The sequence below is a fragment of the Lycium barbarum genome, chromosome 3 (assembly GCF_019175385.1).
Source record: "Lycium barbarum isolate Lr01 chromosome 3, ASM1917538v2, whole genome shotgun sequence".
NCBI lineage: Eukaryota > Viridiplantae > Streptophyta > Magnoliopsida > Solanales > Solanaceae > Lycium > Lycium barbarum.
Window position 1 is genome coordinate 124,696,700 of NC_083339.1, and position 68,276 is coordinate 124,764,975.

General features: G+C 35.6%; 7 protein-coding genes across 16 annotated transcripts in view; 3 read left to right on the plus strand and 4 right to left on the minus strand.

Moving 5' to 3' along the window:
• LOC132632262 (uncharacterized) overlaps positions 1 to 1,679 on the minus strand; it is a 5,309-nt gene extending 3,630 nt beyond the window's left edge. The window contains exon 1 of the mRNA XM_060348121.1: positions 1,436 to 1,679. Within this exon, the coding sequence (XP_060204104.1) occupies positions 1,436 to 1,581 (146 nt within the window). The 5' untranslated portion in view covers positions 1,582 to 1,679. The remainder of the gene's footprint in view (positions 1 to 1,435) is intronic.
• Positions 1,680 to 5,320: 3,641 nt separating this feature from the next.
• LOC132632261 (uncharacterized) lies at positions 5,321 to 10,266 on the plus strand. The gene is made up of 5 exons (XM_060348120.1): positions 5,321 to 5,975; positions 6,936 to 7,201; positions 8,232 to 8,349; positions 9,107 to 9,315; positions 9,546 to 10,266. The coding sequence occupies exons 1-5, from the start codon at positions 5,544 to 5,546 to the stop codon at positions 9,997 to 9,999; spliced, it is 1,479 nt and encodes a 492-aa protein (XP_060204103.1). The 5' UTR covers positions 5,321 to 5,543; the 3' UTR covers positions 10,000 to 10,266.
• Positions 10,267 to 11,431: 1,165 nt separating this feature from the next.
• LOC132632263 (zinc finger CCCH domain-containing protein 56-like) lies at positions 11,432 to 17,280 on the plus strand. Of its 3 annotated transcripts, XM_060348124.1 has the most exons (3): positions 11,432 to 13,229; positions 15,695 to 15,735; positions 16,571 to 16,794. In XM_060348124.1, exons 1-3 carry the CDS (start codon positions 12,467 to 12,469, stop codon positions 16,640 to 16,642), a joined length of 876 nt encoding a protein of 291 aa, XP_060204107.1. In that variant the 5' UTR covers positions 11,432 to 12,466; the 3' UTR covers positions 16,643 to 16,794. The 3 variants fall into 3 exon arrangements, with proteins under 3 accessions (XP_060204107.1, XP_060204105.1, XP_060204106.1); XM_060348122.1 differs by lacking the exon at positions 15,695 to 15,735 and having other exon boundaries at positions 11,449 to 13,229; positions 16,541 to 17,280; XM_060348123.1 differs by lacking the exon at positions 15,695 to 15,735 and having other exon boundaries at positions 11,494 to 13,229; positions 16,571 to 17,280.
• An 11,165-nt stretch (positions 17,281 to 28,445) lies between these two features.
• LOC132632264 (putative gamma-glutamylcyclotransferase At3g02910) lies at positions 28,446 to 29,373 on the plus strand. Its single transcript, XM_060348125.1, has one exon. The coding sequence runs from the start codon at positions 28,547 to 28,549 to the stop codon at positions 29,144 to 29,146; it is 600 nt and encodes a 199-aa protein (XP_060204108.1). The 5' UTR covers positions 28,446 to 28,546; the 3' UTR covers positions 29,147 to 29,373.
• Positions 29,374 to 32,813: 3,440 nt separating this feature from the next.
• Positions 32,814 to 37,879, minus strand: LOC132632266 (uncharacterized). 2 transcript variants are annotated; one of them, XM_060348128.1, is made up of 6 exons: positions 37,006 to 37,879; positions 35,763 to 35,840; positions 35,529 to 35,604; positions 34,985 to 35,058; positions 34,821 to 34,891; positions 32,814 to 33,189 (listed from the first exon to the last, which is right to left on the minus strand). In XM_060348128.1, the coding sequence occupies exons 1-6, from the start codon at positions 37,039 to 37,041 to the stop codon at positions 33,147 to 33,149; spliced, it is 378 nt and encodes a 125-aa protein (XP_060204111.1). In that variant the 5' UTR covers positions 37,042 to 37,879; the 3' UTR covers positions 32,814 to 33,146. The 2 variants fall into 2 exon arrangements, with proteins under 2 accessions (XP_060204111.1, XP_060204112.1); XM_060348129.1 differs by lacking the exon at positions 35,763 to 35,840 and having other exon boundaries at positions 37,006 to 37,877.
• A 1,020-nt stretch (positions 37,880 to 38,899) lies between these two features.
• Positions 38,900 to 44,805, minus strand: LOC132632265 (uncharacterized). Its single transcript, XM_060348127.1, has 5 exons — positions 44,648 to 44,805; positions 43,606 to 43,744; positions 41,024 to 41,123; positions 39,346 to 39,429; positions 38,900 to 39,236 (listed from the first exon to the last, which is right to left on the minus strand). The coding sequence occupies exons 1-5, from the start codon at positions 44,667 to 44,669 to the stop codon at positions 39,102 to 39,104; spliced, it is 480 nt and encodes a 159-aa protein (XP_060204110.1). The 5' UTR covers positions 44,670 to 44,805; the 3' UTR covers positions 38,900 to 39,101.
• A 4,452-nt stretch (positions 44,806 to 49,257) lies between these two features.
• LOC132632267 (ASI1-immunoprecipitated protein 2-like) lies at positions 49,258 to 60,747 on the minus strand. Of its 7 annotated transcripts, none has more exons than XM_060348134.1 (12): positions 60,253 to 60,478; positions 59,686 to 59,763; positions 57,740 to 57,908; positions 57,033 to 57,550; positions 55,691 to 55,776; positions 55,141 to 55,610; positions 54,507 to 55,001; positions 53,582 to 54,377; positions 53,230 to 53,460; positions 53,013 to 53,137; positions 52,494 to 52,876; positions 49,258 to 50,840 (listed from the first exon to the last, which is right to left on the minus strand). In XM_060348134.1, exons 1-12 carry the CDS (start codon positions 60,319 to 60,321, stop codon positions 49,575 to 49,577), a joined length of 4,686 nt encoding a protein of 1,561 aa, XP_060204117.1. In that variant the 5' UTR covers positions 60,322 to 60,478; the 3' UTR covers positions 49,258 to 49,574. The 7 variants fall into 7 exon arrangements, with proteins under 7 accessions (XP_060204117.1, XP_060204116.1, XP_060204114.1 ...); XM_060348133.1 differs by having other exon boundaries at positions 57,033 to 57,595; XM_060348131.1 differs by adding an exon at positions 59,962 to 60,046 and having other exon boundaries at positions 57,033 to 57,908; positions 60,253 to 60,274.
• Between the last annotated feature and the right edge of the window lie 7,529 nt (positions 60,748 to 68,276).

Genomic DNA, 68,276 nt, shown 5'->3' on the forward strand with positions numbered 1-68,276 from the left:
ATTTTTCTACTCCAAGTTTACTACTTCTTTTTTTTCCCCTCCCCTCTCAGATTAAATTCAATGGAGAGATATTTTTCTAAAGCCTCTTCCAATCTTCCAAAATCAAGTTCAACATCTCAAAGTCCTTCTAACTTAAGAGAAGAAGGCTCCAATGAATTGCAACGAGGTCGACAAAGTGAAAAAGTTGATTTAAATTTCTTAGAATTTGATCCTGGGGAAAGATTAGCAATTCGACACCGCTTACAAAAAATCCTGCGTGCCCATCTTTCCGAGTTTCAAAGACTGCAGTCAGTCCTAAGGGTTGGCCGCGCATGAATTTCTCGATCATCCCCCCCCAAAAAAAAAAAGAACTTATACCATGGTTATCATAAATGAGGTTAGCTAAGTAGATGTGCTAACTCATGCTAGCAGAGAGAAAAAGGACATCAAGAAATAGTTGCACTTGAAGAAACTTAAAGTATTCTCCAAGGAATACTCATCTTGAGCAGGTATAGTGATGCTTAAATTGCATTAAGATTGGTCCCAGTCACGTCTTCTTTGCTTTGATTGACAATACAAGTTATGTTTTCTATGTTCTAACAAAGATTTCTCAACAGGGCTTCCCCCAGTAGTGGAAGGGGAATAAGTTCAATCTTAGAGCTACCTTACTAAGGAGGTCAATTGATCTGACTCGTCTTATTTGGGACAAAAATGAGCTCAGTGGTACAAACAATACGGGATATCTACTCGGCGGGGCGTAATCCTAGATTGTGTTTGATATTCAAATATTCACACATCACTTTCTTATCTTCTCCTTCGATTCTCTCATTTTTTTTCCTACTACTATAAGTACTGGCATGCACATATGAATAGACCAAATCCCATATTAAATCTTTATATGGTTAATACTTAGTACCTAACAATATGATAAACGAAATTACAAACGAACCTTTGAGAGTGGAGGTTTTTCAGCATTTGGGTCAATGAAATGGGAAAACACCTTTTTTCTTTCAGTTGGATGCACTGAAGACTACATATTTTCGAATTCCTATAAAAGAAATAGCTGGACAATGCTAGAATTACCCCTTGGAGCACGCTCTAAGAACAATTTAAACATATCCCCTGTTGCTGGTATTCGTAAAAGATGATATACAAAAGTTACTGAGATAGTCAACTGAAACCATTTCCAATTTAGCACTTAACCCCCGTTGCTCCTGAAATAAGGAGGCAATTTGAAGAAAGAGATGATGTAATATTGACATCACAAGCCCAATTGAACAAATAAGAATGATCAAGTACTCTAATATTGCTAGCAGTGATACGACTTTCGAATCTGCTAATTTTCCTTAAAAAAAAGACAAATTATTCATATTTGAATGAAATAGAGCAGAAGAATCTGAAATTGACACATACAGCGTATGAAAAATAAATTAAAAACCCGAGGAAGGAGTGATACCTTTTCTGATCGTCGTGACGACGACAGACAAAGAAAGAAGGATGAAATCGACAGGAATTTGAGTTGTTAGAAGCTGAAGTATATGTCTGTTTGCATCTCTTGCATACCTTCTCTACTCCCTCTATTTTTCCTGCTTTTTCCGCCATGGAACAATCAACTTCTAATCAGACTTGCATCTTCTACAGACTTCCCAAATTTTGCTATGGATAATAGGTGACACCCCGAATAAAATTGGCAAACTAATTGATATCCGATTACCTGCCATCGTAGTTATACTTTTAAATATTATCATTTATAATTATATTTTAGCAAAATAATATATATTTTTGCGTGTATTTGTTGCCAACAAATACATGAGAATAACATAAAAAAAAAATGATTTTAACCTTTAACGATGAAGCTATTAAAATTAGATATTAATATATATTTTTTTATGTATTTTAGTGATTTTTTTAATGTATTTCAGTGATTTTTTTTTTTGCCATAATGTATTTTCGAGTCTTTTTTTAATGTATTTCAGTGATTTTTTTTATGTATTTTACTGATTTTTTTTTGAAGTATTTCAGTGGCTTTTTTTGATGTATTTTAAATACATTGTGTACATTCCAACTACTTTGAAGCCAAATATATTCAAATTTTCGTGTATTTGAATGGATTTCAACATATACATTCAGATACAAGACCAAAAAATTCAAATACATGACAAATACATTCAAAAAACAATGTGCTTGGCTATTAACAAAATACACTAAAAAATGCACTCAAAAAATACAAAGACAAATACATTAAAAAATAGTGTATTTGTGAGATGTAGATTTTTTAATGTATTTGTATTTGACTTTTAACAAATACACATGGCCAGATCTGAGACACTACCACCACAAAAAACCCTAATCTCTCCAACACCACCAAAATCCTAAGCTGAGACACCACCACCACCAAAAACCTAAATCTGAGACACCAACACCACCAAAAAACCCTAATCTTTTCATCACCAACAAAACCCTAATCTCTCCACCTCTACGTCATCTTCTCCACCGCCATCTCAAAATCAGTCCATCACTGCCGCCACCAACAATGCACACGGCCAGATCTGCGCCATCACCTCACCGGATAAAGTGAAAAGAGAGAGAGGGGTGAGCACAGAGGGAGACGGAGAAAAGAGAGAGGGGCGGCGGAGAGAGACAGGGGTGAGCACAGAGGGAGAGGGAGAAGAGAGATGGGGGCGGTGCGGCCATGGTGGTGGTGGTTGAGAGAAGGGGAGAGAGATTTTTTAGGGTTTTGAGAAATGAAAAATCTGAAATGAGTAGTGATTGGGAAAAAAGAAAGATACATGTGTTTGGGTATGTATTTTTTGATATAACTACCATTTGTAATTTAGAAATGTTAATTAGCTACTAAATATAATTAAATAAAAAGGTAGTTAATATTAATAATTAGGCCTTAAAAGAAGCTACAATGAGTAAAAATTCCAATAAAATTTGTTTATTTAAGCCCAATACGAAATGCATAATAAGTAGGGGCAATTTCCTTATTTTGGGGTGGTCTTTAATTTGTCCATTAAATTGGTGGTCTTTAAATTTTGTCCTTCGCTAGAATCTTTTGGTTTCGGGTTCAAATTTTTACTCAGTCAAAAATTAAAAAAGAATTCGTAAGGTAGAGTTTGGTGTCGCAAGGCAGAGATTTGCCTGTAAAACCATGCCTGCAGGCAGAATTCTGCTACCTTCAGGTAGAGTTTTGCCTTCAGGGCTAAAACTCCGCCTTAAGGCAGAGTTACTTTGGTGCGAACAGGCCTAACTTTACTACAAAATTCTGTCTTGCGATTTTTTTTTTTCCGGAGCCTGGGTTCGAACCCCAAACCTCATGATATTATACGAAATGGACAAAAATTAAAAACCACCAATTTGAGGGACAAAAATAAAGACCAGTGCATTTAAAGGGCACTCCGCACAAAAAATTGATAAGTAGGGAATCAGGAATTTAGCCGACTCAAGAGGATTAATGGGTGGGTCAGGTTGAATTTGATTGGATTTATATTGAAAAATAATATCTACATAAGAGTCACATAGTATAATAAAGGTAAAATACATCAAATCACAGTTAAACTATACCCAAAATGTCGAGTTCACACTCAAACGGGAGAAATAGTTATTTGGTCCTTTACAAACTTTTTTTAGTTTATTGACCCTTTCACAGGAGATCTTCATTTTTTATACATAAGAGATCTGAAAAATACACGTAAGGGATATAAAAAAGTCATTTTCTTCTATTTAATTTATAAGAGGTCAAGAGATCTTATTTCGTCCGCTGAAACTATACAGGCGACCTATTAAACGCTTGAACATCTAAAAACTGAATTTATTTGCACCCTGCAAGCTGACATGGAAAAAAAATTATTATAATAAAATCAAGCGCGTATGCGATCGAAAATTAAAGCAAAAAATCATAATCCCCATCTCCCCCCCCCCCCCCCCCTCTCCTCTTCTTCACGCCCCACCGTCCATTCCTTCTACTTCATTTTATTTTATCATAATTCTCTACAACAACTTCATCAATCCATAACGATTTTCGCAATTAATCATCAATCCATATAGAAGAAATTCACCATGTTACAACAACTTCACCAATTTAATCTTTTTCACTATCCACAGTCAAATCTGTACACACCCATCATGAATTTCACCACCCCTCAAAAGCCCACCCTACTAATTTCACCACTACCAAACTTTCCACCACCAAAAGTCACAACACCACCATCACCTATTTCAACACCCATCACCAATATCACAGCAGCACCACCGCCACCACAAAAAATGACGACCACCATCATCAATTTCATCACCTTCCACCAAAACCACCACCAAAAAATAATTCGGTGCAAAATCAATAGAGGATTTTACACACACACACACACACACAGGGGTAGAGGGGAACGGTCAGATTGAAATTTGTGCAAAACTCACAGAGAATTTTCCGGCATCTTGGCCGATTTTTGGGACAGATTCCGACCTTTTTGGTTTTCGTCTCTCCTTTTCTCTCACCATCGAGATTCATTTTCAGTTTTTTTTTTACGGTGGGCCGTAAAATTGGTGGTGATGGTATTTTTGTTTATAGCGATGGTGATGATGGAATTGATGATTGGGTTTGGGGATGGTGATATGCCACCGGTGATAATGGAGGTTTTGTAATGAGTATAGAAGAAAAGAAAAAAGAAAATAGTGTAAATTAAAAAGAAAAAAAGAAAAAGTATTTAAAATAATAAAATTTATTTTACTTCCACGTGGCATGCGCGTGTGGAACACCACACTGTGAAAGTGGTATAATGCCCTGCAGGGTGCAAATAAATTCAAATTTTAGATGTTCAGGTGTGTAATAGGTCGTCTGTATAGTTTGAGTGTGAACTCGATATTTTGGGTATAGTTTAAGTGTAATTTGATGTATTTTGCCTATAATAAAGGTGGGGACAATAGGAATTAACAATTCAATAGCATCTATAAACTCAAAGCTGGATGGTAAGGCCAAATATATCCTTTTTTGAAGAGTACATAGGCAAATCTAGCTCTTTTAAGTCTATTAAATTTTTTATTCCGTTAAACAATGACAAAATTGTCTCATCTCAAAAAAAAAATGGAACCATTTATCTTTGTTTTGGAGTAATTTTTGTGCTAGTTGACTAATAATAGTAAGGGTATTTTTGAGCGAAAAAAGGATAAAATTAACCTATTTTAAATAATTCGGAGGTATTATTGACCCTTTATCCTTCAATTTAAAAAGAAAAATAATAATGAAGAGCAGAACTGTAACATGTCAAATTTCAAGAGAGGCAAAATGTTATAAAAAATAAACTTGAAGAGATGTTTCGAAATTATCCAAAAAGAAATACTGATAATACTACTAGTCGTCTCGCTAATTGATGGTAAAGGAGCGATACACGTTCAGAGGTGAGCGGAGCCTGAGGCCCTCAGCGCAGCCAAAACAACGTAGGTGCTTTGCTCCCTGCGAAGAACACGGCGGCCACCAGATTTGTATGGGCCTTTCCTTATTCTCTGTCATTAGCACATTAAAATAATCCACAAATAGCGTTTTCCTATATTGAAAAAAAAAAAGGATGTCTTTTTCTCTTCTCTCCTTATCTTCTTCTTCATCTTCCGCAGTTTCTAGAAAATTTCCCTCTTTTTTCTCTTCCGTAGCTTCATCTTCACCCTCTACTTTACTTTCCCTTTTAAGGAACCAGTCTAATTTCAGCCATGTTGCGTCTAATGCTAGAATATTCGGTTCCAGTTCGTGTTCTTTCCTATCTTCGACTTGTTCTGTGTCGGCTGCCAATTATGTTGTTCCAAGGGCTTTTTCGTCTTCATTTGACTCTTCCTCTTCGGCTGGAGATTGTGATGGGGAAAGCTCGGAGATTTTGTCAGGTGAAAATGATGAACAAGGGGCTGAAACTGACGATGAAGACCAAGTCTTGATTCTTGATGATGAAGATATTACTCATTCTGATCTTCCTCAAAGATGGGATGTCTTAGGACTCGGACAAGCTATGGTAAATGCACTGTCATCCTTTTCCATTCCTTATTGTCATTTAGAGGATGCCTAGCTGTTAAAATATATGTTGTTCTATATTTATATAGATGAACGAAGCAATTCTCTAATCCTGACAAACCATTGTCGCTTTGGAATATTGGTCAATGGAAAAAAATATCAGGAAAACAAGTTAGTATCTTAGGATGAGTCCGGTATGAAGGAAAATGTTTTTCAGGAAAATAAGTGGGTTTCTTACTTATTTTCTTGTGATCAGTACTAAGCAAAAAGTATTATCCTAAAAGCCTTTGTATATAATCAAGATCAATACTATGAGAGGTGTGGGTGGGGGTAGGGGTATGGGGTAGTGAGGACGGGGGCTACTGGGGTGGGGGTGAAGATGAGGTGTGTTTGAGGGTGGGGAAGACACAATCAATATGGAATGCCACTTGCGGAACTTGTTTTCCCTGCTTTCACTAGGGAAGTCATTTCCTCATTTTTAAGGACTTGTTCTCATACAAAAAATGTTTTCCAAAAATTTTAACCAACCAAACATGGGAAAATTGGAATACCGAACACATCCCTAGTTCCTATGGGTCTTCCTAGGATTAAATTGAAATAAAAAGGATGTTGAAGGACTGCTGTGCTTTTTACCCCCTTACAGATAATCTTTTGCATTCACTTAGTTGTTGATGAATACACCACAAGGCACAAGCTACATCTAGATGTATTTATATTTCAGAATAAATGAGATTATAATCCTGTCTACTTATCTTATATTTGCTCAAATCTTCCCTTTCATGAATGAGACTATGGCAGTATGCACCACACTGCCCTAACTGGCATTAACTTTTGCTCCAATTCCTTATTTTTCTAATCATTGCTCCCACCGAATTTTCATGATATTGAGACAATAGACAGATATGTCTTTGTTATAGTACCAGCTTCTTTCATGTGGTGATGTTCTTTGGTGATTATATAGGTCGATTTTTCTGGCGTGGTTGATAATGAATTTCTGGAGAGGCTTGGATTAGAGAAGGGTACCAGAAAGGTCATCAATCATGAGGAAAGGGGTAAAGTTCTGCGTGCAATGGACGGATGTAGCTACAAGGCCGCTGCTGGTGGATCACTTTCTAATAGTCTGGTTGCCTTGGCCAGGCTTGGTGGTGGTCAGCCAATAGCTAGTCCTGCTCTGAATGTAGCTTTAGCTGGTAGTGTTGGAAGTGATCCGTTGGGTGGATTTTACAGGTAAAGTTCAACTCTTTTTAGTCTTATCCCTTTCTTGGCCTAGGAGAAGGTGACATTTACTGTTGCTCTTATCACGTATCTCTCCTTTTCTTTTCTTTTTTGGGAGTTGATATTGTAAAGTCCCCTCGAAAGCCTTGCCTAGGAGCTCAACTGCCGCTTTTCCTACTTCAACTCCATTGGTGTCTCGAACCCTTAGGGGTCATTTGGTTGCTGGTTAGAGTTATGCAGGTATTAGTTATGCATGGATTGGTAATGCAGAGATTAGTTATGCAGGGTTTAGTTATTCATATATTAGATATTCCATCTTCTATCCTACATAGATTGACTTATAATTTATATATGTTTACTTATGTGGAATTGTAAAGTGATAACAAAACGCCGTACTTGGTGTGCTGAATTTTATACAAAGCAATTTAAAAGCTGCCAAACATGATATTAGTTATGCTAGTTTAAACACATGAATAACTCTCTTCATAACCAGCAACCAAACGACTCCTTAATGTTATGATTGGAAGCAGAGGACTCCTACCACTAGGCTATTTCTCACTTGTCAAATATATCTCCCCGACCCTCCCTTTCCTTCCCACTCTGTTTTCGTTGTGATGGTGCTGCAGTCTGTTTGGATTGTGGGTCTGCAGGTTGTTAGCTATAGATGTAAGTATGTGATTTGGACGGGGGTGTTTCTTTCAAATATAAACACGGGGGAGCAAGAAACTAATCAAAGAAAAGGGGGTGGGTGGGGGGGGGGGGGGGGGGGGCAGGAACACTGCAAAAACTCTGTATTATTATAACCTGTACATGGCTCTCTGAGATTTCACTAGCTGACGGGACACAGAGTCATTCGGTATTATGCTTCCTAGATTTTTGAATGAATCTCCACTCTCATGATTTATATAAGAGAAATATTAAAACCTTCCACAATTAAATTGGGAGCTTCAGAGAATTTGTTGTATACTGCCCAATGATTTGTTTTAATCCTAGTGCGTCAATTAGACTGACCACTGATGTGAGTTTATCACTTTGTATATAGATCCAAACTTCGAAGAGCAAATGTGAATTTTTTGTCAGCACCAGTGAAGGATGGGACGACAGGAACTGTGATAGTCCTCACAACTTCGGATGCTCAGCGAACTATGCTGGCATACCAGGTCAGTAGATGTTCTATAACTTCCATGTCCTTTTCTGCATGGAAATGGCAGCTAGCTAAGTGCTGAGTGGACTAGAAAAACCCTGTCCTAGACATATTGTAGACTTTATAGCATACAAGCCAGGGATCCAAACCTGTCACGCTATCACTATGCAGTATACTCAATTGGTTCCTGGAGGTGATTATCCATGCTTTAAGAGAAAGAGTTCTTGATCGATTCACCCATAGAAGCTTTTTCGTTTTGTGTTTTAATTTTGACCTGTAAAGGCTTTACCTCAGGAAGAGCCTTACACTTTACTATACACTTTACTATCTTGGCTAATAATATGATGAACAAACCTTTTATCTGGCCCTGAGCTAGTGTATACATTTTATGAAAAGAAGCAAACTAGAGGAGCCAGAGAAAGGCGTGAGTTTTTCTTTTAATAGAGAAGGAAAGATAAACAGAAGAGAAAATTCCCTCTTCTCGTGGTCTTATCCCTTGTTTGGGGGGTGGGGGGGGTTGTAAAAGTGGGTTATCGTGGCTCAGCAAAGACAGGTATGCACTTTTCTCTTACTACAGTCTACGAGTCAACGAAGACCATCTGTTACATACCTGAGAAATTTATTTAAACACTAAGAAACACAACATACCTCTTTCCAGAAGGAGAAATAACCTTGCTCACTGGTTCAAATTGCATCAATGCTTTATTTTGGTGAGTGTCCCTTCTGCAGCATGAGCTCTTAACTGTTTTTCTCTGCTCCTGTTGTGACATCAGGGTACGTCATCAAGGATAAACTATGACCCATGCTTGGCGGATGCAATTACTAAAACAAATATATTGGTAGTGGAAGGATACTTGTTTGAACTTCCTGATACAGTCCGAACAATTTCGAGAGTTTGTGAGGAAGCCCGCAAACATGGAGCATTAGTTGCTATCACAGCATCAGATGTGTCCTGCATTGAGAGACATTATGATGATTACTGGTAAAACCTTATTTCATATCTTGCTTCAAGCTGGAAATATCCTTCAACCCCCCCCCCCCCCCCCCCCCCCCCCCCCGCCAAAAAAAGGTCCACTTCAATTAAGCAAAAGTAGAAGGAAAAACCAAAATTTGTTGGTTTGAGTCTTAGACGTGTACATAGTGAACCTCAATTTTTTTTCTTCTACTATTACATTGTTATTTATCCTGCTACTTTCCACATTTTTTGGCCAGGGAAATCATGGCAAATTATGCAGATATAGTATTTGCAAACAGCGAAGAAGCAAAAGCTTTCTGTCATTTTTCATCAAATGAAAGCCCCTTTTCTGCTACAAGGTACCTGAGCCATTTTGTCCCTTTAGTTTCCGTCACAGACGGGCCTAAAGGTTCTTACATTGGCATGAAAGGGGAAGCTATCTACATTCCTGCGTCACCATGCGTGCCCGTGGATACCTGTGGTGCAGGGGATGCTTATGCATCAGGTATTTTGTATGGAATATTAAGGGGTGTCTCTGATTTGAAAAGCATGGGTTCCATAGCAGCCAAGGTTGCATCCGTAGTGGTAGGGCAACAAGGTACTAGGCTCAGGGTACAAGATGCTATTGGGTTGGCCGAGTCATTTTCAGTCCACTGCAGGAACAAAACATTTTGGTCAGATATAGGTTCCGATCATATCTCCAGCTTGTAATACTCGGAAGGTGAAGAAAGCCCTGTGCTGGTGGGAGGTAGCAGGTGCCCCGTAGAATTAGTCAAGGTGCACGCAAGCTGACCAGGACATCATTGATATAAAGAAAAAAGTACTCGGAAAGTGACCTCTGACATCGGTTTAGTGATTATAGCATTAGTTCTTTCTCACATACTCTTTGAGTTGTGTACATTGACATTCATTGTAATTATTCACGTAATTGGTTTAATGGATCCAGCAAAATATTCAAAGACCTTGAATTTGCTTCAATTTGGCTTCTTTTTACTGTGACCTCTTGTTTGTTGATTTCAAAAAACTTTAAGTGTATATTGGGGAACAGTATTTTAAAAGGCGTGGGTGAATGTTAGCTGTTTCAAAAAAAAAAAAAAGGTGTGGGTGAGAGGCAAGGTAAGTCCCGACGCCCGCAAAAAAATATGAGGGAAGATTATATAATTTCACCAACCATTGGGAGTATGTAGCTAAAACATATGTGACTTGTGATTTCACAATTAGCCATCGAATCAATTTAGAAAAACAGTTCGTGAGACAAATAGTTCCGAGTCTTTCGACAACCTTGCGAGCTTAGAGCTTAGGCAGTTGGAATATATATTACCAGAATATGTTTTCTTTTGCAAATTTATCATTGTACATAAATAAATCAAGAAACAAATAATGGAGACTTCATCAATGTTGTGAACTGCTATAGAGTAGGCTATGTTATTTGCAATTGATAATCATTCTACATAAATAAATCAGCAAAAGAAATTTGAGGGAAACTTCAATAATTCCATCAACCACAAGGAGCCTTTTGCAATTAAAAAGGACACGAGAAAAATGTTATTTCTCGTCAACTATAGGAGAGGATTAACTATATAGAAACACGATTTTTTTTTTAGTTTTGGCAATTATTCACTGTGCATAAAAAAATAAAGCAAAAAGTGACCATAAAAGATTATGGTGAGGTGATAATTACCCCTGTCATCCTTAACCAGATGATTCAAGTTTAAGTGTTAACAATAAAGTCGTCTTTGATAGAGAGTGTTTTACATTCAAAGTGAAACTTTTCGATGTGAATCCGAATTAATCAGCCTTCACAACGAGTTTCGGACACTAAATGGAAAGGTTGGCAGAGCTACAATATTAGGTACAAGTTGAACCTTATTTAAGAAGTTCATTAAATATTTACAACAATATTAGGTTGCACTCGGATAAACCCAATAATTTTTGCTTATAACCTATCATTAAAGGAAAGAGTGAGGGAGAACATTGTAATTCTGTCAACTATAGGGGAGGCTTATGTAAACAAGAAAAACAAACGTGACAGATTTTGCAGTTAATATTCGGTCCAAACACTAGACCTGAAATGTTACTGACACTGTGAAGAAATTAATCTTTTCAAAAAAGATGTATAATTTTGTCATGTAATGTTCTATTGTCTTGCAGTATGTGATATGTTTTATTGTAATTTCCAGTTGAAAATGTAGAAACTAAATCTTTTTTTTTTTTTTAATGATAAGACATGTGGGTTACAGTTAATAATATTTTTAATTTCCTTCGTTAAACATGTGAGTTGAAAAGGATATGAATCAGTAATTATTTTATGATACACGTGGAATGAATTGAACAGACCCAAATGTATTAGGTTGGATCTTTTTCCAATCTTTTCACAGTGGAGATTAAGGAAGTTACTAAATATCTGTCAGTCAATAACCACTCAACTGCCAAATTCTATCTCAAGTTCATCTAATTTGAGATTTTGTTTCCTGATCTCAAGTTACTTCAACCATTTTTTTCCTTTTTTATTTTTTCTTTTGGATTGTACAATCTTAATTTTCTTGTCTTTCCTTGTTCTGGATTTGCTTTCTTAATTTTGGTTTTCTGGGTTCACTTTCTTTAGGGTTTTTGTATTGATAATTGTCTTTGAGCACTAGCTGGTTGAGATTGCTGTTGTTTTGTTTCTGCGTTTTGCCCTTTTCCTTTGAATGATTGAATTAGGGCATGATCGCACTGAAGATGTTCTTTCATTTCAGGGTGTAGAGCCAATTAAGTAAAAAGATTAAAAAAATTATATGATAAACTAAAAAGATGAATTTTTTAACCTTCTCGCCCTTGTTTTCAAGCAAAAAAGTTCCTAATTTGAAGTGGTTATTCTTGTCTTGATCTCTTAGACCTTAGTCCTGTTTTCTCTTCTTCTAGAGCCAATTAAGTTTAAAGATCAAATTTTTAACTATATCCCTCTTGTTTTCAAGCAAAGAAATTCCTAGTTTTAAGTAAGTTATTCTTGTCTTGATCTCTTAGTCCTTTTTTTTCTTTTTTCTTTTTTCTTCTTTTGGGTAATTTTATTCAGAAAATTGTAGCTGGAGGAGTTAAATCTTGATCATCGTGATCTGGGCTTGCTTGTTTTTGTATGTCAAATCACTCCATCACATATCTGTTTTGGTGGTTTTGATCATCTTTTGCCTGGTTCTTCATGGATTTCATGGGAGAAGCCAGTTTCCCGGATACCAATTCTAATGGCAGTGGCTTCGACAATTGGGGTCCTGGTTTTTCTGATCAGGCAGTTTGGGCTACTGAGGATGATTATAGAGCCTGGAACACTGGTCCCACCTCCGAAACCCCTTCCAATTCCAACCGATCCGGGAGTGAGCCTCCCCACAAGAAATCACGGAACTCGCAGGGTGGAGATTCGGTTTCTAATCGTTCCAAAGTAATTGGAAAGATGTTCTTTAAAACTAAATTATGTTGCAAGTTCCGCGCTGGGGTGTGTCCGTATATTACTAATTGTAACTTTGCTCATGGTATAGAGGAGCTGCGAAAGCCGCCTCCTAATTGGCAAGAGATAGTGGCTACACATGACAGTGAGCGTGGTGGAGGAGGAGGAGGAGGAGTGATGGTGGAACCACCAAGAGAAGAACACCAGATACCAATTGCGAGTTCTCCTGAACTGCGTGCAGAGTCGTCCCAAAGGTCCTATAAAGGGAGGCATTGCAAGAAGTTCTATACTGAAGAAGGATGCCCTTATGGAGATACTTGTACTTTCCTTCACGATGAACAATCTCGAACTAGAGAGAGTGTTGCAATAAGTGTGACTCCCACTGTTGGTGGATTCGGTAATAATGCTGCTGGAGGAAACTTGAAGCCTTCAAACTGGAAAACAAGAATTTGTAATAAGTGGGAGACTACCGGTTATTGCCCTTTTGGCAGCAAGTGTCATTTTGCACATGGAGCGGCAGGTATGACTGTGATGTTTGCTTCTTTATTTGTTGGTATAGGAGATTTGATTTTACTGTTTATAGTGAGTGTTGCAAGTTGGTGCGTTTTGATTTCTATTTTTCTCTGCATATTTATACTTGGTTAAATATTTGGTTTGGGTAAAAATGCGCATCACACTATATGAGTGTCATAGACATACGAATGTTAAGATGTACGTGCTTTTTTACAAGATAAAATAATCACATCCGACAAAAGTTACATATAGTACCTGTGGATGTAAATCGAAGGAAGACTTTTCTTGATTTATTGATAAATAAAAATATGAGAGAAAATCGGTTGGCATAGTTTAGTCATGTTCTACTAGACCTCCAAATGCATTGATCAGATGGAACACTATGATGAAGGTGATAAAAGAGGTCAAGGCAGATCGATAATCAAATGGAATGAAGTTGTCTAAAAAAACCTACAATATTCCGTAAACACATTCAATGTTTCGACTCCATGCTGATTTAACGATGAACATATCACACCAGGAGTTATATATGAACAATCAATGCAGGCAATACCATCTACTTGAGATTATAGTTTAAGTTATGCTGATACATTTTGCAATAGGTTCAGCTTTTTCCGAGAAAGTTTCTTTGGTTGTTCAAAGATTTATACGTCTGTGTAGCAAATAAATGTGAGATTAGAGAATCTTCAGTTTTAGAAAATTCTTACTTTGTCTTAAAATTCCCTCTGCAACCCAGGGAAGGATCCACCTCCAACTGTGTGATATTAACTGAATGGTAAATAACTAAATTTGAATGTTCAGTTATGGAGAGAGAAAAGAAGGCAGGGGGGCTGGGAGGAGGGACAAAAGGGACACAGTAAAACTGCCTCATACTTGATGTGGATACATTAAGCGATCCTTTTTGTGTACATCACTGGCCTTTCTGGGGAAAACTGAAAAACAAATGAATGACTTGTCAAAAATGAATGAGTTTTAATCATAAATGTAGGTGGACAAATCATCAAATATAATTAACAATTAGAAGTGAGTGACAGAGGTGGAGACTTTACTAGCTGGTTGGAATTAAAACTTAGTTATGCTGGTACATTACATTATGCCTGGTATATTTTAGTTTGTTTGGTGATTTGTATGTAAGTGCTTGGGTAAGTGAGCTTTATAGAAGTTCTAGTTTTAGAAAACCTCTATTTTGCCTTAAAAGATAATTGTTGAATACAAGCAGCAAATATATGAAATAGTTATAGCTTACCGAGGACATGACCTTAGATAGGAAGGTGTGGAGGACCCACATTAGGATAGAAGGCTAGTATATAAGTCTCGTTATCTTTCCTTATTAGTAGGCGCATTAGCGCATTATAATTTCTTGTGCTCTGATTTATGTTATTATTTGCTACTTTCTGTACTTTGATTACTCTATTTTACCTGTGCCGCTTTCGTTATTTGCATTTCCATATCGCTTTGAATTCCTTGATTATCCTGTTTTACTGTGTCGCTTGCATTATTTCATTGCAATATCGTTTTGAATCTTTTAACCTTATCTGACTCCCTTTTTATGCTTCTATTGAGCCGAGGGTCTCTCGGAAACAGCCATCCTACCTTGGTAGGAGTAAGGTCTGCGTACATTCTACCCTCCCCAGACCCCAAGATGTGGGATTTCACTGGGTTGTTGTTGTTGTTATAGCTGACCCAACTAGTTTGGAATTGAGGCAAAATTGTTGTTGTTGTTGAAAATGTTCTATAGTAAGTGCATTAATCTACTGTTATTGGATTGTGAATCATCTAAACATCGCGTCCTATATCATCTGATTTGAAAATGGAACAAAGCCTAAGTGCTTAGGAAATAGAATTATCTTTCTTCCATGGCAGATAAATTTTAATGAATCATTAATGACATGTCTGAAATGGTCCAAATGGATTTTCTGGTTTTACAAACCTAAGTTGGTTAACGATGTGTTGTACGACTCATTAAATAGATGGTATTTCTTCCACTGGGAAGAGTTTGAGAACTGGCTGGGACCTGTTAACAACAGTGATTCTGTTTTTTTTTTTTGGTATGATCCACCTTTTCGTCTAATGCTTGAATTTGGTTGCCTTACTTGAAAGAAGTGATGTTGAGTGACTTTAGTTAGTTAGAAGAAGAGGTAGGACAGTTTTTAGAATTTTAGATATTAAAATGAAAAGGGAAAGTTAAAATTTGAGAGAAGCCAGTGCAAAAAAGAAAGCGGAAAATGTAGATTTGGTAGTTCTTGTCCCGAAGAAGAGAATGTGCTTTAGTAATAGTGAACATGGCCACTCATTCTTAAACATATAGTAACTTTTACAAGGTTCTCATACTGAAATAGCTTTGGGTGTTATCACCTATTCTATCCCACTGGAATTGGTCATGTTGGTCAGCCTGGACATTTTCTCTTATTGCCTGAAGATTTGACTTGCAGGCTGTTAACTGTTCATGAACTCCTTTTCTTGTCATTTAAGGTTCAGGCCTGCAGTCAATCTGTTGGATGGGTGGAAGATGGGTAAGTTTGAATTTGATGGTATTATTGACTAGAGTTTTGATCCTGGGATTATTTGAAAATGTCTTTAATGGTGCGATTTAGTTATTTTTCTCTCGGTCTTCTATCAAGCTACTGATGCCATATCAACTGGCTAATTCTGCTCATTCTTGAATAGTTTAGTTTATAACTGAACGTGCTGATGTTATTGTTATTGTTTTGATGGTTGTGAAGAATTTTACTAAGTGGTGTCTTGATGGAATTTTCTTGGTTTTCAAGGTGGTTACTCCAACTCATAGTTTAAGCCTTTAGGGTATTTTGGTTTGCAAAACTAAACTAGAAGAATGTAGTTTCACGGATGCTAAATTAGATGCCAATTTAAACAAAAGAGGTACTGTAATTAGATGTATGCATATGGTGTCAAAGTTTCATACTGAAGCTAGTATAGTTGTGTAATAGGGAGAGGGTACGTCATTTATGAATCAGTCTGTCATTGGACTTGCAGTACGAAGGAACTGTATGAGTTATGAAGCACGATGAAGCAATTGAATGTCGACTTAACTTGGTTTACTTGAAACTGTATGATTTACAGTAGGGAAACCTATATAAGCAAATTATTTGTAGTCAGAATTCTGCATCCATACAACCTTACCAGATTCATACTTATAGAGGTCCTCCCAAATTTGAAACATTGTTTCTCAAAATTATTTGGATTTTCGACATGATATTCATTTAAATGTCCTCGATATTCCCCCACCCCCAATTTTTTCAACCTAGCTATAGCTATTGGGTTCTGGACTTGATACCAAATTCTATCTGGATATTAAAGGTGGTGCTAATATCAGCATCTTTCTGGCAGAATTGCACAAATATGGTGGTGGACTTGTGGAGATGGACGGCACAGATTCTCTGTCTACTCCTCCAGACTTAAAGCAGGGAGGTGTTCCTTCTAAAGCAACAGAAAATATGGCACCCTCGACCACTTCAGCACCTCATGCAGATGTTTACCATTTGGGGCCGGGCGTTCAAGTGCAAAGGCCCTCAGGCATAGTCCAGAGGACTGGTCAAAGGGTCATTCAGAAATGGAAAGGGCCAGAAAAAATTAGTAAGATATACGGCGACTGGATTGATGACATCGAATGAAGAAGTCGTGTTTGCTAACAACTTATCCGTTTATGAAGATAATCTTGTTATCTAGGCAGGTATAGGCATGTTTTCGACAAATAGGCATCCAAAGGAATTTGAGTTCTTTTGTATTGCATTGAACTGTAACAGGGGCACGCCTAATGTTTTAGAGCTACAAATAAAGTAGCTGCTTGTCAGCATGTGTTGCTCTATGTATTCTACTATATCCCTGTTTGGAAGAAGAGGAGCGAAATCTGTTGTAGTCCAGCCTCTTGAATTTAATTGTGTGATTTGCATTGCCTAAGATGAGATGAGGCAAATCTTTTGGAGCTCGTCTTGTTGTAAACAAATACCTGGGACTGAGGCATCGTAATTAACAGAAGAGTTTACAATTGATTTTTGTAATTAAATCTGGATTCTCCAAAATCTTTTCGTAGGTTTCAATCATTTGTCTGTCCTACTTTTTGCAAATACTGAACTTTGTGTATATAGATAATAAGATAGTACTCCCTCCATCCCTTTGATGGTGTTTGATTGAACACAAAGTTTAGAAAAGAGAGAAAGATTGTAGAAACTTGTGGTATAAAACATAGATGTTTGTATTACTATGGATCATTTCATTAACAGAAAATGTGAAAGTATAAAATTAAATTGGTTTTTTAGTTTAAAACTATGTCATTCCTTTTGAAACAGACAAAAAAAAAAAGTATTACATAAATTTTGACGACATGGGTGCTCCCTCCGTCCTAAATTAGTTATGCTTAGTTTTTCGAGAGTCAAACTATGTGAACTTTGACCAATGTTTTAAAATCTAATTTTCATTAACTTTGACATGAGAAAAGTTGCAACCTGTACTCCTTTTGGTATAGTTTTGAATATTCAAATTTTAATTGTAAAATATTGAGTTATCTAATTCAATTTAGCTTCGAAGATAAGTCAAATTGACTCTAAATAAGCGAAATATGATAATTAATTTGGGACGAAGGGAGTACTATTTATGATCAAACGGTCCCTTAATTTATTGGGAAAATAGCATTTTTAGCCCCTGCATTATTGCTAAATTCCACTTTAAATTCTTGTGTTATTCAACTCACCATATTTAACTTTCAATTCTTGTGTTATTCAACTCACCATATTTAACCTTCAATTATATCATGTGTGTTTTTAATCTTTTTAAGTAACGGAGATCAGAATAATTACCGGAAGAGTAACTACAACAGAACAATTTTGAAATTAAATATTTCTAAACTTCAAGTGCACTGAGCCATACGACTAACTGAGGCCTGAATTAATCATTGAAACTTGAGATTACCAAAGATTGCTTCCCTCAGATTGTTGAGTCAATGACTACTGAAATTAGTATCTTGGACACCAAAAGGAGTAGGAAGACAAAAGAAGCATGACTGGTAAAAAATCATACCATTTTATCCTGAGAACACCAACTCGAAATTGCAAAATCCCATGAAAATTTTCATTAGTCATGAGACTTGAGAATCAGAATATGGAATACGAGATTTTAAACTAGGTTTCTCTACATTCAACTGTTTTCACGGTAGATTGACGAAGTTAGAAGTCATTACTAGAAGAATTCACGATATCTATTATGAAGAAGCGGATTGTAGATAAAATTAGAAAAAGTGCAGTGCATTCTAGAAGAGACCACGAGTTCATTTTAGTGCCATGTGCATAAATTCATGTTCATGAAACAACTGGCAAAGTATGAATTTAAATACCAAGATTGTCCTTTAATTGCAGTGAATGTTCTGTTAGCTATTGGTATCTCTGTTGGGTTTTGATATTGGTGAATGAGAAATGATGGGATGAAAAGTGAAGGGAATGTAAAAGGTTCTTTTTGCTTTAACCGTAAAAGGTTCTTTTTGCTTTGGTTAAAGCAATTGTCCCACATAGGAAAAAAAGAGGAAAAGAGAGGTGTATATATTACATTACATTTTCTCTAGTCACTAAAAGGGTTGAGGGGGCAAGGACCCCTCGCACCGTCGTCGTCACTCGCTCGGCTTTGGCTTTGGAAAAGATTGATTGATTATTTTTTTGGACAAACTTTTCCTTAATTATTTAATTAAATGGAAAAAAAAAAACCCATCCAACGCGGATCGACCCTGACCAGCGACTTGTGACCGATCCGGTCCGTTTTTCTCTTCCCGGATATTTTCGAATTTCCCTCCAAAAACCTAGTGACTGATCTGAATGGTTCAGTACTTCCAACTGCTATAAATTCCTGATTTGTTCCAGAATTCATAACGAATTTTCTGCGCTAAAAAACAAAACAAAACCTTTCTCTCCAAAACTCTCTCGTTTTATTCTGTGTGATACACTGCCGTTGAGTGATTCGCCGCTACCTAAATTTGGAGTACTACTATTCTGGTAAGATAATCGTTCTATCCTGGGAGGGGATATTCCATCAACCTCGAGTACTGTGAGAGGAATAATTTCCTTAAGGACACACTTTGAACTAAGTGGGCTCGATTATATTCTGAAAATATTTTTATTTCCCCAACACTGTTTCTGTTCATCTTTCCAGTTTCTGTAGTTTACTGGTTTTAAGTATTTTACTGTTAAGTATTTTATACTGTGTAATATGTTTTTACTAAGTATTTTACAGATTGTGTTGAAACTTTATTTAAACTTATACAGATTACTTCGCCAACAATCTCCGTAACTTAAAAGGCTTGAAAACATATACATAACTTAAGTGAGGTTAAATTTGGCTAGCTGGATAACCCAAGGACTAAAAGCGGAATATAGCAATAATTCAAGAATTAAAAGTGTTATTTTTCCTAATTTATTCTTATTAAATGTGTACGATTGATGCTTCGACTAGTTGTCATGGCAATTGACAACTTGGGATTCTTGACGTAACTATGTGGACTTTGCTTCTACTGTTTGTTATGGCAAGTTGAGCTCATTATAGCCCTTGTATGCAGAGCGACGCGCTGAGTATTTGAGTATTTTAGTTTTGCGTATTCCAACTAGCATTGTCATTTTTTTATTCATCTTTACCAACCTTCCCATTCTTTTTCTTTTTCTCCCTTCAATTTGCTTTTTCCATGTTTGAATTGAATGTATGACTCAATTAAACAAGAAATAGTCTTTACAAGTAAACAAAAGTTGCACGCATAAAAAATCCTGTTGATTAATTCCTGGTGGTACAAGTCTTTAAACGTGGCTTATGAACTTAATTCATACTCCTTTCGATTTATCTTGCGTAAGTAACGTAACACATTCTTTTGATGCAGAATCAATTCCTGTTGGATCTTTTTCAACATCACACTCCTTTGATACGGTCTTTTTCCGGATCCTGCTAGCACAAGATGCTTTGGGCACAAAACTATCTTTTTCTAACACATTCTTTTTATTTGCACAAAAACGAATAATTCCCCTCAACATCAAATGATAATTTAACTTTTAAACTTATTATGTTACTGTTAATGAGATGATTTTACACTACACAAATATCTACTACTTATTTTACATCACAAATTATAAATTTTCTTTTCTTTTTAAAATTACATATCTAGTCAAATAACCTAACGAATTTGGCTATTTAATCTGTACTAGTGTCTATGTGTTGGGGACAATTTAAGCCATCCATTGTGTCAATGTAAATTAGAAAGCCTAGACCATCTTCCCCACTAATAAGTTGTAGGGGATAGCACTAACGAAAGCGTAAAAGCAAAATAAAATAAAAATACAAAGAAGAAAACCAAGAATTTCAGTTGTCCAATTTGATAAGCTCACTGTCTTTTCACACTGTTTGAGGTTTGAACCACTAGTGGTGGCCGACAGAAAAAGATAGGGCAAAAGTAAATAGGACAAAAAAATAGGTACTGAAGGTACAAATGCCGTGCAAAGTGTCCCAAAATTCCAATAACCAAACATGGCTGGCACAATCATTTTTGCCGTACCCCAACAGCCCACTTTTAAAATATGGTAATAGCATAGAGACAATGTATGTGACCGCATGCTTCGTGTCTATTAAGCCCCCGAATAATAAAATGCTTCCAATATTTACCTAACGACAAAAAGCGAATCTTCCAACTTTACATATGTTGATTTTGATTAATGTAATACTCCTATTTGATTAATAATTAATTGATATGTGCGCTTTAGATTATGTTTTCTTTTAAAAATACGACTTAGTATTAATTATTAAATCATTTATATCAATATATTATGTTAATTTCTACTATTATTTTCATTTTAAGGTAATATAATTTTAAAAATAATATTAAATCTAAATATAATGTACTTCATAAGTAAAGGAATTAAAAGCACATAATATGAACAAATATGTCTTAATCCCCAACAAGTTGAGATTGCTTATATGAATCCTCGCTTCTCCATTTAACCCTCAACTCATATCATTATCATACTAAATAAAATAAAAATAAGTTAAATATATTATAATAATAATAATAATAATAATGGAAGTCTTCTAACAAGATTAAAATTTGATCCTAACTAGTAGATATTACATACGTGAATCTTTTTCTCCATGTGATTTTGTCTAACTCGCTTTCCTATTTTAGCATTTTCACTCATCATAGTTACACATCTATGATCCGGTACATGTATAGATTGACGCGAAGATAAGATCCATTAAAAACACATATTTTAATTAATTCAAAATTAGATATACTTATAAAATATTACAAGCACCAAATGAGAGTTTACAACGAATTGTCGCATCAAAAGCGCGATGGTACAAAGATATTTTTTAATAATAATTCTATTCTTAGGCTAATTTGGAAATTTCCTCAATGAAATTGTTACTATGATCTGTAATAAGATATGAATAATTAAAATTTAAGGGCGTGAATAATGCCTATTCACCTGAAGTATGGCCACTAATAATCTTCGTATTCTAAGGTCCAATTTATCCAAAAACACATCAGGGAATTCACGTGAAAAAATAAAAGAAGAAAAAGACTTGGTCCATATCGCATTGTGAGATGATTAATTAATTGCATGATAGGGTGTAAAATGCCTACCCCAGAAAATGCCCATTAATATAATACTTTAGATATTCGTATCCTCGGCGCAACAACACATCAGGTGAATCTAGAATGCCCCTTGCTGTTTGGGCTATCAATTGGAAATGAGCAAATCTACACGTACAAAATTTACCCGTTTGCATCTTAGCAGTTGCGAATTCTCATGTCATAAAATATATACATATATGTGTATATAGATATATATATATATATATATATATATATATATATATACTTCTTTTATCCCAAAAAACAGTTTTACTTTTCTTATTAGGATATATACTTCTTCTGTCCCAAAAAACAGTTTTACTTTCCTTATTAGTTTGTCCCAAAGAGATTGACATATTTATATATATTTAAAAATAATTTAATGTTATAAAATGATTTACAGTCATATAAAATATCTAAAATTTATTTTAAATAACACATTTTAAATACAGTCATATAAATATCTAAAATTTATTTTGAATAACACATTTAAAAAAAAAAACTTTATTTTTTAAATTTCGTGTTGCTAAGTCAAACTAAGAGATGGGGGTGAGTAGTAGAAAATGCACGGGGAGAACAGAAAGATGTGCCTTTTGTGCTGGGATCACAAAACTTTCATGATACCGGGTGTGGATATGAATTTTTTAATAGATACCGGGTTATGGGTTGGATTTTAATTAATTAAGAGATAATTTAAAATAGATCAATAGAATGATGACACGTGTCCCTTCATTAAAACGAGGGATATATTTGAGTCAAAGTATAACAGCAAGGGTATATTTGAACCCAAAGTATAACGGCAAGGGTATATTTGACCCTTTTCCGATAGTACAGGGGTATATTTGACCCTTTTCCGTTTAAAAATTGTCATTTATGTTCTATTGTGACCTACTTTAATCATTACACTGTATTGAAGGAGAGATGGGCTGTTGGAATTTAGGGTATTCTGGTCATTTTACTGTGGGCCAGGCCTATTTTTGACGGTTTTGACAAAGGGGGTTTTTACATTTAGCAGCACCCATTTATAAATAGAAAAGAAGAAAAAGACACGTTCCTTATCATATTCGGTTATTCCTAGTTATCAGATTGTATCCTATAGTATGATTAACTGATAGGATGGAATCATTTTTTTGATAGTGGGTTGTCGCTTTTTTCTTGTAATCACATCTGTGCTAGATTATTTTGTTAACTGAAGTGACAAATTAATACTTTGGTTTTAGGGATAAATATAAATAATTTCAGAATAAAATGTAAATTGTTTTATCCTAAGCTCGGTTTTGAATTTTTTTATTCCAATATAAATGGTTTGGAAAATTTTTACGCCACAATTTTAATATATTATTTTACACTACATTTAATGTGAGATAACAATTCAAAATTAATTAATTTTGAGATAAAATAATCAAATGTAAAAGATGTTTTCCTACACAGCTCTTCTTGCAAACATCTTCTTTTAAGGTAATAAAGCTTAAAATCGATAGGGCTCAAAAGTTTCTCTGGTATAAAATTAAATACATATTATTTTATATGGTATCATGGCGTAGTTCCAGCTTATCAAGGACATGACCTTTAGATAGAAGATTATGGAGGACACGGATTAAGGTAGAAGGTTAGTAAGTAGTTGAGTGTTATCCCGCTTATCCTTGCGTACTAGTAATCGTAGTGGTACCGTAGTTTCTTGTCCATCTATTTCGGCCATTATCTGTTTTGTTTTTTTTTGTTCTTCGATTATCAATATTAATTGTTGGTAGTTAATGTTCCTTTTTTTTTTTCAGATTACTCTATCATGTTTTTATAATATTTTTCCATGACTTATTCTCTTCCTTTTTCTTTTTTTCGTATTGCTTTGAATTGTTTCTCCTTGAGCAAAAAGGTTGTCGAAAACAACCTCTCTACCTCCCAAGGCAGGGGTAAGATCTGCATACACTCTACCCTCCCCATATCTCATTTTATGAGATTTCAATGATTATGTTGTTGTTTATGGTATCATGTATAATTATGCTATTATTTAATTTTCATATTGTTTTGACTTCTCACTTGGTGTCCAAATTCAAATTGGGACTCTTACTCAAATTCGTATAGCGTAAAGGTTACTAAAAAGAATACCGGCTTTCCTTAAAAAAATCCATATTAATAGCTTGGTCTCAAAATCTTTAATTAAAAATTAAAGAAAATCCTATTTACTGTATAACTTGCATATTATAATTGAGGTATAAGTGACAAATCATTGATGGTCTACAATTTGATCTTGTTAGGACTCTCCTCCACCTCTCACTATACCTCCTCGAAATTTTCAATGCCCACCAGTCACCATCTCTCCTTCAGAACCATCCAAATATTTTATAGTGGTGGTCACTATAGATGGTGAGAATTTAATACTTCCCCATTTTTGTTTTATTACTGTGAATAAATCTATTCATCACAACCATTTTCATCACAACTCATCACAATTGGAGGTATTAAAGTAATTTTACATGATTTTTCAGGACATAATAGTCATTTATTATTTTTTTATATCAAAAATATCCTTCTATGAAAAAAGAAGAAATGAAAATTCAAATCTTACTATCTCTTTTCAAAGTAATCATTATTTTTCTTCCAATGTATTGACTTTTATTCTCTCTCTCTTTAATATAATTACTGTTGCTTTTCATTTTTTTCATTGGTCATCACATATGTTTTAATGTCATAAAATTAAAGATAGGAGAATATTATATTCTTCTTTTATTTTATTTTTTTATGATTTTTTTTAAAGATTATGATGAAACAGAGTTCATATTTAACATTGATGACCAAAATTCATTTACCCTCTTTTCTCTTTATCTTTTATTTTTTTTCATTTCTTCCTTTATGGTTGATTTTAATTGAAACATTAAATTAACTCAATTTAGATAAACAATAGATATAATTAAGAACAATTAACAAATTTTAATTTAAGTCAATCAATTTTTTTTTTAAAAATAGTGGATGTAACAACTCAACATTATGGTTGAATTTAATTGAAATATCGAAATGGTTCAATTTAACTAAGCATTATATACGATTGAGTAAAACAAATTGATAACTATTGATTCAATTTCATAAATTAAAAAAATGTAGATGTAACAAGTAGTCAACACTATGGTTTACTATAATTGAAACATTGAATTATCTCAATTTAGCTACGTATTAGATAGAATTGGTAACAATTAATAAGTTTAGATCTAACTCAATCAAATTTTTTAAACAATGGATGTAATAAGTAGTTCGCATTATGATTGACTTTAATTAAATTTCTTTAATTTATCTAAGTATTATATATGATTGAGTAACAATTAGCAACTTTTGATTTATTTAATTAGTTTTTTTTTATATAAATTTAAAAAAAGATGTAACAAGTAGTCAAAACTAGATGTAACCAGTAGTCAAAACTAGATGTAACCAGTAGTCAAAACTATGATTGATTTTAATTGAAACATTGAATTATCTCAATTAGCTAAGTATTAGATAGAATTGAGTAATAATTAGCAAGTTTAGATCTAATCCAATCAATTTAAACAAAAATAGTAGATGTAACGAGTAGTCAACACTAAAGTTGATTTTAATTGAAACATTGAATTCCTTCAATTTAGCTAAGTATTAATATAATTATTGAGTAAAATGTTTGTAGCGACTAGCAAGTTTAGATCTAATTTAAAAATAAAATAAAAGCAGTGGATGTAACAAGTAGTCAAAACTATGACTGACTTTAATTAAAACATTGAATTGCTTCCATTTAACTAAGTATTCTATAGGATTGAGTAACAATTAATAAATTTTGATTTAATTTTTTTTTTTTTTTTTTAAAAGGTAGACGTGACAAAGTAGCCAATACTATGATTGACTTTAATTGAAATATAGAATTGTCTCAATTAGCTAAGTATTAGATATGATTGAGTAACAATTAGCAAGTTTAGATCTAATTCAATCAATTTAAACAAAAATAGTTGAAGTAACAAGTAGTCAACACTATGGTTGACTTTAATTGAAACATTAAATTCCTTAAATTTAGCTAAGTATTATATAATATTGAGTAAAATGTTTGATAAGTTTTGATTCAATTCAAGATAAAATGTATATAAAAAATAGTCAACACTAGGGATGTTCACGGTTTGGTTAAAAACATATCCAACCCGAAAATCAAAACCAAACCGATATTTACTTGGGTAAGGTTTGGTTTGGTCTTGAATTTTTAAAAACCGGTAATATTTGATTTGGTTTTGAAAAGCAAATCGAACAAAAAATCGAACTGAACCGAACCGACAAATTTATACATAATTTTTACAATTATATATATACACAATATACTTCCTCCGTTTCAATTTATGTGAACTCATTTGACGGGGCATGACATTTAAGAAAAAGTGAAGACTTTTGAAATTTGTGGTTCAAAATAAGTCTTGATTATTTATGTGGTTGTAAATCATTTCATAAAGTAAATTTGTTTCCAAATTAGGAAAGAGGTCATTCATTTTGGCACGGACTAAAATGGAAATAGGTCCACATAAATTGAAACAGAGGGAGTATTAGTTTTTATAAATATTTTTAAATAATTTATATACTTTTTAAGCAAATTATTATTTATCTCTAATAGGCTAATGAACTTTATACTGTAAGCCGATTTTAAAAAAATCATGAATTCAAACTCATTTATTTAAAGAAACAACTATATGAGATTTTCCTATATTTTTTTTATTTCTTATAAACTCTATTCACTTAATTAAAATCATAAATCTTAAGACATTTTGTCCATAATGCAAGAAACCATAGCTACCACAATAAAAAGGTAGTAACAGATTATAAGTTGGAAAAGGAAAGAAAATTCTCTCCTAATTGTAGGAAAAAACATGAAAGAGAGAAATACCGTTAATTTTCTTGAAAATCGACCCAAACCGAACCAAATCGATTACAACCAAACCGATGGATATGTATTATATTTGGTATGGTTTTAATAATTTTAAAAACCGATTAGATTAGTTTGGTTTTGGTTTTAACTTAAAACCAACCCAAACCGACCCATGAACACCCCTAGTCAACACTATGGTTGATTTTAATTGTAATATTGAATTATCTCAATTTAACTGAGTATTAGATATGATTGAGTAACAAGAAGCATGTTCGGATCTAATTTAATCAATCTAAAAAATACAGTGGATGTACCAAGTAGTCAACACCAGGGGTGTGCATAGTTTGGATAAACCCGAAATTCGAACATTTTGGACTTATATTCTAAAATTTTCAAATTGTGGATTGGATTTCAAATTTATTTTTTAAATATTTTGGATTTTGGATCGGATTTCAAATTTGAAACTTCGGATATTTGGATATTCGAAAACCGAATTTCTTATACTAAAGCCTGCCCAACTATCCTTTAGCTATCGCATTACCTATATGTCAATCGAATATGCCAAATAAAACTATTACTAAGTTGCTTGTACGAATACTTTATTTATATGATTGTTATGGCAACAAAGAACTATGTATTAAGGCAATTTGGTATGAATATTTTATTTGGTTGTTCATTTTGTAAGAAGAAGAAGAAGAAGAAGAAGAAGAAGAAGAAATTCAACTTATAGGTCGAACCGAGAATTCGAATTATCCAAACCGATTTATCCGAAACCGAACTTAAAAAATTCGATCCAATCCGAACGTAATTGGATCGGATTCGGATTACATTTGGCAAAATTCGAAAACTGAAATTATAATCCAGAATATGCTAAACCCGATCCGATCCGACTGATGAACAAACCTAGTTAATACTATGATTGATTTTAATTGAATTGAATTGCTTTCAATTTACCTAAGTATTATACATGATAGAGTGAAATGTTTGCTAAATTTTGATTTAATTCAATCTTTATTAAAAAAAAAAAAAAGATGTAACAAGTAGTCAATACTATGATTGACATTAAAGTCAATTAGCTAAATATTAGATATAATTGAGTAACAATTAACAAGTTCTGATTTACTTCAATCAGTTTTCTTTTTAAAAAACAACGGATGGATCAAGTAGTCAACCTTATGTTTAACTTTGAATGAAAGATTTAATTTGGAAAAAAAATACAAATAAATATTATATATGATTGGGGAACAATTAACAAGTTTTTATTTCATTTAATTAATTTTTTAAAAATGGCAAACAATACATGAAACAAGCAGTCAATATTATGATTGACATTAATTAAAACATTAAATTACTTCAATATAGCTAAATATTATATCGAATTGACTAAAAGTTTTTACTAAGTTTTGATTCAATTCAATCATTTTTCGTATAAAATAAATGAAATTTTGTCAAGAAGTAGACATTTTAGAGGGAATAAAAAAATATTTATAAAATATCAATTTATGATCTCTAAGTGTTGAAAGAATAAAAAGATTAAGCATGCTAAGTGTAATAAATATTTTGTCTTGGAGGGAAAAGATTTGGTGAGAAATATCAATTATGGAGCCAAATCTCATTAAGGGTACAAGAGTCTTTTTATAGTGGTTGTGATGAATTGTGACGTTTATATTCTTCACTTAAAAAAAAAACCTTTTTAAATTTTTGGTGGGCCCCACTCTTTTCTCTTTTTATTCACCCCAAACCAAACACTTGCTCCTCAATTTCCTCTTCATCTTATTCTTCCTCAATTTCCTTTTTCCTCTCCTCTTTAGCTTTCTTTGATACTTGTGTGAATTTATCGTAAACAATGGGGGCTGAAGGGGCAGAGAAAAGCACAATTATATTCACATACGGAACACTAAAAAGGGGATTTTCAAATCACGTTCTCTTACAAGACATGATATCCAATGGCGACGCTTCTTTCCTCGGCGTACACCAAACCGTCGATAAACTCCCTCTTGTTTGTGGGCCCTACAGGGTACCATTCCTCCTCAATTTCCCAGGTTCAGGCGAGCGCGTGTGGGGCGAGCTCTACGCGGTTTCCGCGCGTGGGCTGATTCGCATGGACGAATTAGAAGGGATTACCAAAGCCCATTATGAGAGGCTCCCCATCAAAGTCCGGCCCGAAGCCCAGCCCGATGAAGTGGTTGCGGAAGCGTATTATGCGCATAGAAATTATGCGGAGGCGATGTGGAAGAGGAATGGGGAAAAGGGTTATAGTGTTTATTCTGAGAAAGAAGCGAAAGGCTATGTGAAACGTAAAGAAAGGCCTCAACATTTAACATTCTTGGAGCAGATTGGGATTTTTATTTCTTCTTCATCAGATCAAAAAGATAACCCTAATTCTTGTTATAGCAAGAAAAATGTTCATGCTGCTCCTCTTCCGATTGATGTTGTTAATCATTAAATTCTGTTTTTAATTAGGAAGAACTGATAATTATGGGTTAATATTGTCTTTTAAGTTTTGTTATTATGGTACTGATAATAAGTTTGTTAGATCACAGATGTTGATGCTGAAGGTGTGACAGGTTCTTTGTCTGTCTCTGGAAAACTGCAAAAGCAAATGATTTGATCTCTTTGTACTATTTTGTGATAATGAGTTCATTTGCTGCGTATGAAACGACAATTTAGCAACACTGTCTTTATGGTTTTCCATGTTGGTTGATCATCTGCATCTTAATTCCAATTGATTGTGGGACAGATAGGCAGAGTTATTACTATATGATTTTACACGACAAAATCAATGTCAAGGCCGAATAGCCCATAGAGATCTACTAGTCAATTGTCAAATATGCTTGGTCAACGGTCAGAGGGTTCAAAATAGCGTGTTTCAATACTTCTACGTTTGTTAGAAGGTATAAGTTGGGATATCCAGCACTAATTATTATATCATGTTTGGTAGAAGGTATACCTGAGATAAATTTATACCTTGTACTAAACATGGTACAAAAATTAGTGCTGGAATATCCCAGCTTATATCTTCTTATCCCACTTATACTGAGATTATTTTATACCGGGATTATTTTATACCATCTTTTAGATGATATAAAATAATCCCAATAAATAAGATAAATTAGTCCCGGAATTATAATTCCGGAATAATTTTAACTATCTACCAAACGACGTGTCTAGACGAAATCCAGTGGAGTAAGCGGGGCAGGATGTTAAATGAAACAAGTAAAGATGTCTATTGAACTATTCGGCCTTAAATTTAACCGAATTTAAGTACCAGTCAAGACAATATTAAAGTTTGATCTTTTAATTCAACAATTTTGTCTTGAATGGTTGCTATGATCGAACTATAGTTTAATCGCAAGCTAGTATATTTCACTATACCTGAAGTTTCTTAATTTGACGAGGGAATATTAATACTCTAGTGACTCTTAAATTCTCTCAAGAACCACTTAATGATCGAATTATACAAAAAAGCTACACCTTCATTACTTTAACCTTATAGAGCTCTGTCTCTTCAGATGTATGTTATGTTTATGTGCTTGTCCTTTATTTATTTCTGTTGTTAGCTGATTCTCTGATTCTTTTTTGTTAGTCCATCACTATTTTTCAATATTAATGTATAATTCTGAGTATGAGATGATGCAACCTTTTGTCTTTAATGCACGACAGCGAATAATTTAGTGTAACATTCATTCTTCACCGCCGTTGTCTGCTGAAAACTAAAGCTAGTACTGAGACTTTTGTTCAGCCCTCCTATCTAGTAAAAGCCTTGACGTAATCAATATAATAGTTGAACTTGCTTTATTAAAGAAGGGGAAAAGTCTCAACTAGCAAACTATTACTATACCAAATGCACCCCGCGAGTGGATTAGTTGAGTGATTAGACCAACACTCTAAACGAGAGTAATAATATCACAGAAAAAGTAGTAGCAAAAGTATCAGGGGAGAAACAACCGTATGGCGTAGTTCATTTAAGAATCATTACTATCAAAAACGGGTTCAAAATTTGAAGTTCATGAACTTTTACTCTTGATTAAATAATTTTTATATTTTAATTTAGTGAATTTCTTAACACACTTATGTGCATTTAAGTTCATAAGAATTCATAGTTCATAGGCTAAATTTGCCTCGAATTAATACCAGGCCAATGACATAATAGCGGGCACAAGTGGGAGCAAAATAAAAAAAGAGGAAAATGAAGTAGAAGGATTCAACGGGCACCAACTCCGACAAGTAAACCTTCTTATTACGGCATAATCACACACAGTGCAACAGATTCAAGCAGAATCAGATTGTAGCAGAAGGTCCCACTTAATATACTACTCCATTTGTTAGATGCGTTTCAGTTTAGGCTTGACCCTTAAACTGATGATGGCATTTTTGTGCCTATATGTATGTATTAGTAATAAAAAATAGAGAATATTTTATTCGGTTTAAATAAAATAAAGACAGAAAAGACAATATACTGATGCCATGCCTTTGATGGAATCCACGCATTTTGCATCACTCATACAATAATAACAATAAATTTGCCTCAATACTAAATAAATGGAAGTCAGCACTCAGCAATATGAATCGACTATATCGCTAGTGATGCTTGAACTAAATAGGAACTATTTTCATTTGTTAATGCCCAAGCTGCCCTTAACAGGTTGATGCCTTGAAGAGGTAAAAGAGATAAAGTAATTACTGAAACTTAAGGAAAATATTGGATCAAATTTTGCAACCACAAATTTTTTACCAACTATTGAATTTATAATAAAAAATGGTAGCCCAAGTTGATACACCAGGGGAGTTTGTTACTTAAGCTAATAAATTAGACATTAAGTCACCCTGACTTAGAAAATTCTATACAGCACTCAAAGCTTGGTCAGCAATGTCTGTAAAATGGCAACTTATAAGAGCATCAACTAAGGCCAGGAGATATGTACGGTACGTTATCTATTTGTAGGCAAAATCAAACTAATTTTGGAATCTATTGTCCTACGTGCCAAGGTGATGCGTACACTAATTTGTACAAAGAATGACAAAAGAGTCATTTTTGTGTTCAAGCAAAGCTTGCGCGGTAGAAACAGAGCAACTTTATGTATTGCGGATACTAGAAAGACCACTGCAAGTGCTAATATTTGGATTCTAACTTTAATATGTCTAAATATTTAGTGATTTTCTTAATACAAATACAAGTTTGAGCAAAAGCTATTGGGTTCGGTCGAACCCGCAGCTAGACTTCTAACTGCGCACACCTCGACAATTCCTTCATATACATGACTACCTGCTACCTCCCGCCAGCACAAGTACTAGGTCATTATGATCTCCAAGGCTGAGGCAAATGAAAAAAAAAATCACTCCGTATTTTTTGCCTCCCCAGAAATTTTGAACCTGACAATTCATTACCATTGAATACAATTTTGTTGGTACTCCCTGTTGCTATTTATCATGCAAATATAAGCTGATATTTTAATATGGAGGATTGGAGGTCATTTAAGGAAATCTGAATCTCACTGCTATCTTCGAGAAATAACAATATATCCCCAAACAACCCTCCTTCCTAATAAAGTAGAACCAATTAGGCTTTGGCGGTTGTTTTTAAGTGCAAAATGTTCGAATAAATTATTATATTGAGTTTGGTAAGATGTTAAATCAAGTTTTTAAGTCACATAAAATACAAAGTTTATATGAATTTGAATAAGATGTCGAATTAAGTTCCAAACTATATAAGATTGCACATTGTGTAATATGACTTTGAACTGATTTTCGAAATGGATCAAGAAAGAAGATCAGTTTATTGGCACACAGGGAGTAGTTTGAATAAGGTAACTTTGACCATCTAAACACAATAGAACAGGTCACATTTTGATGGAACATAAACCAAAATGGGATGCAAGCATAAAAGGGAGAAAACATATTAAAATCCAATTAAATGATGCATATTATCTCTGAGAAAGGGGGAATAAAGATGAGACTTTCTAGATATTAATAAAAGTAGCTTCTGGCATCAACTTTGGGTTAATCTGTTAAGTCCAGTGAGCATTCTCATACAACTGACCCAACTTGCTTTGGACTGAGGTGTAGTAAAAGTAAGATTCAATATTTAATGTTACATGTGAATTGACACAACCTTGAGGAAGGAAAAATGTTAATAATCACATTTCCAGTATACTTTTTTACAAAGTCTACATTTTACAAGAGCTTTAAAGGGAATTCAGTAAATACCAAATCATGATCACTGTAGAAATTGTCTGAATTGCATTAACACATTAGGTAAAGATATCCTGTCAATTACATACAACATGGTTGCTCTGGAAAACCTTTGAGCGAGATCATGAATATTCAACTTTAGGACATAAATCTCGTCACTAACAAAAGGTTACTACCATAAACATCTAGGAGGGTAAGCGATGTACCAAAGGAAAGACGAGTGTGAAGATGATAAAAAAGATGACCACCCTCTTTCATTTGTCCATCAACTTGTTAAATTCTGTTAATTGCTCTGACCTGCATGGTTAATTCACTATCAGTGTTATGACACGAAACTACGAAAGGAGTAGAATCGATTCTCATTTGATTTTATGGAATGAAAATCAACAGCAAAGTTGCCGCTTGATATGCTACATCATGAATTAACACTAAATTTAGGTTTTATTACAAGATATCTTATGCAGAACATTGCTCAATTCTCTCATATTTCAAAATGTAGTACGGTAAACATACAATAAGTGATTATCTGTTTGGAAATCCAAGAAGTAAGCAACTTTTAACAAAAGAGCATCAAAAGTCGGTCAAAGGCTCAAGTTTTTGTTACACATCAGTCGTGGCTAACTCTTAACTTTAGAAACACTATTTTTCTGGTAAAGACAGCTCCAACAGACATATCTAATAAGCCAGAGAGAATGTAGCCTTTTTATATGGATGACTCCTCTGTGCTCTTAAGTCTGTTTCCAGTGTATTAACACCATTCATTAAAAAAGAAAAAAGCCAGACAAGAAAGAAATTTTGTGTAAATAATTGTTTTGTCTGACAGTTTTTACACCTTCAGAGTCTTTACCAAATCTAATAGAGATTTTTTTTTTTTTTTTAACCATCCGGTGTTTGGAACCCACAAGCCCGACTAATCTGGATTCACACCATAGAAAGCCCAATATGGGGGTATTTAGGCATTCCCTACCAAAGAGGACACCATTCCCAGGACTCGAACCTGAGACCTAGGGGGCGGGGGGAACCTTTACCATTCGACCATACCTTTGGTTGTTATCATAGAATTTTAAGACATGCCAAAATAGCTTAACACCTTATACAAATTTGTAGCACCACGAAGATAGTAATTGAAGAGAACTGCTAATTACAACACAGATCCATCTAATATGCACCCAAGGGTGTGGCCCAATGATCAATGAAATGGGTTGAGATTTACGAGGTCTCAGGTTCAACTCTCCGGCGGAGGAAAAAAACACTAGGTGATATCTTCCCATCTGTTCAAGCCTTGGTGGGCAAATTTACTGGGAGGTAGCAGGTACCTCGTGTAATTAGTCGAGGTGCGCACAAGTTGGCCCGGACACCACGATTATTAAAAAAAAAAAGCATCTAATACCCTCTCCACCCCCCTAAAGAATGTTCATAGTATTCCTTTACAAGGGAAAAGAAAAAAATTAGTCACAATATAACAGGATATTGCTCTTTAAGGGTGTATTCGGTATTGAAGGAAAATGTTTTCTTTAAAAAAAGGAAAATAAATGAGTTTCTTCCTTATTTTTTTGTGTATATGAGCAAAAAGTATTATTCTAAAAGCATTTGTATATAATCTAGACAAATACTATGGGAGGTGGAGGTGGAGGCAGGGGTGTGGGGTGGTGGAGATGGGGACTACATGGGTGGGGGTAAAGATGAGATGTGCTGGAGGGTGGGGAGAACACAATCAATGTAGAATACCACTAGTGGAACTTGTTTTCCCTACTTCCACTAGGGAAGTCATTTTCCTCATTTTGAAGGAACTTGTTTTCCTAGAGAAAATATTTTCCAAAAATTTTGACCTACCGAACACACCCTAAAATTGTCACTAAGTTTCTAGTCTGCAGATTGTTTAGAGCCAAATGAACAATTCCATTTAGTAATCTGAACCAAACACTCACCAGACTGGATCCTGACTTATTCCAAGCCCATTACAGGTAAGTATCATCCCTTTGAATCTGGCTAGATATTCCTGTATCAGACGACCAAGTAGTCAGAACGCATTGTGAAAACATCATAACTCAAACAAGGGAAATTAACATGATGGAAGTGTGAAAGTCCTTACTGGCAAGGTGTAATTATTTATCTCATAGTTTCCATTTAGATCATAGTCAAGTCTCTTATCAGAATCACTTAACACTGCAATAAATTTAAATTGGTAGCTATTAGTGACTGCATAATGTAAGTGGTGAATAATCGCCCATTAACAATACATTGTTATGTTCCACTTGAGGCTCCAATATTCTTTTTCAGTCTAAATTCAAAAAACATTGTGCAACAAGTATAAAGTTGGCCTCCAAATTAACAAGTTTCTAATTCTAAAATAGGTACGCAAATAGATTTCAGGATTACAACTCAACATACAGATTGATAGACCATGATAAATTTGTTGGGAGAATTTGATGCTGGCAATACAATTAATATAAAGCTACTTCAAGCAAACAACATCGAAACCATTGTTTCTCTAAACATCTAAGTAAAATAAGACATCACATGGTGTTAATGTGAAATTATCAAGAGATCAGATTAAGTTCTAGCTAAATCATGCAGGACACTTAGCAATTATCTGCATCATATATGAAAATATTACCCAAAACTAAAATAACTACCCGAATAAGCTTCATTAATCTCTTGAAATTTAGCGGTTGCTTCATCATTACACTTGTGTTTGTCAGGATGCCACTTCTGCGCATGTCAATCAACGTGAATGATATGACTGCAGTCAGGAACACGCTGTCTTAAATAAATGTATGCTTGCACAAAGAGGGAGGACGAGACAGAGAGACAACTCAAACATAGAGGAGCTGTTGCAGGTGCTGCTCAATGAAATATGGATGACTAACCAGTGCAAGTTTTCTATAGTTTACTCTGATCTTCTCATCGGATGCATCATATTCTAATTCAAGAATCTTGTAATAATCCTTAAAACAAGCAAAAGGTATATGGTCATGAGATCATCAAGCATAATTAGGAAAACGTATGACAATCTATAATCGTTTACAGCTAAAAGAAAGTATTTGGAAAGAAAAGAATCTCCTTACCACAGAATAGATATGCTAATTCCTATATACCAGTCATATTAAGGATGAAAAAGAAAAATCCTGATGTTACTCAAATCTTAGCCACCAAGAAAACTGGCAATGATTCTTTAGAGGAAACATAATACTACCATAGATTTCCTTTTTGTTTAAGAGTAGGTATGCGGGCAGTGGCAAAGCCAAAAATTTAAATAAGGGTATTTACGATGTACTAGAATGTCATCGTTGAGATTTGAACTTGCGACTTAAAACAACTTTTGAAACCCCTTTACCTCTACATTTGCGTCTTCCCTTATGTCAGGGGATTCAACAGTTTATATATAACCAAAAACATTTTTACCCTATTGCACAGTATAATTTTTTTACGAAGGGGATTCAATTGAACCCTCTTTCCTCCTACTAGCTCCACCCCTGGATGTGGGAGAGTTATCGGCCTTTTTCCAAATCCGTTGCCTAGATCATAATAAGGAGTGACCTAAAACGCATTGAATATAATGCCAATGGTTGAAACGAGTAGAACAAACCCGAAAATATTCGACACAGAGAAAACATAAAATCGAAAAATAGAGCGCTTGCTCCAATGAAAACACTGGTTTCAAGAGGTGTTTTTAAAGCATTTTATTGCTTCTTTTTCTGCAGTGGTCTGAAGGAAATGGATCAGTTCTAAAATGATGGAAAATAATTTACTCATTCATGAATCTCAATCCATCTCTGGATGATCGTAATTCGTAACAGTTCTCCACATATGAAAATAGCTAGCAATAGCCCTATAAATAATAGTATCAGACCTACTTTGAGTAGAATCAAGAAAACATATTGCTAAAGAAACTAGCAAATATCAAATCCTAAACAAGTTGCTATGAATTAGTCTTCCAAGATTGCAACTGTAGTAATAACAAAGAGCAATTTCTTGTATTGTGGATATATAAAATGAAATGGTGCTACAACTATGAACCTAGAGACATTTCTACACAATAAATAGGGAAAACAAAAGGGGGCAAATGTGAAGAGAATGAAATAGGAAAATGAAATTGAAGAAGAAGAGTACCTTGTAATTGTAGGTGGTCTTAGTATCGTCTTCCATACGGCTGTAAAAACTAGTTCTTTACTGCTATTTCAGTATAATGTTTATTCTTTTATACTAGAAACTTTGATGTGATTACTCGACAAGTAGATATCTAACTGGAGATATTGACAAAAAATATCACAAAAGGACATAAAATGCGTGGAACAAATATCTTTTTGAGTATTTGAGATTTTTCACCCTATGAAAAATATGGTTGAAATTTAAAGGAGACAGAGACAATCATAAACAGACGACAGAGACACACTCAATTAAGAAATGAATTCACTTTGTTTTCAAGATTCTTTTTTTTTTGGGGGGGTCGTTAAAGTTATTTACTTTATGAGAGATGAACTGAAATATTTCTTGTTTTCTGTATAGAAAATTTTAAACAATTAAACAAAAAGAATTCTTGTGCAATCGCCTTCTCTCTTGTTGAAATACTATTTGAACTGGGATAGAAAATTTAAAAAGCAAATGAACAAGTCACAAAAGAAAACTGTTAATTGTGATTAAGTGTAAACGAACTACGTTATTAGTAAATTTGTTACAATTCAATCAAATAGATAGGAATTAGGAAGATTAAGGTAAAATTAGGGTTCCTAAGAGGTAAAAGATCAAGAATCACCTCTAAACTGAGTATCTTAAAGCAAGAATACCATAGAGAGAGAAAGACTCCTATTCAATTTTTCTTAATTACAAATATACAATACCTAAATCTCCTATATAAACAAACAAATAACTTCAGTTTAGACAGTGACAAGACGGTCCAACAAACAATTGGATATTGGATAGGAAGGTCCTTTACACTTTATTTGGATGGTTGTTATATAATTGTATTGTTTTGATTAACATAACGTTTTGATATATTGTACCATTTCTCATCGTTATATAATTTAAAAAAAAATAAGGTAATGATAAATCAAAAAGAACATTGTATTAAGGATAGGAAGGTCTTACGTAGTTAGTCTAATATGAAGTCACCTTTGCTATTTATTTACAGTCGGGCTCCCAAACGACATCTGAAAATGGGTGAGAAACCCAAAAAAATATAGGAAGGTTGTTTATTGTACGATAAATTTAGAAGTTTCGACCTCAATTTATCGTTGTGATATTTTTTAAAGTTCCTTTCTCAACAAGATCTTATGTAACTTCAAAATTTTATTCAATGTGATATTTGTCATGAATAACATTTATCCGAACATTACTTCCAGTTATTGAAAATTGGACTATTACAACGTTGGCTCGTGATATGTAATGGTCCCCAATGCAGAGAACATTTTGGTCCCAGGTCACATAAATATTTTGGCTATTTTCGTGCTGTGTCAGATACAACCAAATGCCTAATCATTGGCTTTGAAGGGCAACACCCAGAGGTAATAATCTCCGCGAATTCTTTGGACATCAAATATCATTTCAATATTTCAAATACTCCATTTTATGTGAACCTATTTCCTTTTTAATTTATGCTAAAATGAATCACCTTTTTCCTAATTTGAAAATCAATTCACTTTATGCAATGATTTTCAACTACACAAATATTCAAGACTTATTTTGAACCACAAATTTCAAAAGTCTTCACTCTTTCTTAAATGTCGTGCCCAGTTAAATAAGTTCACATAAATTGAAACGGAGTGAGTACTAAATATTAGCTTCTCGACACCAAAATATTTATTTCAACATTTTAAATACCGAACCTCAATATTTGCAAATGCTGAAATTCAGTGTTTGGAATATTAAAATACGACTTTGAGGACCCTTAAAAAAAAAAAAGACAGCCCAGTGCACTAAGCTCCCCTATGCGCGGGTCTGGGGAAAGACCGGACCGAATTTGAGGACTATTCAAGTGAAAAAAAAAGTTTCATTAAACTTCCTCACATCCACCAAAACAAAAGCTTCATTTCTGCTGGAAATTTATATTTTGTTCTTGTTTTTCCAAGCTCCAGAATTAAACCTCTCCAAAAGTTTCAAAAGACAATAAAAATCTGGTAATACTAGAAAATTCATGATCTGTTTACTGTTTCAATAGCCCCATATTTCCTCTGTATACTTCCTATGATCATTAGGAGGAACACAAGTTCTCACATAGTAGCTTCTTCTATATCCTCCTCAACAGGCACTGGAGGCATTTTGTTGCCACCTCTCAGCCCTGAAGATACTTTGTCAATAGCATTATTCAGTTGATCTAACTTCTTGTTCAAAGTCTCTCTAGTTTTCTGCATATAACAAGTGATAGAACAAAATTATAAGCCTACCAGCATATTAGTAGAAAAGTGCTACTTGGATACAGAACTGCAAAGCAAAGAATAAAAGTATCATTCTCACCTCTAAACCTTCATCATAATAGTACATTGGTCTCTTGGCTTTCCGGAAACCATATTCATCTTCATTGAGCAATGATCTCCGTATCTAATAACACAGATGGTAAAAAGGGAACACAAAACTATATTAGCAAGCATAAACCCATAACACTTGAGGGAAGCCCAGACCTTTCAGGAAATAAGAAAGGATGATGAGGGATAAACAGGCATCAAGAATACATAATAGTACTACATGTGATCATATGTAAGCTGTATTCAATTTAGAAAACACTCTACTTTCACAGAAGGGGTTTACAACATGTTACTACAAATAAGTAGTTCCCTAAAGTTGAAAATTAGCTTTCCAAATAGGGTAAACTAAATTTGCAAAATGCAGTACTTCATCAACGAAACAGTAGCATTAACTCTAGGAGTCCTTGAATTAGCGATATTTCCTTTACTGAATAGGAAAAGTACATGGTTGTCTTAAGAATATTGGTACCAATTGCAAAAGCCGCTTATGGAAGAAGTTCTGAAGAAATTTAGCTCCTTTGAAATCGTAACAAAACCTCCTTGATGTCCTCCAATGGCATATTTTCGCAGTTCATAGGCACATTCAATACACATTAAGATTGACAAATTGGAGTTATCATAAAATATTTACACCAAACAGTCACCTATACACTGTTTAACTTGCTGATTTCTTATTCATCAAATCCATGTGCATTGAAAGATGAAAACTGGAGAGTATCAAAGTCAATGCTCATCAATCCGCACAACGTTTCCTTTTTTTTAGCACATGGCCAGTGCGAATTCATATAGTCGACTCCAACATGTTTCGGGCTGAAGGATACTTGTTGTAGCCTTCTGAATTCAGAAAAGACATCAAAATGATAACGGAAACACTCAATCCAGTGCTTCAAAATGGAGAAGTTTCTTTCTTCTCCTCCAATCCCTGGCCTGCCAACTCAGTCTTGAAGAGATAATCTTATCGATCTTTAATTTGTTTTAAAACAGCTACTAACTAAGAGACCCAATCACTTAAATGACAAACTGGAGATTTGCGGATTCCACATACTAATTTCTAAAGGAGGAAAGTTTTGGATCCATCCATGCATCAACCTCTGATGCTGCTAATAAAGACACATCTCTATGATTGGACATATTATATTTTTTTTGAAATTGGTAACGACTATGATTGGACATATTCTATTAACTATATATCTCACAAATAAAGCATAAACTCAAATCCAACAAGAAAAAGAAGAAATAGATAGGACATCAGAGCAAACCACGACTAGTAAACTACAGACAAGACTCCATATACTAAGAACCTCTTCAGCACTACGCCTCTATGTAAGCATCTAGCTTTATTCTATTTGAAAATCTAGCCTGTATAGGATCTGTTAATCAGAGATGATAGACCTAGATGATATTGCATCATATGCACCCTCCTGAAGCTTGTATGTGGTTTTAATGAAGGTCCACTAACCATATCCTCTTCAGGATAATAGCTGGTGCAAGCCTCCCTTATCAAAAAACCACAGAATCATGCCTAGTATGGCACATACATGCTCAGCATGACTTCTTTGACCCAGAGAGTAAGAGACAAGTCAGTTAACAATGTCTACCATACCTAACAAGCACATTAGTGTTACGGATTCAGATTTCAAGTTGATACCAAGAGACAACACTATAATTACCTGGGGAGCAAATACATAGCCAAGTGTTCCAAATATTGCGCCTCCCAAAAGGAAACCAGCAACAAAATCGCCACCCCTGCCACCTCTACCTCTTTGATCACTGCATGCAACGGGAAGAATTGAAAATACCAATTGAGCATACATGGACAGGTCAGTGACAACAACTTCAGAAATTGTAATTACATATGATTGGATAAGTAATTAAAAGGTATTGAGGGAAATTGACTCAGCAATATCATGCGCTAAACGGCTCCATATGTCATCGTTAATCTAAACAGGTAGTGTACCCTCAACTACTTTCTTACCAAGTTAGCCTAGGAAACATCACATTAATTTCGAATCTGTGATCCTAAAAAAATATAGCTTTTTTAGTTTTTAAGGTGCATCATAAGTTAACAGGCTAAAAATGAATTCAGAAGAACAAAGAAACATTACAAAAATTAAGCTGAAACTTGCTACTTATCCAAAAGGAATGCCAAAGTGAACAGCAAGCTTCTAATGTGACATTTGTCGTGAGATATCATCTTTGTCTTTATCCATAGTAATAGAGCCCCAGCAACAAGAGTAACTTTCTTGGTGTCTCCTAAATGTGTAAAACCAAAATTACCTTCTACCATTCTCCACTTAAAAGACTCACGGGCATAAAATCGGAGAATCCTACTCAAGAGCCAAGTTGAAGTTCAGCCACCAAGGCAGGTCTCCTAGTCATCAGCTTCTACCTGTTGCAATCTATCTTACATCGCACCTTCAAAAGATCTCATATCTCTCCCCATCAGTCATCTAATATCTCCAGTTAATTGATTCAAAGTTTGATTGAAAGAGAAATCTACTTCGAATTGTAATTTTCTTGATAAAATCTACCTGGAATTCATGGCTCCATACAAATTCAGAAGCCAATAAGCCATGGGAGGTTCAAATTTCAATCAAACAGGTTTAGAATAATGGTTTTCACAAAGTCTCCCTCCAATAAGTGCTACTTTCTGGGTAGGTGAAAGAGAAATCTACTTCCAATTGTAATTTTCTTGATAAAATCTACCTGGAATTCATGGCTCCATACAAATTCAGAAGCCAATAAGCCATGGGAGGTTCAAATTTCAATCAAACAGGTTTAGAATAATGGTTTTCACAAAGTCTCCCTCCAATAAGTGCTACTTTCTGGGTAGGTTTATAGTTATTGCGTCATCTGTGACTGTCTTTCCCATTTTGTTTCTTTTTTCTTTATTATAATTTCTGACCAATGTCTTTCATCATTTCAAACATGTGATCTCAAAGTTTGATTATAGCAAATATTTATCATTGAGAAAATCAGGTAAGATGCAAGTGAATCTAGTGTTCCCTCCTGGCTACCTTATCAAAAAAAAAAAAAAAAAAGTGTTCCCTCCTGGCTAGTTATCTGAAAATGAGAGTGCAAGGGAAAAGCTTCCATTGAAGAAATAATCAGCACTTCCAGTGTCCCACCTTTGCAGAATGTAGTAAAAGCGTAGAGAGAGAAAAGAGAACTGCATCTTTCCAGTTAGGGATTAGTCCTGACTCCTAATTAGGGCACATCACATGCTGATGGTGTAGATTTATCATTTCAGAACTAGAACCTATGAGCACAGAAAAGGAAAGGAACTGATCTCTCTGGAGTGTACATCACTCGGTATATGCAAATTTCCACTTATTGTATCACACCTATATAATTGCAAGTAATGAGAAAGAATTACAGAGTGGAAGAATCCAAATCATCAAGTCCATGAAGAGAAAGCAAAACAACCGGTGAGAACATTAACCGAAGGTTGCATATAGTAGCAACAAAATAGATAGCTGGGAAAAAGACATGCAAGTTAGTTAACAAAAAGACATGCAAGTTAGTTAACACCAAAAGTTTAAGAGCCTATAAATGTCTACCAACTATGCCAGGTGGGAAAAGGAAAAGGAGTTTGTATTATATCGAAACAAATAGGTTACATAACTCTTTATCACTTGTGAATACAAATGTGCCGCGCATTAAAATTTGACTTCTGATGTAAATAATTTAAGAGGTGGATTGTACAGGTGGCTAGACATACAGGTGCTTGGTAAGTAACTTATCTGCTGGACTTGTAATTATGTTGCTTACTTTCCTCTTAATGGCCAGGACCTGTTTATGATAGGTGCCTTCCATTTTTAAGGAAATGCAAACTTAAAGAGGACACGGGGAGAAGAGACCCAACTTAAAGCAGTCAAATTAAATATATATGACTGTAATTCAGGGCGCCAAAGAATCTGCAAGTTATACAAATAAAAGAACGGCCCCCTTGGAAAGGAACAAGACATCCATTACATTTATTATGAGTTCATCCAGCTCTAGGAACTGCAACATACTTATAAGAAATTGTTAGAGGAAGATTAGAAAACAACCTTGCTAGTCAATTGTTCCTCTTCTCTTTTTTTTTTTACAACAGTAACAGCCATTAGTTATATCTACGCTTATCAATCATGTGGATCAGGCCAAAAACTAAGGACAAATGGTCTCAATTCATTGAAAATAATCAAGAGCAGATTTTTTCTTTATAAGTGGGCAGTAGGATATATCATATAAGAATACACAAATGGAATACCTGTAGTTTGCACGAACAGACAACTTGCTGGTTTTCATTCCTTGAGAGTTTGATTTCCTTTGAATAGCTATCATAGGTGTCTTGACAAACGAGGACGACTTAGCAGACCAAGCTTCGCATGCTTTGACATGAGTCGCACCTAATTTAAATTAAGAAAAAGCATCTCAAACAGATATTCCAATATCAAGCAATAAAAAAAAATGTATCCCTAGTTCACAATCAGAGATCCATTGCCAAATTAATACTAGCAGTTCACCAATACGGCAAGAGATGTTTGGTATTCTCTTCAATCATACAGAACTAGAACAAAAGGATAATGACCAAAAAAAAAAAAAAGATTCTTATTCTAGTGAAGTACTTGACATAGCAGTTGAGGAAACTCCAAAGATGCAAATTAAAACTACAAGGTGAGGGCAGGAGACCAAGTGAACATGACTTTGAAGGATGAAAATCACAAGATTTTAATGAGAAATAACACTTGGGATCTCTACAACAACAACAACAATAATAACATACCCAGTGTAATCCCACAAATGGGGTCTGGAGAGGATAGGACGTATGCAGGCCTTACCCCTACCTTTGTGGGGTAGAGTTTGTTTCGAATAGACCCTCGGCTCAAAAGAAATGAAGTAATACAGGATTGCAAGACAAATAAGACAACACAAATGAAGTAATACACACCGAAGAATATGAAACTATATACTACCTAAATAATACATAAATAAACACTTGGGATCTCTATATATATATCATAAACGAAACAGCCTTAGAGAGTTGTACTTTGAGTTGATTAGCTCAAACTTAGATCTTTATAACTCCAAAAACGAGACTAACAGACCATGAAAGGAAAGATAATGAAATAGAGAGTATTTCTAATACATTGAACTACAAAGACGTCAAGTATTTTTCAGTAATATAAATTTAGAGATCACGATATATAGATTCGTAAAGCACAATTCTAACTTCAGCAACGCCGATAACATAGCAAACTAATCAGAATTAACAGTTTGTAATGACATCGAAAGATCCAAACAGTTTGTACCTGACAAAGAAAACGTCGCCATGAGACCAACAAAGAGATACGAGGCTGAGCAGTTGATACAAACACTGAAAGAACAAAATGATGATTTTCCTTTTTTCTTTTTTCTCTAGAGATGAGATTATTTTTATTTTTTTTAATTATACATGGATAGATATAAAAAGCTCTTTTTTTTTTTTTTTTTTCTTTTTTTCAAAATCAGATAAGGAGCCAATTATATTATACTTGCATACAAGGATAGGTATAAAAACTAATTGTGTCCACTAATAATACACACTTTTAATTATTGTTTCTTATACTACCTCCGTTCACTTTTATTTGTTGACTATACATTTTGCGCACTTTTTAATAAATGATGTCCATATTTTATCATAATACTCATATTAATTGATGTATAATTTCTTAATAAATTTGAAAAATGATGTGAAATGAGTAATTAATGTTAAGGGTAAAATAAAAATAAAAATATTTTTCTTTTGATATGTGAAAGTGGATAATTAAAAGTAAAAGTTTATTTTTGAAATAGTGAACAAGTAAAGTGAACGGATGGAGTGACTTAATCAATCGACCTACATATACCAAAAAGAATTAGTATTTCCAATATTTATTCACAGGAAATTTTAATTGGTCGCTAAGCAATAAAAAAAATAGATTATCTTTTTCTTTGGCCAGGATATTTTAAGGCAAAAAGAAAAGAAAGGTGAACATAGTTCATATCACCTTCATCTTCGCGTCTGGCGATAAAACCGAAGCTAGCACATAGTTGTGGGTACAATAAAAATTTATCCACACTTTATTTATATCAAGTGAATAGATTAATAGTTTATGCGTTTGCATATAAATTTGTAGCATTTTTTTTATCATGATTAAGTAACACGAATTTTTACCTTATTAAATTACTTAATATAAGCATCGAGTATGAATAAATATTTATTATTGTTATTATCGGACATTACAAAGTGTAGTCCACAAACTCATTTTTCAGTTTGCCATACGAGTAAGACAATATTAGCGTATTGATTCTAAATTAACTGGAATAGATTATACGTATACATCTTTTAAATGTGCGTTCCTTCTTTATCTTCAAGTAAAAAGGTAGCAAAATAATGTACGTAATATTTTTCTCTCTCAAAAAGAACGACTAAAATCTAAAGTACAAATATGTGACCGTCCAATTTTAAACTCGCAAGTCCTTCAAGTGCCACGTGTTTGGGGCTGATACTCCCTACAATAATTTTTGGAATTAACTTCACATTTAGTCGTTGAATTTTATTCACTATAGCAATAATATCATAATATTTTTTTCTAATTAAAATAATTCTAGTTTTTAAATGTAAAATCACAAAATTAATTTTTGTACCATTAAAATAAATAAACCATGTGTAAGTTGCTCAGAAACTACAAATGACGGAAACGTCAAAAGTTCCTCACTACGGGTAGTTGTATTTTTTGTTTGTTTCATATACATAATCTTTTTAAAATTTCTTTTGTTTCAAAAGTTTTTCGTCATTTGCGAACTTTAAGCTAAAAATTTGACATTTCGGTCATTTGTGTATCCCAGGCAATACTCGTATACTCCCTCCATTCACTTTTACTTGTTTAGTATTATAAAAATAAATTTTCACTTTTACTTGTCACTTTTAGCATATCAAGAGAAGATAATTTTTTTTTTCTTGTTTTATCCATAGTATTAAATATTCACTTCAAATCATTTTTCAAATCCAATAAATATGCACCAATTGGTAAATTATGCACTTCATTTATTATTTCTTAAAAGGTATGCATAGTCAAAAGTGAACAAGTAAAAGTGAATGGATGGAGTATCTCATTTACTATAGTTGGACAAAAACTAATGGCTTGATGCATATGCAGCCCCCTAAACTTGCTTATTTTTTCATTTTGATACCTCAACTAAGTGTTGTTACTATTGAACCCCTGAACTCGTCCTCAAGTATGCCTATCAAACCCCCTAAATCTGATTTTTATTAGAAGCAGAAATTAAATTGAGGAAATAAGGTAGAGTAATATTTTAGACATGTGGTAAGCTATTCTTTAGATCATCAATGTGTCGCTTTCTGCTGGTTCTGCTCTTCCACCGTCAACTTAATTAAGAGCTATCCTTTTTTTCCCTCTCATTTACTGTTAATCTTAACTAAAAAATGACATAATTAAGTTAGAATATATATTAGTATGTTACTATATTGAAGATGAAATACTATGTAAATCGGATTATGTTTGATAGACACACTTGAGGACGAGTTCAGAAATTCAATAGGAACAATACTTAATTGAAATATCAAAATGAAAAAAAGGAACAAGTTTAGAAGCCGCGTATGCATTAAGCCAAAACTAATTTTATGACTTTAATGTTATGAATAATGTTCAACAACTTTGATGTGACAACTGACAACATATTTTATGACTTTACTAATAGCGGACTCCAGTGGCCCTAGGATTAACCCTAATTTCGATGATGGAACTTTGATAAAATAAATGTTTAAACTCGTGTGCCTTGTCTTAACATGTCTTTTGGTCCAGAATCTGAGTAAATTCCCGGAAAAGGTCACTCATAGTTTAAAAATTATCTATTAATATCATTTGTTTTTTAGGATATCACTCAACTCATTATTATCCTCAAAATATATTAAACACACAAAACTATCTCTCTCCTATTTAACATGCTATGTCACATTAAAATTCTATGTTTTTATTAATAAATTTATTTATAAGACATCAAACCCATTTAACCCTATTTTTGCTCATGAGAGTCCTACCAAACCCATTTAACCCAATGACTTCTAGATCTAATGACTGTAAGTCTGTAAACTGAAATTAATCACCTGACATTGGCAAAACTTCCTCTTCTTCCATAGTCTCACTTATGATATAATTTATGTAGTTTGTTAAACTAAAACTTGAAAATATAAAGTGTAAGAATTTAAAATATTCATAAAGAAAAACTTTAAAAACAATTTACTATGTTAAAAGTGCGATTTTCCTACCCTCTGTTTGGATGGTTGTTTCCCGTGGTTCATCAATGTACAGTATGGTATGGTACAGTATGGTGTTGTATTGTATTGTACTATATTAATGAATACAATGTTTGGATAGACTGTATCGTTTGTCGTGGTTTAATAACATTTGTATTGTTTGATTTGACTGTATGGTACTGTATAATAACTTGTAAGTTTACTAAAATACCCTTAACTCTTAATTAGAAATAATTTATATATATTAATAAAACTCAGGTAAAGAATAAAATAGGAACTTTAAAAAATAAGTAGGTAGTGGGTGGGGGAGGGGTGGGTGGTGTGAGGTGGGTGATTGTGAGATGAGTAGGGGTAGGGGGTAGTAGGGTGGGGGTGAGTGGTTGTGGGGGTGGGGTTGGGTGGTGGTGAGGGGTAGTGGGTAGGGGTGGGTAGTGTGGGATGAGGGTGGGGTGAGTTGTTGTGGGGTGGGGTTGGGCGGTGGTGAGGGGTAGTGGGTGGTGGTGGGGGTGGGTGGTAGGGCGGGGGTGGAGTTGGGGTGAGTGGCGGGGGGTGGGTGGGGGTGAGTGGTAGCGTGGGGCAGGGGTGGGGTGGGGTGAGTGGTAGGGTGGGGGTGAGGGTGGGGTGGGGTGGAGGGTGGAGGGTATAATGGAGAAATGAAATACGTAATCACGGAAAAACCATCAAATCCGTGGTTTCAAAAATTAGGATTTTTCATGGTTATATAACCATGGAATGAACCACGGGTTTACAACACCATATCACATAATTTTAAGAACAATGGAAACAAACATGATTTCCTAGAAAACCATACATTAAGGAACTACGGGAAACCACCATCCAAACAGGGGGCTAAAGTACTGGCTATCCAAATGTACTGACAATGAAAAGAAGAAAACTTTATTGCTGCATCCAACTTACAGCAAAAATGAAGTGAAGCATATTGAATACACATATACATGAGATCGAAACCAAAATTAAGAAGAACAAACAATTTTTAAAACCAGGAAAGGAGATTTATGTCAAACTAGAATACGATTTTTAAAACCAGGAAAGGATAAGCATTGGTTAATTGGTTAAATGGGTTTGAATTGGGTTGGATCGGTGTTAAATGAGTTAAATAGATTTATTATTAAAAAATAATATATTAATGTGACATGACATTCCAATTAGGAAAGAAGAATGATTTTATGTGTTTAGTATATTTTGAGAAAAATGACGATAATTGAGTGATATTATAGTCTTAAAAGAAACAAAAGTGATATTAGTAGACAATTCTCCAAACACAAGTAACTGTTTTTGGGAATTTACTCTCCAGAATCGTCACAACAGTAGAGGCAAATGTTAAGGAATGGAATGCCTACGTCCACACTCCTTTTTTCTTTCCAATTTCATTTCGTTTCATTTTTCGGTATTTTAAGATGTCTTTATCTTTAATTTCATTCGACATGTAAAATTAGATGAACCAAAAATGAGAATATTTGTATGGATGGGAATACTCGTGATCTTGAATTGATTCAAACGGTAAATACGCCCATGTAGATACTAGAGTGGTTAACTCTCAGGAAACCACACTAGTGGCCAAAGTTGGTATATGTGCTACTTGCACATTTGGTGAAATTGTCATCAGAATGGCTTTCCACCATCCAGAAACTGCGTTTATTCATAAAAGGACGAGGAGATCACTGGGGGATCACTCATATTTGAAAGGAGAAAAACTAACGCGGTAAAAGTTAATTTTTCTATGGTACCAGAGCCCAATAACGGCTGATATTCTCTCTATATATACAAAAGGGCCGTCACTCTGCACTTGCAAGCTAAAAAAAGAAACCGACTGCAAACACCTAGCAAAATTATAACCCTGTATCCTTATGAACATACTGTAAACCTACCGCGTCCATGTGAATAAACTATTAATGTACACCGTTATTGGCAATCTCGCCCTACTTGTTGCCCAGTCCCCGAAAGAAGAGAGGAAACGTATTACTGCGTCTTGTTTCAGGTATTGCCTGCTCAGTTTGTGAAACAGACCCTTTCTGCTGTTCCTTATCTGGGAAAGGAAAGGAAAGAGAAAGCGAGAGAGAAGCAGAGACATCCTCCACCTCCTCCACTCCAGCTTCTTCCTTCGCTGAAGAATGGTCCTGACTGACTTTCTTGTCTGCTTTCCCAACTAAAAAGGGTGGTATACCCGGAGTCAGCGAATGTGTCTCGCCACCTTGGCCCTGATTGACTTTTTTGTCTACCTTCCCAACTAAAAAGGGCGGTATTCCCGGAGTCAGCGAATGTATCTCGCCGCCACCTTGGTCCTGAATGATTTTCTTGTCTACTTTCCCAACTAAAAAGGGTGGGATTCCCTGAGTCAGCAAATGTGTCTCACCACCTTGGTCCTGACTGATTTTCTTGTCTGCTTTCCCAACTAAAAAGGGTGGGATTCCCTGGGTCAGCAAACTTGACTCACCACCTAATGCTAGCTCAAGATTTGGGACTCTATCACTAAGCCGATCATAGTCTGGATGACGCATTTGCCAAGGGGTTGAGCTAGTCATAACAGGATTTGGATCAACAGGGAAGAAATATCTTGCTGCACTCCCCGAGCACTCCGGGATAGCTGCTTTACTCAGAGCTTCATCATACCCAGTATCCGGAAGATAGGGTCCATAAGAGGAACCATGCATCCGTGACAACAGATCATCGCTGGAACAACTAGTTTGCTCGCTGTTACCATAAGATCCACCAATACTAGTCTTCAATTTTTTGTCGTAGTGTGCCCTTTCAACTAGAATGTCATGATCATTAAAACTTCGACTTGCCTGATTAACTCCAGAGTTAGCAGAATGCATCACGGTCTCAACAGAATGTGGACGTTTCAGGTGGTTCAGCACATCACTATTGAGTGCCTTCCGTGTTGGTTCAGTAGTTGCACTTCCACTTGTTTCAGATGCCTCTTCATCCTTATACTCATCTTCCAGATTTATCTCAAATTTCCTACCATTTGTGCTACTGAAGCCCTTCCCCGTGCTGCCCACAGAAGCTTTCTCCGGCATATGACCTGCAGCTTCATCAACAGAACCAAATGGCTTCTGTCTATCAAGTAAAGAACCACATTCCATTGGCACTGGTTCACTTGTACTAAGATATGACGAAGTATTGGCAGCTGGAGTAAAACTACTTTGCACTTCCGCTTTGCATTCACGTACAGCATCACCGACCTAAAAGAGAGTTAATGATGTGCATTAGGAACATGCTGCAGCAATGTAAATAAATTAGTGTTTAAGCAACAGAGAGTAAGGGGAAATTCTCCGGAGACATCATTCAAGGGAAAAAAACAGGGAACCCCCCCCCCCCCCCCCCAAAAAAAAACCCAAGCCCCACTGGTTGCAAACTTGGGTCAACCATGAGTTGATCCCATTAGCTAAAGGCAATAAATCAAGTAGCTGGAATTCTTAAAAAAATTGAGTGAGCAACACGAAACAGCGGATACGGCCCCGCTTGTGGTCCCCAAGTTATGTGATGACCAGGGTCGTGGACCCAAAAGAGTCCTAAGGTTTTTGGACCTGTCACTCTGCCAAAAGGTATTGAGATAAAAATAAACCCATATAACTGCAGCATAAAGGATAAATTAGACATGACTTTGATAATAAGAAATTTGAGCTCACACACTCACTACAAAGAAAAAGAAGCAGAAGAAACATTTGTGAATAACAAGACAAATGCTCTGCCAAGACCTAAGAGAATCAGGACAACTGCAAAGTCTGAAATAATAGCCAATTACCTGTTCCAATTTCGAGCATTTGATGTGAGCAACAAATGAATGATATGGATTTAATAGCACATAGCACAACCACACTATATCTCAAGTGTAAACAAATAGAAGTCAGAGATCTTCTCCCCATGAAGTAAGACAAACAAAATAAAAGATTGAGGAAGAGACTCTCCAGTGGGTTGCCTAAAGCTAATTACACTGTTTTGGGACATAATGAGAATGCACTCATTAGAAAATGTTGTGATCCATATAAGGATCGGCATAATTAGTTATCAAGTCAAATCACTGTGCTTTGAATGATCCATACAACCCCCCCCCCCCCCCCCCCCAAAAAAAAAAAAAAAAAGACAGGAATGATACTAGCCAGAAATGGCAAACCTAAAAGAAAAGATAAAAACTCTGAAATCATGTCATATGACACCATTCTAAAGCAACAATGCCAGAACTGAGCCCGCATTTGGACTTTAAGTTGATATCAGACATGTTCCATACAGACTAAAGAACTCAAGTTGACTAGGATTTGTTTGTAGGTCACCAGTTCAAAAGCAAAAACCCGGATTTGCATGATCTTAACAACTAAAAGCACAATAAGCATTGAAATAGCAAGTCAGTAAAAGCAATCAAGCAGACAACATATTAAAGTCGCAAAAGAAACTCAAGCAGCATTGGACTCTCTCAGCATGTATTTACTTATTTTTCTTTTTTTGAGTGGGGGAGGCACTCTAGGGCAGTGTGTGTGTGAATATATGAGTTCCGGATCCAAACACAGACTCTTTGTCAAATCTTAGCTTAAAGTAGCAAATTTTCTACTTTATTGCCTTGGAAACTCCTTGCTCTCTCACTTCTCCTATCAAATTTTCTCCTATAATGGAGCACAACCTCCTTGTTCACATGTACCTACTAAAAAGAACATCCCAGATAGAAATAGAAGGTAAATACGAATGCACCACCACCTATTTGGAAACTGTACCGCATTCAAAAGGCAATAAGTAGGAAACAACTAATCAAATTTGCTCTAAGACGAAACTATTACAACACTGAGCAATTGAACAACGATTGGTGAAGCTCTCTATGCAAACATGATGAAGTTAAACAGCACCTGGAAAATGCCAAATTGTCTCCTCTCTAGGGCAGAATTCATGTGGCTGGATGGTACAGTAGACATGGAGCTACGCTCCAGATGCTCCACATTTGTGTCTGCAGAGTCACCTTTGCATACTTGGGACACTTTCGAATCAACATTTCCATTAACTAATGGACAACCAGACTCCTTTGAAGCAATTACCTCACCATCCATGGAAACGTTAGCACTTGTAACATTGTCTACAGGCCTGAGGCAATGTACATTCTCTGGAAAAGACACGACTGACTTTGGAATATCTTGGGGTGCAAGAGATGGCTTTCCAGCTGCTTGCATATGTTGCATGCAGCTTGCCTTCTTTACTCTAAAGACACCCCACAGGAAGAACATCATATTCCACCCTGCATAAACAGCATGAACAGAACAATAAAAAACAAGGGCGAAGTTTCTCCATCTCATTTTGCATCAAGTATCTTCCAGAGCACCTCAACATATATCAAATTCAAGAAAGTATCTCATCAAATGTGTCATCCTTACGTTGAGATTTTTCAGGAAGTCGGTTAGATGGGAATATCAGAAGTTCGACACCTTGAAGATTAGCTTTGAGAGCCGTGTCATTCCTAATCATATTCTCCACCAAAGTTTTATAGCACCTCTCGTAGCTGAAACATTTTATATTACCATTAGTTTCAGATTGAAAAAACTAAATAATACCAATTTACTGAAAGCAAGAAAGTTTAAGTGGAACAGTTACCTCCCAATATCTTTAGCAAAAAAGAACAGTGCAATATTATCTTCTTTAACACCATACTCCTGAAATTGAATTGGCCAAGTGCTCAATCGTGATACCTCATTAAAGAGGACCCTTTGAGGAAATTTGTTTACTGTGTCAACAACGTTGGGTGATGCACAACTTGATAAATGAGCCTGAATTCCATCACATAGGTCAAGAATTCTCCCACTCTTCTGAACCTCAAAAGCACCCCTGAACAAAAAGTAAGCATAAATAACTGCTTCTGAAATGCAATAAAATCTCACAACTGCAACCAATCATATGTCGTAAGGGAGAAAAAACTAAACAAAGAAGATAAAGTCGGACATCATACTGCCATATATATTCATGCTCTGGAATTGCTGTCCTCGAAAGTATTAACATTGTTGCTTGAGAATATCTAAGTAAATCAACAAGTGAAGACTTTTCGTCAGACGGAAGAATAGGGAACGCGTTCCCTGCTCCGGCAAGAGCTTCAGCAGGAGGCACTGACAGCTGCCCCAAGCTACCGATTTCCTGTTTATGAAAGCCAGTCATTGAGTTCGATGACACCACATAGCCGTCCTCATTGGAAGATAAATTTCTTCTGCTACTTGAACCAGATAGTGGATCTTGCACTGTTGCTTCAGAATTTGTGTTTGACACAGCTAAATCATCAGATTGATCCAAAACTCTATTCTTCCGGCATATTCCAGGCTTCCTTAGCATAGCAGCCTCAATTGCAGCTTTAAGATTGCTGGTGCCATTTGGGGCCTCTCTAGTATTTCTTACAGCAGAAACATCAGAAGCGGATAATTCAGACACATCAACAGTGCAACTATCTGCCAAGTGACCACTTCCTTTACACTTCTGGCAGAAGAGTGACTTAGTACCAGTTCCAGCTTGTTTTAAGCGTCTCCCAGAACTCTCCTTTGTTCTCTCACCAACATTTTTTGACTCACTCGGTTGGAACAGCTCATCTGACAGACCTTCACCAGCGCTAGATGTTGGTCTCTCAGCGATATGAGAGTTTGACAAAGAATCATCCCTAGCGCTACTCTGGTCAGTTCTCTGATCAGAGCTACTAATTGTATTGGCAGCAAGAGCTCCTGGGGAGATGGATGTGTGTGATATCTGCTTCTTAGCTTCATCTGATTCATGTAGACAGAAAATGCATCATGAAATGAATATGTAGAAGGCTTTAACCCCACCTCTCCCTGAAAAGAATACGAGTAAAAGGAAAAAGATACAGAAGGCACATCAACGCAAAGCCACTCTACCTGAATAAACAGATACATCCTGAGTCCTACGAGCAACAGCACCAGAAGATTTCAATAATGACACAGGTTTGCTGTCAACCTGACCTGTCCTCGAATCACGGATATTACTTGAGGAAGAAAGTGGAGAAGGGTCACCTCGAAATGCAGATCTTTGATCGGTTCTAGAAGGAACAGAAGTGCTGGGAGAACGCTCTGATCTAAAAGAATTCTTCCTTTCAAATTGATTTCGTTCTTTTGTCGACATTTGTCCTTTGTCCTGAGCAGAGGAAAACTTAGGGGATAACATTTTAACCTTTGATTCAGAAACATTGTTGCGGCTTGTGTTTATCGATCTAAATGACATAGATTTGCCCATTGATCGACTAGAACTCTCTTTCGCATCAAGACTAACAGACTCTCTGACCAATTTCTGCTTCAGCAGGAAGCCCTCATCGACAAGTTGCACTTTTCGTTTTGCAGCCAGGGAATTGAAAGAATTAGACTTTGAAAAGGTACCTGCAGGTACAAAAAGAATCCAGCTTAATTGATTACGGCATACTGTGTGCCATATCAAGTGGCAGAAAACATCAGACAATTCAGAGCATCTCTTAGTAAGTGGAGAAGATAAGATCCAGGCCAATTTCGATAAAATTACCTCTAGAAGTTTGTGTTCGTGACCCCCAAGCTGGAGTATCATGAACAGCAAGTCCTCCAGAGGAGATTTGATTTGCAGATCTTAACTTCCCCTTATCTGGGTTCTTAAATGAACTTTCACGAGAAAGTGCAGGAAGTCTGTTGGGACTCAGCGTTTTGGGTGACCCCGAAACTGGTTCGAGAGCCTGCTTCTTTGCCACAGAAGAAACTTCAGTATCATCCATACGCCTCTTGCCAGAAATTTTGGCATCAGAAACTATGTCACCGTCAAAATCAGAAGGTTTTGATTCCGTTTTTATGGTGAGGCCTGTATTTCCAACAGCAATTTTACCAGTAGGATAACTTTTTCCATTTCCATCAAGCTTCACAGATTTAACTTCTTTCCGATTTTTCATTTCCTCGTCAAATTTGCATTCCTCGCACATCCAATCCCCCTCTGGAACTTTTTGTAACATTTTTCGCATGCAATAACTGGGATAAAACAACAAATATTCTCGTCAACCGCAAGGAACCAAATGACCATGTGAAGATAAAATGAATTGGAGGCTTACGTATGTTCTGCACCATCTGTACACTTGCAACATATGGCAAGTAAATCCTCCCGACCAGCATCTCCACATATATCACAAACTTTCACCTGTAATTGGCAAAGAAATCACACTGACAATTTCAAAGGGGGGAAAAGGTGTGTAGTACAATACAAACTTGCAAGCTAATACTAAACTCGCAAACTAGTAAGAAGAAATAACTACAAAATCCACATAATAAGGCAGCATGATTGCATGATCTAAGCTACATACAGTTCTCCAAGAAAGACAAGACGTGTCAAACACATCACTTCTATGCACAAGAAAAGAGAAATGTGTACCTCAATCAAAGATGCAAACATAACTCACATGCATGGCACTAATTCATACATTGCAATCGGTAATAGTAGTGACAAAACATTTTCCTGCTAAAAGAATTTCCAATGACACCTTTATTTATCACGCCTTTTAGACAAAAAAAGAATCTGCACGACTGATCTAAACAAATAAAGAGCCAAAGCAGCAGTTGTTGCAGATCAGGAGCCACTTGTTTTTTTTTTTTTTTAATGTCCATATAAAAGTTGATCGATTTGACCATCCATTTGAAGTGCTGCTATTCATTTAGCTTTCTGAATTCTGACCAACAATTTTTTCTTTATAATGGTCTAATAACCCCTGTCAAACATTCAGTGAGTGAGGTGCCAACATATTCAGCACAGAACCATAGAATTTGATATTGGCATTTAGCTCTACCAGAGGAAATAACTATTTTCTGTAAACAAGTTAGGACTGTCTAAACCCCATAGTAGGGATGATGCCCCTTACAAGTCATGCTTTAGCATCCAATAGTCTTCCGCCTTGACAGGCAAGACATGTCCAGCCAACTAAATATAAGGTATGAGCTAATTATGGGAAGAATATATGCAAATGCGTGCACATGTTCTACAAGTTTAGTAGGCTTCTTCAGTGCCTGAAGACATGAAAACATAAGATTTCTCACATTTCCTATGCCAGATGCTAATCACTCATAGGCTTCTAAGTCAGGTCGTAGTAACCTGAAGTCACATGCAAACACAGTAACAACAACAACATACCCAGTGTAATCCCCCGAGGTGGGGTCGTCTGGGGAGGGTAGAGTGTACGCAGACCTTCCCCTACCATGGAAGTAGGGAGGCTATTTCCGAAAGACCCTCGGCTCAAAGAAAAGAAAGAAAAGCAACCAATCACAACTGACTATCAGTTTCTTATCATGTTGCCCGGGATTGATCTATTGGGATGAGACAAATGACAAGCTTAGAGGACAAAACAAACAAAAAGAAAAAGAATGAGTATTCCAGGAGCAAATAGTAAAAGCATTCTTACTTACATCTTGCTCCTCTATGTCAGAATCCTCACTCTCATCCATTTGATGAGACTGTAAAGCATCCTTTGTATCAGACGAAACAGGTGATCCAACACTCTTTTCATCATCCTTCTCGGGACAAGTATCAGCAGGCAGATCATCAGAAGCTTCAGATGCCACGTCATTCTTTACTGATGAATGGTTATTTTCCAAATAGTCTCCTGTACTATGTGCATTTCTTGAAGAGATCGCCTCACTAGGTGCCTTATTATTTGCTTCCCCGCTACTTTCATTCCGCCTACTATGGCCAATTGTACTACCATCATCAGCCTCATTTTTCACGTGTACACATCCAGCAGAAGTTTGATTATTTATAGTCTTCCCACTAGAAGTAGAAGAACACTGAAGACTTGATCTGTCTCCACTCATCTTACCAACGCTGGACAATTTATTAGCTTCATCTCCTCTCACGATACATGACATGTTGTCATCAAGGCCTTCAAGAGATTTGGGATCCTTTAACTTCGCAAGCACTGCACCATCTGAAGTAGCCGATGAAACATCAGAAGTCCTTGCATTTGCTTTAACTTCAGTGTTTGCAGAGAAAGATAAGTTACTTGAACTTGTGTGGATTGCGCTGTTTATTTCACTACTCTGTCTAGTTTCACATTTTCTAGTCTTATTAGAAGATGAAATGTCATTGACAGAGAAACTTAAGTTATTTATCATACCGCTTCCCCCCGATACTTGATCAACTTTTGACTCCATTTGACTTTGACTAGTGGGGATACAAGATGAGCAAGGAGTGGAACACACGTTACACGTCCCAGAGACTAGTCTTCCACCAACACTCTGATTCCGAGAACACAGAATCGATTCCTTACTGACTTCAGCTGACACCTGAACACAATAAAACATTTGAAAAAAGAGTTTTGGTTAAGTGAGGAATCAACAATAGGGCTACCAACAGAAAATAAAGAATGTAGATAGTATGTGACACTTTATTGATTGTTTGCAAGTTTAGGAATTCCAAGCAGGATTCCTTCTTTTTGTTTTGGTATAGAAGAAGTCCTATCACTTATAATGCCTTAGCACCTGCTGGTGCTCGTCTGTTCCTTTTTTTCTATATATATATACTCTACTTTGCTTCTCAAAAAAAAAAAATAGTGCAACCTAACTAAAATAAAAAAGTTACCTTACGGCAAAAAGATGAGTCAAGCATACCAGGAAAAGGTCCTTATCAAAAATAGCATACTAGGAAAAGGCCTACTGACAAGCTTTAACATCTCAGGTATCTTATATGGTATGTATTGGAAAGGATCACTTAGCAACCTTCTTTTCTTTTTCTTTGTTTGTGAAACAGGTAACATAGCAACCTTCTTTTTTCTAGAGTAGAATAGAATAAAGAATGGGCTAGCTCTTCACATTCAAAAATCCCTCTTAACACTAGTCAAAAAGATTCCCTACAACTATGACGATGGTAAAAAGCTGAGTCGACCATATTATGGAAGTGATTGTTAACAAATCATAACATCTCACAATCTAAGTACTATTAAAAAAAACCGTTTTTTTCCTAAATATAACTGAATAAAGAATAAGATGTCCTTCGCATTTTCTTTATCAAAAACGATAGCCCTTCACATCCTAAAAATCTTGTAGATACTCTGTTACCAAGGACAGGAAAAGGGTTCTGACATCCTTCCATTATAAAATGATGACAAAAGCTAGAACAACCAGACACATTCTACTTGCACCACATTATACATTTCTGCTAAGTTGCTAACAGCTAGTAATTATCAATGATGCCATGACAACCCAAGCAATGGCAATGCTCTCCACTGAAAACAAGAAATTTTCTGGAAAGCCAACCAAGTGTACTTAAACAATGTTTTGAACATACAGGGGAATGTTGGAAGCAAGTAGAAAACGACTATCTACTTATCAGAAGTATCCAACAACAAAGAAATAGTGTCCAGCCTTCTCCTAAATATGGAGATATAAAATCTTCAGCAGGGAAAGAATAGACCATCAAACAGGTTACTGCTCCATGATAAAAAAGAACTAAAACCCGCAGTTACATCTATTTCCGAGCAAACTGAACAATAAAACAACAACAACATACACGGTGTAGTCTCACAAGTGGGGTCTGGGGAGGGTGAGGTGTACACAGACCTTACCCCTAACTTTGTGGGCTAGAGAAGTTGTTTCCGGTAGACCCTCGGCTCAAGAAAAATCATGTTTCGGAACAGGTTGGAAAAAAAATGCACGAGTAAAAAGCTACGATGAAATACTGAAGAAAGAAACATAACGGCAATAAAATAGCAGAGATACCAAAGTAAAAGAAACAGCGGTATTAATAAAATTGGAGAATAAGCTAACGTAGCATAAAATTAACAATACTGGACAAACTAGTAATTGACAACAACAAAAAAAAAAGTATTGTCCAGCCTTCTCCTAAATATGAAAATATAAAATCTTCAGCAGGGAAAGAACACACCATCAAACAGGTTACCGCTCCATGATAAAAAAAAAAAAGAGCTAAAACACGCAGTTTACATCTATTTCTGAGACAAACTAATGGACACAAATAGGACAGTGAATATACATCACGTTAACGGAAAAGAATAATGAGTCAACAGAATGAGCACAAAGCACGTAAATTACCCTGTAGTCTCACCGTATTCGACTGGAAGCTACAAATAGATTCATCAAATGGCCCTTGCATCCGATGGTTTCCTCTCAACAAAGGGGTAATCTAAAAAAAAAAAAAAAAGCACTATCAGTTGCAGCCAAACAGCATATTCCAAAAATCTAGGAAAACAACAGTACAGCAAATAGATCGTGTAGCACTTCAATTACATAACCTGAACTGAACAAATCCCACAACATCGCTAAGCAAAACAATAAATTAACGAAAAAAAAATTATATTTTTGATTAATTAGAAACCCTAACCTTGACAGAAGTAAAGAATCGTCTTCAAATAAGTATCAGGAACAAATCAACATTGAAATTTATCCACAAACGACGCTGTTCCATACTGATTCCAATTGAAAGCAAAAAAAAAAAAAAAAAAAAAAATCGAAACTTTTGATTGACACACGATTCAATTGAAAGATAAACGCATCAATTGAAGCTATCTAGTGATGAATTGCTAGGATACAAAGGCAAAAGAGAACAAAAAAAAACCCTAATTGAATTTAAGATTAAAACAAAACAAAACAAAATAAATAAAAAAAGACGTGCCTTTGGTTGGGAAAGAGTGAAAGTCACATTGTATAAGTCATTGATAGTTCGTTCCTTGTGTTTAGACATCGCCAACAAGGTAACGATGATCGATTAAACATTCACCATTTAGCGTAATTAGTTATATCTCAACAATTCAACGCATGCAATTGAAAGAAAACCCCCAAATAAATCCAAATGCTTATTATCTGTATACTCTCTCTCTCTCTCTCTCTCTCTAAGGAAAAAAATATATATGTGGTGGCAAATGTTAATTATGATAGTTGCAAAGGGCGATTCTGTAAAAACAAGATAAAAATACTAGTACAATTACAATCTATGTGTATTTTTATTTAAGATGAACAGAAAAAGTACGTACGTAATAATTTACTTGAGTGTTTGAATGAGCAAATTGACGTGTTATTTTGTTCAGTGAACAGTTACAACACGCACTTGCGCCTTCTTTATTTCTCTCTCTCGCTTGCGCGTACACACAGTGGATTTGTTATTTTTCTTTCTTACCAGCAAGGAACACACCACGGACCATGCTACTTATATATATACCGTGTGATGGGTAAGATTACTTGTACAATTTTATTGCTATGGAGCATGTGATAATATGTTATTGGTACCACATGTTTCCTTTTTCTTTTCTTTTTCTTTTACTATTATTTTTTTAAAAGAGGAGGAATAATCTGGTTGCCATGAGATACAGTAAAATCAATTCTTGTTTTGCACTCTCTTTTATGGGCCTTAAACATATATATATATATATATATATATATATATATATATATATATATATATATATTTAGAGCGGATCGGTATGCTGGACGTACGGGACAGTCGAAGAAGTGCATACTCCTTTTTATGAAATTATAAACTCCACGAAATTGATAATTACAATTATAAACTTCATCAAATCGATAATTGCAATATCGTAGTAATATGAGCGTTATTTAACAAATTAATTACAATAACAAATTGAGTTAATTGAAAAATAGATTTAGTTAATTGAATAATAAATTTGGCTAGTGAATCATAAATAAGATTATGTTATAAACTTGGCCTATTTTAAGTTTGAGGGGGCCGGGGCGAATAAATCATGTTTATATGCATATGCACCAATCAAAATCGTTCATTCTTACATTATAATTATTTTGTATTGCCTAAATATATCGAATTTGAAAAACTTGCAATTTTTCTTTCCAATTTCATTTTATTATTCACCTTCTTACAACAAAAGCTCTATAGTCAGCATCACATATATTCACAGCAAGGAGCAAGGAGATTGAGGTTTATCGATATCTAAAAAGGTGATGCAATGGTATAAACCTAGAAATGCAATCTGTTTTCACATTATATTTTCGTACTAAATATTGTAACACTAGATTTTGCCATTGATAGAAATTTATAATTTATTTTTAAATATATAAAAATAGAGTAATATAATATAATTAGTAACTCCAAGAAAAAAAAATTATAAAGCTGTTATTGATCCAGGCCCATTTGTCCATGCAGACCACCCTAGAAACTTTCCTAAAGATTTAATAGCAAAAAGTCTTTTCGAATGGTAGCTGATGTCATAATGCGTCTAACAGCCTGTTTGGATGGGCTTATGTCTATAAGCTGCAAACAGCTTATAAGCTAAAAAAAATAAGTTGGATAGTCTAACTTTTTTTTTTAGCTTATAAGTTGTTTTCAGCTTATAAGCTGCTTTAGATAAACTAAGTCAAATGGGCTCAATTATTTTTTTAAGTTTATTTTATACACAAAATGACTTTAAGCTGGCCAGCCAAACACTCAAAAAAGCTGAAAACAGCTTATAAGCAACTTATAAGCCAATCCAAACGGGCTCTAAATTGGTTTGCCACTTTGACTATTGACTATTGATATTGCTTTCATATTTTAGTTCATTACTTAGAGCCTGTTTGAATTAGCTGGAAAAAATGGTTGTGCTTAAAGTACTTTTCTAGTGCTGAAAGTTATTTTATAAATAAACAGTTACGTGTTTGGATAAAAGTGCTTAAAGGGTTTTTAGAAGTAAGAGTCGTATTGGAATTAACAGAAAATATAAGCGATAAAAAGATAAAGTTGTTGGTCAAACCAAAATGACTTTTAACCCAAAAAAATAGGTTGGGGTTGAGCAACTTCTTGATTTTGACTTATTTTAAGCACTTTTTAACTTAATTTAAGTTGTTTTCTACTGAACACCCAAATAAGTAAAAAATGGCTTATAAGCTGGTTTGACCAACTTATAAGCCAATCCAAACAAGCTCTTAATCATCATTAGTTATAGTATAATTTATGTTTTTATTACTACGTAGATCAATTATATTTTTTTCTTTGTCCGTGTAGATTCAACAATTAAAATCTGAACTCATATTTCGGTCATAAAATTGGCAATTAACGTGGAAAGGTGATATCATTAAATCTTATAGTGAAATTTATGTAATCCTACTCAATATTGTTTTGAGATTAGTGTCACGTCCTTAGTCTTCAACAAAGCGCACGTGCGGCACTTGACAACTCACTCACGTTCTTGCACAACTTGCTCACGATCTTGCTATGCCAAGTCAGCCTAGTTTACTACACTCAAGATCGCTAAGGGAATAGTAATTGAGAAAGACAAGAGAAATTTGCTAGAAGGAAGCTTTTTATTAGAGAGAACTTGAATTCTTGATGATTTACAAATGAATGACCTTCCTATTTATACTACTCACCTAGGGACTAGTATGTAAATAATAATTATTATACAAGTCCCTACATATTTACTAATAAGCCCCTATTCTAGAAATCTCTACACACCTAGAGTATTCCAAGGACTTTCCATGCAAAACTATGAAATTCTAGGGTCTTCCAAGAGAAACCTCTCTATATCTCTAGAATCTTCCTATAATATCTACTTTTCCTCTTATGTAATCATTCCACATGGCAAATATATGTGCCAAGTGGCACCTATGTGGCATGATGACATGGTGGGTCCTCACACTCTCCCCCACCTAATGGTGCGACGACCGCGGCGCACTGCTGCTGTGTAAACTCTTGAATCTTGTCTTTAAACTGCCACAAGTCTTCATACCGCCCCTATGCGGCCTCCTCCGGTGATTTCCCCTTCCAATATATGAGGAACATGGTAGTGCCTTTTTGCCCTTGTTTCCGCCTGGCCTAGTAGTCAATGATAGCTTCAATCTCCCTATCGTGTGAGGCGGTGATATTAATCGATGCATGACTTGACCCTTTCCCGGTTCATGCTCCAACTCAATCTTGTGATCCAGCTCACGCCTAAGAGGCAAGCTCTTATGCAAGCTCTTAGGTAGCTCTTCGGAAATACCATCTTTATTTTCTTTGAGCAAATTATCTATCCAAGGCGGCGGTGTCTCTTGGGTACCATTATCTTCCTTCAAACTTGTAATGGTTGCCATAAATGTTGGTTCTTCTTTCTTGAGCCCCTTGACAAGCTGCATAGCTGAAAGTTGTGCATGGCCCTGTCCATGCGACATAGTCACTGTAGGCACCATGCAAGCGTCTTCTCGCTCCATGACCAAGAGACGTTGGAGGTAGGGATCGATCATCGCGTGGCAATGTGTAAAGAATTCTTGCCCCAAAACAATGTCAAAAATATCCATAGTAGTGGCGGTAAAATTTGTCATACCTTTCCAATCGCCCAATTTGACACTAACGCCATTAGCTACACCACGAACATTTTCTGGCTTAGCATTCACGGTATTGACGAGGGCGTTAATTGGAGTGAGCTTCAACTCTAGTCTCTTCGCTGCGGCCTCGGTCACAAAATTATGAGTCGCCCCAGTGTCTACCCGTGCACGAGCGGGCTTGTTATTAATGGTGAGATCCACGTACTGGTTTTTATTATCATTGGTTTGACTATCTTGCTTCGCGACAACGCCACATAGTCTAATCGTCCCCAACTGTGCGATTCCCGTACTCTGTGTTTGCGTTTGCTCGTGACTTGCACGTACCATAGCGCTAATGTTCTTCAGGTCAGGGCAATTTTTGAAGCTGTGCGTCCCTCCACATAAGTAGCATCCCTTTTTCTCGTTCTGCGCCTTCTTTTCAACATAGCCCTGACGACTACCTGACTTCTTGTCGTCGAACTTATTTGCATTTTGAGTCTTGGAGTATTGTTGTTGCGACTCCTTGCTCTCGCCACGGTCTCCCCCATCTTTGACATCGCTACCCCTTGACTCATTGCCTTGGCCTTTGCCGTGCTTGTCATGCCTGAAGTCCATCAAAGACTCGGCCTCCACTATGGCTTGGTCTATGTCTGCGACTTGACGGCGTTGCAACTCCTGCTTAGCCCAATTTTGCAACCCGTCTATAAAGTGAAACAACAAGTCATCGCTAGTGAGGTTGGGAATTTGAAGCATAAGGGTGGTGAACTCCTTGACATAGTCGCGGATGCTCCCTGTCTGCTTCAACTCGCTAAGTTTGTGCCTTGCCTCGTACAAGACATTATTTGGATAGAACTGTCGCTTGAACTCATTCTTGAACTGATCCCACGTGTTGATTGTGCATAGACCTCTGTCAGTATCAGCGACCTTTCTTCTCCACCATAGCATGGCAGTCTCTGTTAGGTACAACACAGCGGTATTGATCTTGGCCTCATCGTCCCTTACTTTGCCATGCTTGAAATAGTTCTCCAAGTGCCAAAGAAAGTTCTCCACCTCTTGTGCATCACGAACCCCTTTGAACACTGGTGGATTAGGAGCCTCGATCTTAGCCTCCCTCATCACAACAACATTGTTGGCTGCCTCAGTCACACCAACGTTGACCTGCTCTTTGAGTGCCACTATCTTTGCCTTCATGGCATCGATAGTACTCAACGCCTCCATGAGTCCGCCCTCTAAGGCAGTGATGGTTTGCTTTACCTCAACCTCAGCCTGCATGTGCCCTTCCAAGTCATTTCGGATGCTTTCAATCTCTTCAAGAGTATGCCCCTCAAGAACGCTAAGAGTGCCCTCCACCTTGCCCAAACGTTGGCCAAATATGTCGATGGCGTCAATCCCCACGTTAACCTTCATAACCCACTCTTTACCGAGCTAGACGTCCTCGGACAGGACCTCCACGTCATCCTCGCTCGCCTCAGTGGTAGATGGTTCTTGGGATGTAAGCCCTTCATTTGGCACAATCTCTGGCGGCACCTCCTGGCTCTTGTTGGCGTCATTCCTCTTTTTGTTATGGCCCTTCTTGCCAGCAGCATCCTGGATGACATTGGCTTGGGTTTTAGCAGCGTTGATTTCTCCGTCGTTTTCCATTCCCTCAGTTGTAACCTTCGCTCTGATACCACGTTGTCACGTCCTTAGTCTTCAACTAAGCGCACGTGCGGCACTTGACAACTCACTTACGTTCTTGTACAACTTGCTCACGATCTTGCTATGCCAAGTCAGCCTAGTTTACTACACTCAAGATCGCTAAGGAAATAGTAATTGAGAAAGACAAGAGAAATTTGCCAGAAGGAAGCTTTTTATTAGAGAGAACTTAAATTCTTGATGATTTACAAATGAATGAACTTCCTATTTATACTACTCACCTAGGGACTAGTATGTAAATAATAATTATTATACAAGTCCCTACATATTTACTAATAAGCCCCTATTCTAGAAATCTCTACACACCTAGAGTATTCCAAGGACTTTCCATGCAAATCTATGAAATTCTAGGGTCTTCCAAGAGAAACCTCCCTATATCTCTAGAATCTTCCTATAATATCTACTCTTCCTCTTATGTAATCATTCCACATGGCAAATATATGTGTCAAGTGGCACCTATGTGGCATGATGACATGGTGGGTCCTCACATTAGGCTGTGAAAAAAAAAGAAGCGTGCGAACCTCGCTTAGGGCATATGATGTTATCTTATAGGGAGATTGTATCGTCCTCAATGTAATTTAATTTTAGTCTTTGTTCGCAACAAATTTAAAGTTATAGAAATAAACTGCATATCACAAACAAATATGTTGAAACAGAGATTTTATTGGTAAAGAATGCAGGTACAATTCTGTTTATTCCCTTGATTCTTCTATACTAATTTTCTCTGTGATTCGAGGGTTGTTAGTAGCGTATTTATTGAACGTAGAATTATTTGGATTTGGATATGTGTGGACTTTCTTGGGATGTATTTGATTTTCATGAAAGGATATTGTGGATCTTCTTGAAGTATTTGGTTGTCAAAAAAGATCTGGTCACATATTGACCTCTTTTTGAATAGCCATGAGTTTATGAGATATTTGAGATCTCTATTCAAGGAAATATGTGTCCCTTCTTATAGGCTTGAGCTAGGGTTTATGGTAGAGTAGCCTCCAAGAAACCCTAATGGACCTTAGAGTTTGAAGACGGATTGGACTCATCTTGTAGAGTCATATTTTAAATCTGATACAATTTCGATGTCTACAAATGCCCCCTACTTCAAAACTTGTCGAAATGTAGGCTTGCGGAATTCAAAGATGATATTTGAAGTAATAGTGAAGATTACAACACAACCTCCACCATAATTTTTCCCATTTTCAATTCAATTCTCCAATTCATTTTTTCAAGCAGTCTGCATGTCGATTTTGAAGCACTGCAGTGTCCTTGGATGATTTCTTTTCAAAGTCTTTTGGCCCTTGTTTGGTAAGACTAAGTGTATCCACTTTGGACATGGATTGAAACTATTTCATTAACGAGCATCATCAAATCCACGTAGGACAAGTTTTCAAAGTATTTAGATTTGCACATAAGCTTAATTCATACCAAACTCCCACAGTTGATCTAATTTGATTTGACTTCAATTTGCACTGAAAATCAGACTTCTTGATTTCACCGATCAGATTGTCACCGATCAGTGTGTCCATCTTTGCGGTTTGGTAGGAAACCGCTGGATGTGTCGATTTCGTTACAACGTTGTTGATCTAATTTTAGACTACCATAGTAACAATTGACTTTAGATTTTGAAAATCTAATTTCTGAGAGAAAAGATGAAGGGCAGATCTAGTCCCATTGGGCGTGCCAATTTGTTTGCAGTAAATTTTAAGTGATAGAAATAAACTCCATATCACAAACAAATATGTTGAAACAGAGATTTTATTGATAAAGAATGTGGGTACAAATCTGTTTATTCCCTTGATTCTTCTCTCCTAATTTTTTCCGTGATTCGAGAACCGTTAGAAGCGTATTTTTCGAACTTCAAATGATTTGGATTTGGACATGTGTGGACTTTCTTGGGGCGTATTTTATCTTCATGAAAGGATATTGTGGATCTCCTTGAAGTATTTGGTTGTCAAGAAATATCTGGCCACATATTGACCTCTTTTTGAATACCCATGAGTTTATGGGATATTTGAGATCTCTATTCAAGGAAATGTGTCCCTTTTTATAGACTTGAGCTAGGATTTAGGGTAGAGTAGCCTCCAAGAAACCCTAATGGACTTTAGAGTTCGAAGCAGGGGCAGAGCTACACCCATTCAAGGGTGATCATATGAACACCCTTTGTAGGGGAAAAAATCAGATATATATGTTAAATATAGAACTTTTCTGATATATAGTATTTGATGAACAACCTTGACAAAGAAAATAAGGACAGCCTAGCGGTTCAAGGGTGTGCAAACTCTCATTAGAGGCGCGAGTGCGAACCCTGGCTCTTGCACATAATTTTTTTTCGCATTAGACTATTTTGTTTCACTAAACTGAACGAGACAAAGCCATGACATTTAAATTAGTGTTTGAATTTTTCTTTTAAAATTAAAAAATAGTCACTCATTAAATAAAACCTAGTCAAATTTTTGTCTTTTAACAAAAACACCTTTTTCCCTCAAAAACAAAAAGCCCTTCTGCCTTCTCTTCCTCTCGTAAGTCGTAACCCTTTTGTTCTGCCTTCCTCCATCACAAAACCACCATCGTTGTAGCCTGTACTAGCCACTGTCACTGCACGTCTGCACCATAATGCCACCTCGGTTACCGCCGCTACCCTTCTGTTCTGCCTTATCTTCCTCCATCACAAAACCACCATCCGTGTAGCCTGTACTAGCCACTGTCACTGCACGTCTGCAC

What these genes read in the sequence shown, in the direction of transcription:
- LOC132632261 (XM_060348120.1), top strand. Translation starts at nt 5,544, where the DNA reads ATGTCTTTTTCTCTTCTCTCCTTATCTTCTTCTTCATCTTCCGCAGTT. An exon ending in TAGGACTCGGACAAGCTATG is followed by an intron (nt 5,976 to 6,935) that starts GTAAATGCACTG and finishes GTGATTATATAG; the next exon opens with GTCGATTTTTCTGGCGTGGT. An exon ending in GAACTATGCTGGCATACCAG is followed by an intron (nt 8,350 to 9,106) that starts GTCAGTAGATGT and finishes TTGTGACATCAG; the next exon opens with GGTACGTCATCAAGGATAAA.
- LOC132632263 (XM_060348122.1), top strand. Translation starts at nt 12,467, where the DNA reads ATGGATTTCATGGGAGAAGCCAGTTTCCCGGATACCAATTCTAATGGC. An exon ending in TTTTGCACATGGAGCGGCAG is followed by an intron (nt 13,230 to 16,540) that starts GTATGACTGTGA and finishes TGGATATTAAAG; the next exon opens with GTGGTGCTAATATCAGCATC.
- LOC132632264 (XM_060348125.1), top strand. Translation starts at nt 28,547, where the DNA reads ATGGGGGCTGAAGGGGCAGAGAAAAGCACAATTATATTCACATACGGA.
- LOC132632266 (XM_060348128.1), bottom strand. Translation starts at nt 37,041, where the DNA reads ATGGAAGACGATACTAAGACCACCTACAATTACAAG. An exon ending in AGACCACCTACAATTACAAG is followed by an intron (nt 35,841 to 37,005) that starts GTACTCTTCTTC and finishes GCTTGTTTTAAG; the next exon opens with GATTATTACAAGATTCTTGA. An exon ending in TAAATAATTACACCTTGCCA is followed by an intron (nt 34,892 to 34,984) that starts GTAAGGACTTTC and finishes CGTCTGATACAG; the next exon opens with GAATATCTAGCCAGATTCAA.
- LOC132632265 (XM_060348127.1), bottom strand. Translation starts at nt 44,669, where the DNA reads ATGGCGACGTTTTCTTTGTCAG. An exon ending in TCTGTTCGTGCAAACTACAG is followed by an intron (nt 41,124 to 43,605) that starts GTATTCCATTTG and finishes CGTTGCATGCAG; the next exon opens with TGATCAAAGAGGTAGAGGTG. An exon ending in ATTATGATGAAGGTTTAGAG is followed by an intron (nt 39,237 to 39,345) that starts GTGAGAATGATA and finishes TGTTATATGCAG; the next exon opens with AAAACTAGAGAGACTTTGAA.
- LOC132632267 (XM_060348130.1), bottom strand. Translation starts at nt 60,321, where the DNA reads ATGTCTAAACACAAGGAACGAACTATCAATGACTTATACAATGTGACT. An exon ending in GTAGCTTCCAGTCGAATACG is followed by an intron (nt 57,909 to 59,685) that starts GTGAGACTACAG and finishes TATTGTGTTCAG; the next exon opens with GTGTCAGCTGAAGTCAGTAA. An exon ending in TTTGCTAAAGATATTGGGAG is followed by an intron (nt 53,138 to 53,229) that starts GTAACTGTTCCA and finishes AAAATGTTTCAG; the next exon opens with CTACGAGAGGTGCTATAAAA.